General features: G+C 41.4%; 1 protein-coding gene across 1 annotated transcript; it reads left to right on the top strand.

Moving 5' to 3' along the window:
• Positions 1–6,536: 6,536 nt before the first annotated feature.
• Positions 6,537–42,658, top strand: mrpl48 (mitochondrial ribosomal protein L48). The gene is made up of 8 exons (XM_078545220.1): positions 6,537–6,645; positions 8,411–8,466; positions 12,904–12,941; positions 21,987–22,072; positions 26,751–26,920; positions 27,532–27,634; positions 30,141–30,230; positions 42,381–42,658. The coding sequence occupies exons 1-8, from the start codon at positions 6,625–6,627 to the stop codon at positions 42,453–42,455; spliced, it is 639 nt and encodes a 212-aa protein (XP_078401346.1). The 5' UTR covers positions 6,537–6,624; the 3' UTR covers positions 42,456–42,658.
• The last annotated feature ends 18,290 nt before the right edge of the window (positions 42,659–60,948 follow it).

Below are 60,948 nucleotides of genomic sequence, written 5' to 3'. Positions count from 1 at the left end.
CACTGCCAGCATGGTGTCTGCCCTCTGTTCCGTTTGGGTTTCCCTGCAGATGATGCTCAACTTTGTCTCCGTCTCTCTGGTGAATTGGTGTCTCCAAAGACATTGTTCCTTTGTGAGGTCCAGGTAATTCCCTTGTATCCAATACATCCGATTGATAAAGTGATGACAAATACATATTTCTTCCTCTCCCAGTACCACATGTACAATGTGATTCCAAATGGATCACCTATTGTGCAGTAGGGAATGGTGGGAGCCGAACATTACATGTAATTCCCAAAATCTCCTCAAAAACGTCTGGACATTTGGCAGCCTTATCACAGATACAAGCATTATCAATTTAGGTTTCCTCTATGTTGACCTGCCAGCCACAAGTTAATACCTATCTCTTGAAACAACTGTGCATTTCTGACGCAAACTAGCATCCAGGAGCATCTATTTTATGCACACAATGTTAGCACATGTTCTGTGACTAATATTCCTCCTCCTTCAGGTCCCATGCCCTAAGAGGGCATTGGCGACCATGGACTTCCATTGGATTGATCCATGATTATGCTTGACAAAGTACTGCAGTGGTTTGCCATTGCCTTCTACAGTATGGCTGACTGGGAAACTCTCCCATTCTTACCGGCTGCAATCAGGCATATTGGAAGGACTTACAGGCTAACAATCAACCTGTTTGGCCATGTTATGAACATACTTTCCATGGCCATCAAGTTTTGAAATGGGACTTGAACCCGGAGCTTCTGGCTCAGAGGTAGGGAACACCACCCACTGTCTCACAAGTCCTCCCATGACAAATACTAGGGGAGAAATAGGCATTGAGGCCAGAGCTTTTTTCTTATTCATTCATGTGGGTGTCATTGGCTCGGGCAACATTTATTGCCTATCCCTATTTGCCCTTGTTCAGAGGCCATTTAAGAGTCAATCACATTACTGTGGATCTGGAGTCATATGCAGGCCCGACCAGGTAAGGACAGCAAATTTCCTCCCCTAAAGGGCATTAGTGAACCAGATGGGATTTTACGACAATCAGCAATGGTTTCATGGTCATCATTAAATTTTTTAAATTCCAGATGTTTATTGAATTAAAATTTCACCATCTGCTGTGATGGGATTCGAACCTGCGTCCCCAGTGCATTACCCTGGGTCTCTGGATTACCAGTCCAATGACAAAAAGCACTACACCACCACCTCCCCACCATGACCTCACTTTGAGCTCTTGTAAACTTAATTTACATCCCTGCCTCACATTCATCTAAACAATGCATAGGAAATTTGTGTAATGATGAGTTTTAATTGAACCAGTAAATGTGACACTAGGTTACCTGAGGGGCATCATAAATATAGTTCTATAATTGTTGCCTCATCTAAGGAGGCATCTGAGTCATAGAATCTGTCATGGACAGAATTTATGTGTTCCTTTTAACTGCCTGTGATCAGTATGTTGGTATATAAAAGGTGTGCTGTTTTCTTACCTTCAGAGTGGGAATCCTAATTAAATAATTTCAGCAGCAAGTTTTTTGTGAATTTTAAAGTAATAAAGATTAATTGTTATCAAACACTTGCCCCGGATTTTTAAAAATGCAACGTCTCACTCACTCGTCTCACACACCCAAAGATTAGATACAGATGAAGATAAAAGAATACAATTGCAATTTATCATTATCTCAGTCTCTTTCATGGCAGGCCTGTGGTTTCTTAGAAGAAGGTGATGCTTTAGAGTTGAATTGAAAGTCTGGTAAAGCAAAGGATTCTCAGTCAGCTGCAAGGTCACTTGTAGTTGTATTTTCAGGAAGTTGGATCTCAGGTGAGTTCAAAGTTGGAACAGGTTGGGGAAGTCCTTCTCCCACTTTCAAGGTATTGCAGTTTTTTACCTTGGCTGCTTGGATGATATATAGCTGGGTTTGATGGCTTTCAGTGGAATTCTCTCTATGCAATCAGCTTTTGCTGATTTAAAAGCAGACAGAAAACATGGCTGTCACATCATGTGACCTTTTACAAGTTCAAAGTCCTTTTCCAAATAAGATGGATAGTTAAGTTGAGTACACACCTTGTGTTGTCGCTTGACACCTTGAGAAATCAAGACAGCCAGTGCCTTTGTGTTTTAATAACCCATTCAATTTGAAATTACCCTTTTGTATTAGGAAAAGGCATTGATTCAACATCAGTCCGGAAGGTTTCTTTTGTTCCCTCTTGAGGCAGGGGAGCAGTTTCAATCCACAAAAGAAGTCAAGTGACCCTCAGGTGGCCATCTTTTGCAGCTTTTGTGGTCAGTTTTAAAAATATAAAAAATGGTTTGAAATTCAGAATATACTGGGACATGACAAAGCCATATAATACTCTGAATGTAAAGTCAAATAAAACCTAAAGAAGCCTACAATAAAATTAAATAATACTGTTATCTTTGTCAATAAATAGTGTATATCTGACAATACCCACCAGCCACAGAAGGTTAGTTTTCTAATTTAGTTACAATAAAAGCAATTGAAAAGTGGCTGCAGCTGGGTTGGTATTGTCAATTAAATTTACCTGGGTGTGAAATGTCCAGGAGGGATAAGAAAGGGAAGAAATGTGATGATAATGATTGTAAATATTATCATTCTGGTAGAGTCAATAGGCCTTTAAATGTATCAGCACTATTGTAAATTCATCCTACAGTATCTCAGATTGCAGGGGAAGGGGGCATACATGGAGATATAAAAAGTGAGCCAAAAGGACACTCTAAATGGTTGGCAGATTATGGGGAAGTTGGGGGGGGCGCGGTGGGTAAGAATTGTTTTGGGAGCAACAGAGACCAATGTATAAAATGTGCAGCTGCTTCGGTGAGGCAAGTTGTGCTGGGTCCAGGATCTGACATGCTTTCATAGAAGCTTCAAAATGGTTGATGAAAGCACAAGAGTTCTGTGCGGGCAGTGTCCTTGATTGAGAGCTCTATGCTCAGAAGTCCCCACTGGGGACATATCTGCTATTGTTTGAGCTCAACTTTGCAGTAGGCAGGCTGGACTGGATTTATTCTTGGTAGATTTTCACCATGCGTGAAGGAATCATTTTCTGGAATGTTGTTATCTTGAGAGATAAATCAGGACAAGTATCTTAACTGTTTTTTGATATGTCGAGGATAATAACATTTGTAATTGCCCTAACCTGCATTGTTTTGCATTAAATACCATTCATCTAGCTGCTCTATTTAAATAAGTTGCCATTATTTCTGGCTAAAGAAAGCTTATATTCCTGGGTGCAAGGTATTCAGGAAAGATAGGGAAGGAGAGAAAGGGGCATTAGCAGTTTTGTTTTTTTGTCATTCTTTCACAGGATGTGGGCATTGCTGGCTAGGCCAGCATTTATTGCCCATCCCTAATTGCCCTTGAGAATGTGGTGGTAAGCCACCTTTTTGAACTGCTGCAGTCCATGTGGTGTAGGTACACCTACAGTGCTGTTAGAAAGCGAGTTCCAGGATTTTGACTGAGTAACAGTAAAGGAATGGCGATACAGTTCCAAGTCAGGATGGTGTGTGACTTGGAGGGGAACTTGCATGTGGTGGTGTTCCCATGTGTCTGCAGCCCTTGCCCTTCTAGGCGGTTGCGGGTTTGGAAAGTGCTGTCTAAGGAGCCTTGGTGAGTTGCTGCAGCGCATCTTGTGCACATGATGGTTCATGCTGCTGCCACTGTGCACTGGAGGGAGTCAATGCTGAAGGTGGTGGATGGGGTGCCAATCAAGCAGGCTGCTTTGTCCTGGATGGTGTTGAGTTTCTTGAGTGTTGTTGGAGCTGCACTCATCCAGGGAAGTGCAGAGTATTCCAAGACACTCCTGACTTGTGCCTTGTAGATGGTGGACAGGCTTTGGGGAGTCAGGAGGTGAATTACTCGCCACAGAATTCCCAGCCTCTGACCTGCTCTAGTAGCCACATGATGTTTAAGGGCACAGATGGGGAGGAATTTCTGAAGTGTGCTAAGGAGAATTTTCATATTTTTCCTGCCCAGTGAGGACAGAGGAATTGTTGGATCTAGTCCTAGGGAATGAATTGGGTTCAGTGGACTATGTCATGGTTGGTGAGTACCTCAGGAATAGTGATCATAGTATTGTAAGGTTTAGATTAGTTATGGAGAAGGACAAGGAGCAATCTAGAATAAAGATACTTAACCTGAGGTGAGAGAATTTCTGTAAACTGAGGAAGGATCTGCCCAGGTAAATTAGAGTTAAAAACTGGCTGGCAGAAATGCAATGGGCAGCCTTTAAAGAGATGGTTCCAGTCCAGTCTAGTTACATTCCTACAAGGGAGAAAGGGAGGACAAGCAAAACCAGAAATCTCTCAATGACAAAAGAGTTAGAGAATAGGATGAAGCAAAAGCAGGTGTAGACAGATGTTAGCATGATAACACATGGGAGAATCAGGCTGAATATAAAAAGTACAGAGGAGAAGTGAAGAAAGAGGTAAGATGGGCATTAAAACAATATGAGAATTGATTGGCACTTAACGTAAACAGAATCCAAATGTCTTCTGTGGGGGCATTAACAGTAAAAGGATTGTCTGAAGAGTGGTGGGATGAACAAGGAATCAAAATGGAGGCCCATTGGTGGAAACAGAAGGCATAGCTAGGACACCAAATAAGTACTTTGCATCGGTGTTTACCAAGGGAGAGGGCTTTGCCAAAGCTATGGTAAATGATTAGGTTGTCACAATACTGGATGAGATAAAAGTAGATAAAGAGGAAGTACTAAGAAGGCTGGCACCTGGTACTTAAAAGCAGATAAGTCACCCAGTCTGGATGGTATGCATCCTAGGTTCCTGAGGAGGGTAAATGTACAAGTTGTGGAGGTGCTGGACATAGTCTTCCATTCCTCCTTAGATAAAGAGATGGTATCAAAGAACTGGAGGATTGCAAATATTACAGCCCTGTTCAAAAAAACTAAGGATAAACTTGGCAGTTACAGATCAGTAAGTTTAATGGGGAAACTTTCAGAAACAATAATCCAAGGGAAAATTAACAGTCACTTGGACAAGCATGAACTAATAAAGGAAAGCCAGTCAAGGCAAATCATTTTTGACTAATTTGATTGAGTTTTGATAAGGTAAGAGGGAGGGCGTGGATGAGATCAGTGCAGATGTTGTTGTGTATTTGGACTTTCAAACAATTAAAGTAGCGCATATTAAGTTTATTATTAAAATCGAAGCCCATGACAGGGCAGTAGCAACATGGATACAACATTGGACAAAGGATAGAAAGCAGAGTTGTAATGGATGGAGTTTTTTTTGATTGGAGGGAGGAGTACAGTGGAGTTTCTTCAGTATGAGGACCACTGCTGTTTTTGAAATACATTACTGATTTGGACTTGGAGGTACAGGGCACAATTTCTAAATTTGCAGGTGACAAGCTTAGAAATATAGTAATCACAAAGTGACAGAGATAATAGATTTCAATAGGAGATAGAAAAAATTGCATTTATCTAATACCTTTCACAACCACCTGACATCTCAAAGTGCTTTACAGTCAATGAAATATTTTTGAAATATAGTCACCACTTAATGTAGGAAACATGGCAGCAAATTTTGCACTCAGCAAGCTCCCACAAACAGCAATGTGATAATGACCAGATCTGTTTTTGTAATGCTGACTGGAGAATTGATCAGGATACTGGGATTAACCTCCCTTCTCTTCTTTGGAATAGTGCCATGGGATCTTTTACATTCACCTGAGGGGGCAGTTGAGGCCTCAGTCTAACGTCTTATCCAAAAGATGTCACCTCCGGATGTGTAGTACTCCCTCACTGACAAATATCCCCCATTTTTGCATAACAAGGTGTTTGGATTAATGCAATGTCTGATAGGGTAGTGGACTCAAATTCAATAGTAGCCTTCAAAAGGGAATTGGATAAATACTTGTTGAAGAAGAAAAAAATTTGCTGGACTATGGAGAGTGAGGGATGGGACCATCAGTGTGCGGACTGAACCTTCTGTGCTGTGCTTATTATTCTATGATTAAATTGTTATATTACATGCTGTTCTTTTACCTGCTTTATTTAAATAAGTTCTACACATCTGTGTACAAATGTACCATAAGTCTGAGTCCACCTAGGCATTGTCTGCAAACTGCCTAAACAAGGCAGCCAAATAGAATTTTCTTGTCTGATGCTGAATCATAAAATAACTAGATGGCCACTCCCTTATCATAAATATATAATGAGTGATACAATAGAGAAGAAATGATAGATTCAACTCATTAAATGAGTAGAGCTGCTTTTCTTTGCAAAGGCATATGGTTTTCATTGGAGGTAACTGAATGCTAATGAATATGTTTGACTGGTCTCCTCCCTCACCCGCTATCATTTAATTCGACAAAGAACAAACGTGTGCACGTAAAACAAGTTTGCTTCCTCGCCTGAAAAATCTCTTGGGCCAACCTATTTATTTGCTTCTTACGATTCGATCTAATTTCAACCCTTAAATGTGAAATTAATTTTCATGACACTGCTCTTCTTCATCAGAGAGCGAGCTGGGCTCCAGCCGGAACGCATGTGCTCCGGGTTTTGATGCTGGGGTGGGAGCTTTCAGAGCGGGTTTCGCGGCGGGGGGAGAGATTTGTGTGAAGGACCTGAAGAGCAGTTTTATTTCTGACTGTCTGAACCATGAACCCTGTTTTAACGAAGGTGATTTTGATTTATAGCAAGCATATATATCTATATATATATATCTATAACATATATAACGTAAAGGACAGTTTCATGTTTCAAGACATGTTTGCGGTGTGATTGTGTACTGTGTATACGCAGCCTGGACCCCCCAGGGTGGGGGTGGCAGAGACAAGGGGAGCACGGCTGGGGTTTAGAGGAATAATAACATTTCTCAGCGTGGTCAACGACCTTCCAAGCGACCCTGAGTGACACGCGGAAGCTTACAAGCAAAGCCGGCAATCCATTCGTTTAGTGGGGGGAAATGCATTTATGTAGCGCCTACCGTGACCACGGGACGGCCCAAAACGCTTTACGGCCAATTAAGTACTTTTGAAGTGGAGTCGCTGGTCATGTGGGAAACGTCAGCCGATTTGTGCACAACAAGCTCCCACAAATAGCTGTCTTGACAATGACTGGAAAATGTCAATTGTGGGATAAATACTGGCCACCACACCAGGGAAAATTACACTGCTCTTCTTTAGGATAGTGCCGCTAGATCTCTTACCTCCACCTGAGAGAGCAGAAGTGGCCTCGATTTAACATCTCATCCAAAAGATGGCACCTCTGACAGTGCAGCACTCCCTCAGTACTGCACTGGAGCGCAGCCTAAATATTTGTGCTGCAGTCTTGGACTGAGACGGACACAGCCTTCTGACTCAGAGTTGAGAGTGCTACCAACTGAGTCATGCTGACAAAGACGATGAGATTTTTCCTGATGTTCTGTGATTCTGCCCATTCCATTTCATCACCCTGCCCACCACTCCCCCCACAAAACTGTCTGAAATCTTTTTTTGCTAAGTTCTAGAATTTAACAGGGAAAGAGATCAGGTCCTGACATCAAATATTTGCTTTGCTGCTGGTGAAAATTCACTATCTTAAGCAACATTAATCTATATACATCATAAGACATGACTGAGTGACATCCAGTTTCCGAATTAGTTTCACACAGCCTATTCAAAAATAGTAACTCCATGTACAGCAATATTTTATTTTTTGAGGTCTGACATAATACAAAATAGATTATAATACATCACCAGAATGAGCGAGTCTTACTCCTAATGTCTGAGATATGACAGGTTTAGTTTTTGTGTTTCTCCGTACACTGCATAATTCCATCACGTTTCTTTGGAACCAATTTTTCAATCAGTGTTCGTTGTTTTATTTTCTTGTATAATCTCATTGTTTTGCAGTGACTAACTTTCACAGATAGATCAACTACTTATTCAGTGGCTCTGAATTTATCTCAGTGAGTAGCTGAGCCTTAGAGAAGAAGAAGATCTTGGGGCTCTGCTGGGGAGCAGTAGATGTGCTTTAGTTGGCCTCAGTGCCTCATAATCTGTGGTGGAAAATTCAACCAGGGTTGTTGTTCTTAATCACTACCTAGCACTCTGCTGGAAGGGTATGTTAGTAATGGATGGACACTAGAATGGACTTACTGCAATGACAGCCAGAATTAAATAGGCTTTTGGCACAGCTGAAGCTCACACGTGGATAATAGTTATTTGATTGAGGTAGTGGGGTGACTGCTGCCTGTGGAGAAAGGTAGGAGAGAAATTAGTAAGGGAGGAAAACTCACTCTTCTCATTTAACTAATCAATTCTTTTCTCCATTTCATACTAACTTATATACCAAACTGTGGCTGGTTCATTTTAATAAGTGCAGTTGATTTCGAATTGACATGGCAGCTAAAGTTTTGATTTCACTGTATTTCTCACCATGTACACTCATACTTTGCTTGCAGGTCCTGTGTGTCAGACAAGTAACCCTCTTAAAACAAGCTGCAGCTACAGTCTTCAGGTAGGGATTGATAAATGGAAGCACTTATTGGTAAATTATAGGCTTCACAATCTGTTCTAAAATAATACCACCTTTGCTCTGCTTCTCCCTCTCATTCCCACCCCCACTAAGAGTACCTGGATGTGTTTCACAAAAACTTATTTTTACCTTAACTGCTGAGTAAGGGGAAAAGGAATAGGCCTTATAGCCCCTTGAGCTGACTCCATTATTCAATAAAATCATGGCTGATCTTCTATCTCAACTCCACTTTCCTGCCCTGTCGCTTGATTGGGTTAGTGTCCAAAAATATATTGATCTCATTCTTGAATATACGCAACGGACACAGTCCTGTGTGATAGAGAATTCCAAAGATTCCAGCCCCACTGAGTGAAGATACTTCCCCTCACCTCAGACCTAAGTGGCTGAACCCTTATCCTGAGATTATGATACCTAATTAGCTCCAATGTCCAATCAGACCCTTTTTTTTTAAGCTCTGCCACTGAAGGTAGGTGGAGGTAACGTTTTCACCACTGGTTAGTCTGTAAACCATATATCTCAAAAACTAACAGACCATGAATGAATGAATCAGTGAAACCTGGCGCACAGATAGCTTATGGCTCAAGGAAGAACTGATTAATTTTGGTGAAAATACAGATCCGGATCCTAGAATTTTTTAAAAGATCCGTTAACATTGGGAAATAGGCGAGTTGACTTTTTTTTAAAGACAGTTGTGGGTTGTTTTATTTAGAATTTTGTTGATTGTTTTAGAATGCTGTGGATTGTCTCAGCTGCTGTGTTGGAATTTGTCACAGCTATCAAAATGTGAGCAGTTTTCAGAGCAGATTGTTGACTGTGGATGGGCCTGAGGCTGCCTCAGTGAGTTGGAAGCTCTTGAAAAGTTTTTTTTTAGCTTTTGTAGTAGTTACAGAGCATAATCCAGGCATGGAAAAGTCTCAAGGGAGAGCTGCGTATGCGTAATTGTAATAATGTTGAGTTAACACAGTGTGGTGGAAGTATGCACTCTACTGTGTGCCCTTGTCACTTGTTTTAAGAAGTGTTTCCCTTTTCTAATAATGAAGCAGAGACTCCATAATTATGCAAGTTTTACATGTGGTCAACTTTGCTAGTCTTGGGATCTGTTTCTTGGCTCTGGGATTAACAAGAACCAGTGGCACAGAGTAGGAACATGCTTTTTTTAAACTAATCTGCTTGCAAAGCTTGAGTTTTGTAATGGGAGATTTTTTTTTAAAAAAACTCTTAAAAAGCTTGCTATTTAAAATGAAATGTTTTCTAAGGGAAATATTTTTCCACAGTCCTTAATGTTCAACTTCTAAAAAGGTTTGCAATAAAGTGAGATCAGAGGTTAATGTTTATGTTTAATATAGGTTTGATGCCAAACAATTTCATTTGTGGACACTTTCTTAATGGATGAAATCCACTACATTTAAAATATGCGCCAGAATCACTTATATTCTTAATTTATTTATTACATGTTCTTTTATGTCCTTGTTCTCTTGTATCATGTATCCTCCATAACTAAGAGAGCAAAAAACAATTTGTTACCAGCTTTCTAGCAGTGTCACACATAGCTGTTTGGAGATATGAGAGATTAGTCTGGGTTAAATTATCATCCATCCTTCTCTCTGGCAAAGTTTCTTATCTATTTATTCATTCATGGTATGTGGGTTTCAGTGGCAAGGCCAACATTTATTTCTCATCCCTAGTTGCCCTTGAGAAGATGGTGATGTGCCATGTTCTTGACTTGCTGCAGTCCATGTTGTGTAAGTACACCCACAGTGCTTTTAGGGCGGGTGTATCAGGATTTTGACTTAGCAATATTGAAGGACGGGCAATATTGTTCCAAGTCAGGATGGTGTCTGACTTGAGGGGGAACTTGCAGGTATAGGTCACAGGTTTGGAAGGTGCTGTTGAAGAAACCTTGGTGAGTTGCTGCAGTGCGTCTTGTAGGTGGTACATACTGCTGCAACGTTGCGGTGGTGATTGGAGGGGGTGTTTGTAAAGTAATGAATGGGCTGTCAATCAAACGGGTTGCTTTCTCTTGGATGACATTGAGCTTCTTGATTGTTGTCAGAGCCGCACTCATCCATGCAAGCGGAGAGTATTCCATCAAACTCCTGACTTGTGCCTTGTAGATGGTGAAAGGTATGGGAGAGTTAGGGGATGCGTCAGTATTTGGCAGAATTTCCACTCTGATTTGCTCTTGTAGCCGCAGTATTTATATGGCTGGTCCACTTCAGTTTCTGAAGGAAATTCAATTGCCCCATGCTAGATGTTACAAAGGTAACAAAAAGACAAAAGTGAAGGCTCTCTATCTGAATGCACATAGCATTCATAACAGCGCATGGTGTAGTGGGTAACGTATTAGCACGGATAGAAGATTGGCTGGTTGGCAGAAAGCAGAGAGTATGCATAAATGGGTCTTTTTCTGATTGGCAGGATGTGTCAAGTGGAGTCCCACAGGGGTCTGTACTGGGGCCTCAACTTTTTTACGATTTACATCAATGACTTAGATGAGGGGAGTGAAGACATGGTAGCTAAATTTGTAGATGACACAAAGATAGGTGGACATCAGAAGGATGTTTCCTGTTGTGGGGCACTGTTTTAAAATTAGAGGTCACTCTTTTACGATAGAGATGAGGAGAAATTTTTTCTCTCAGAGTTGTGCGACTTTGGAACTCTCTGCCTCAGAAGGTGGTGGAGGCAGGGTCATTGAATATTTTTAAGGCAGAGGTAGATAGATTCTTGTTAGGCAAGGGAATCAAAGGTTATCGGGGTTAGATGGGAATGTAGAAATCGAAACACGAGAAGATCAGCCATGATCATATTGAATGGTGGAGCAGGCATGAGGGGCCGAATGGTCTACTCCTGTTCCTATTTCTTATTTTCTTATGTTTCTTCCACCTCATATTGAGTCTTAATGCATTGAGCTAAGTTTTATGTGTTTGTGGCACAAGGTATTAAAAAGCTAATTTTATTGTTTTGCCCTCTGCAATTTTTCCTCCCAAAACTTCAATGAATGAATGAAAGGAGGACATATTTATGTCCATACGTGCAATTGTAAAGTCACTGAAGGACAAGTAATAAAATGTCATTGTGTTGTTATCATATTCTTAATAGGAGAGGTGTATTGCCCCATCAACGTTGCATATTTGGTACATGGACTACAAAATAAATGGAACCGTAGGGTAAACAGGAGCTTAGTGCACCACTTTTTTATTAAATTACAGAAAACACCAATTTGTATTTGTATAACACTCTTAATGTTGGAACTTTCCCATGGCACTTCACAAAACGTAAACAGACAAAAGTGGATGCCGAACCAAAGGAGGCGATATTAGCAGGAATAATCAAAAACTTGGTCAAAGAGTTGAGCTTTTAGGAGTGTGTTAAAGTAGAAGGAGGTAGAAAGGCAGAGCGGTTTAGGGAGGCGATTCCACAACTTGGATCCTAGGTGGCTGAAGGCACAGCTGCCAATGGTGAGGTGTAGGGAGTTGAGTGATTGGAGGAACACAGAATTCCCAGAGGCTTGTACAGCTGGTGAAGGTTACAGAACTAAGGAGGGTGAGGCCATGAAGGGATTTAAACATAAGGACAAGAATATTAAATTTGAAGCTTTAAGAGAACTAGGAATCAGCGTAGGTCTGGGTGGGCAGAGGTGATGAGTGAGTGGCACTTGGTGCAGGATGAGATTCAGTCAGCAAAGGTTAGAATAAATTGATGTTTATTGTGGATGGGAGGCAAGCTGGGAAAGTATTGGAATAGTCAAGAGTGGATGTGACAAAGGCTGCGGGTTTTGTAAGGAGATGGTTTAAGACAAGGGTGTAAGTGGATTATGGAGGAGGAGGGATTTGTGATGGAAAGATTATGGATATGGAAGCTCAGCTCACGGTTGGAAGGAAGTTGAAATAGTGATCCATTTGATACAACCTTCCAATTAACAATACAAAACAACCAGTAAGATCTAATTCCTATCTCACCCAAATATAAATATATATATTTTTTTGCTTACACGTATTTCAGATGCTGGGTTGCATAAAGGATGCACATTATTTTTGACTGCATCCAAGATATGAGAACAAGGGAGCATAGGTTATAACTGGCGAAAGGAAAGTTTAGGATGGATGTCAGAAAGAACATCAACCAATGAATGGTCTTCAGGATGGGGTAGCTGGAGATGGTTGGGTAATGTGATAAGAGCTGGCAGGTTTCATTGATGCAGGCTTGTGCCACCAGCTGTCCCTCTTTTTGGTACATTGCAAATCTCCACATTTTTTTCATTTGGTTTATGAACTAAAATTTCAAGTTACCTCTCAGCGGCGTGTATTTTCAGCTTAGCGAGGTAGTTTTTCTCAAATCAAACTTTTCCAATTTTCAAAATACAAATGAACTATCTTTGCAGCGTAAAAATGGAATTTCATTGATCTTTTTCTTTTTTAGGTTAACATCCGTCAGACAGCCTCCTTTGTGGTTTACAGGTCAGAAAGTCTTTAGTTCATTTATTGCAGAATACTTTCTTGCCGAAAGGACCCAATTTATTAGGGACAGCATAATGTATTTATTTAATGTGCTCCTTTAAATTCTTGGGCCGCAGCACTTCTCCAAGTCTTTCCAGCTCCTGCCTATGATCCCTCCTGTTTCATTTATTCAGGCTGCTGGCTCTGACAACATTCACCTCAGGTTGCTCAAAGCAAGCTGTGGGGTGCAGTGAGCCCCTGGCTTATGTATTCAATAATTCAATACAGACTGGGATTGTTTCAATGAATTGGAGAGAGGCTAATATTTAAAAATGGTGGCAAATCAAAACCAGGAAATTACAGGTTCATTAACTTAACTTCAATTTTTGGAAAGCTATTAGGGATCATTCAAGGACATGGTAAGCGTTATTAGAGACTCCCAATGTAGCTCCTGGAAACAAAGTCAGGTCCCACCAACCTGGTTAATTTTTTTTGAGTTTGGTGGATGGTGTTGACATTTATTTAGACTTTCAGAAAAATCTTGAGAAGGTGCTCCCAATCAGTTACTTTATAAGATAGAGTCCTGGATTGGATAGGGAATTGTTGAGGGTTGGAAAGTGGTTCTGCATTGTGACTGATGAAGTTCCACAGGGATCAGTGTTGGGACTGTTGCTCTTCATGATCTACGTCAATGATTGAGACAATGGAGTCGCTGGTACTGTCCACAAGTTCACAGATTACCAGAAGATAGGTGCTCGTCTTGGGACCCTCTGAGAAAGTCTGCAATCTGACCTAGGTGCAATGGGAGAAATGGGCTCACATCTGGCAGCTGTCATTTAATGTAGCTGACTACAGTGTTATGCTTTTGGGTAGGGTCAATATCAAGCCATGTATATACCATATTAGGCATGGAATTGAAATCTGTTGTGTGGGAAAAGGATGTTGGCAGTATAGTACAAGTCTTTGAAGGCACACAATCAGTGCAATGAGGCTATTGCAGAGTCACATAGTGTGCCAGAGTGTTTTGCAACGAAATTCAGTATAAAACTAAAAGAACTATAGCATCCTGTACAAGACTTTAGTTAGCCTTCACAAGGCTGGTGTTAAAGATCCTGGAAAAGGTTTAAAAGGAGGGCCATTGTAAAGATCCTTAGTTTAAAACCCGTGGTTAGCATGATAGACTTGGAGAACTGGGTGTTTTTACTCTAAAAATACTTGGGTTTTGGGGAGATTTAAGTGAAATTTTTAAAATAATGAAGGGACTAGACTGTGTCTGTGTGGCTAGGCCATTGCATAGAATCATAGTAACTTAAAGCACAAGAGGTGGCTATTCGGCCCTTTCTGCTTGTGCTGGCTTTTTGAAAGAGTCTCACATCCCCACTTTTTATCTGTAACCCTGTAAATTCCTCATTCTCAAAGTACCTATGGAGCTCTCAATTAAAATTTATTCATGGAATCAGCTTCCTGCACCTTTTCAGGTTCCAGATCCTGACAACTCCGAAAAAATCTGATCCTATCCCCCTTTAGATCTTTTGCCAACAATTTTGAATCTATAACCTCTAGTCATTGAGCTACTCACTATTCCATCAAATCCTTTCATCATCTTGAAAATCTCTTTTTGAAGAAGTCACCAGGATAAAGGATGAAAGTAAGAACAAATTACATTCATATAGCGCCTCTAACACAAAAAAAACCCAAGGCACTTCACAGGAGCGCTATTAAACAAAACTTGACACATGAACAAAAGCTAGGACCAAGAGGTAGGCTTTACAGAGTGTCTTAAAGAGCAGAGAGAGATAGGTGGGGAAGTTTAGGGAGGGAATTTCAGCGCTTAGCGCCTAGGCAGTTGAAGGCACAGTGACTAAAAACGGGAATGCACAAAAGACCAAAACTGGATCTCAGCAGGTTGTAGGCCTGAAGGAGATTAACAGAGGTGGGAAGAGTGAAGACCATAGAGGTATTTTAAAACAAGGATGAGAATTTTAAAATAGGCATCTCTGCTGGAGGTTAGCATATATAGGTTAGCATAGGAGTAATAGATGAACAGGACTTGGTGCCAGTTAGAATGCGGACAGTAGTGTTTTGGATCATCAAGTTTTTGGAAGGCGGAAGATGGATAGCTGGCCAGGACAACATTGGGACAGTCAAGCCTAGGGATTACAAATGCATGGATGAAGGTTTCAGCATCAGCTGAGCTGAAACAGCGCGGATACAGGTGATGTTACAGGGAAGTAAGAGATTTTGGAAATGGGAGCAGATATATGGTTGAAACTTATTTCAGGGTCAGATAGAACACCAAGATTGAAAACGGTCTGGTTCAGCATCAGACAGTAGCCAGGGAGAAGGATGGAGTCGGTGGTTAGGGAACAATGTTTGCGGTTGAACACAATGGCTTTGGTCTTCCTAATATTTAGTTGGAGGAAGTTTATGCTATCCACTACTGGATGTTGGACAAGCAGTGTGACAAATCAGAGACAGTGGATGGCTCAAGAGAGAGATGGTACAGCTGGATGTTGTCAACGTACACATGGAACCTGACATTATGTTTTTGGATAATGTCGCCAAGGGACAGCATGTAGCTGAAAAATAGCAGGGGCCGAGGATAGATCCTTGTAGATCCTTTGCAGAGGGAATCGCGAGAGGTAAGAGTGTGGGAGTGGAAAAATAATTAATTTCAGGTGAGTCTCTGCCACAACTGAATAGATGAGAGTGAAACCAGGTGAGGGCAGTCCCAGTAAGTTGGACAGCAGAGGAAAGATATTTGAGGAGGATGGTGTGCTCAACATTGTCAAAGACTGCAGACAGATCAAAAACGTTGAAGAGGAATAGTTTACCTTAGCCACAATCACATAGGATGTAACCTGGTAGACATTGTCTACCTGGACTTTCAGAAAGCTTTCCTAAAAGTTTGAAACTAGTGGATTAGTGGCAATCTACTTCAACGGACTGAAAATTAACTGAATGTCCTTAGGCAGAAGGTTGTCACCAGTGGATTTTGATTTGAAACCTGTTAACAACGGTGCCTTATAGGAATTAGTGTTAGCACCTTTGCTATTTACTATTTAATTGAAGGCCTGGATGTAGGTGTTAGGGGAATGGTCCACAAGATTTATGCAAGTATTACGTCTAAAAACGATGCTTAACTACTCAATGCAGATCTTTACATTTTGGAAGAGTGGGCGCGTGTTTAACAAATGATGTTCAACTTGGTAAAGTGTAGTGTTATACAAGGGAGACAGGTCTAATGCTAAATATACATACATCCTACAGGGAACAGAATTGAAGCCAGTGATGACAGAGAGAGATCTGGGTTTTATAGTGCATCATTTTTCTCAAGGTTCATTGTCACTGCTGTGAGGAGGCTAAAATAACAGTGTTCTAGATTGTACACAAGACAATTTTTAAAAAAACAAAGCATTTTATCCTTGTGTAAGACCTTGGATGTGCCTCAGTTAGAATACTATGTCCTGTCTTGGTCTTCTCATAGAGGATATTTGAGGTTTTTTTTTATTCATTCACGGGATGTGGGCTTCGCTGGCTGGGCCAACATTTATTATCCACCCCTAGTTGCCCTTGAGAAGGTGGTGGTGAGCTGCCTTCTTGAACCGCTGCAGTCCATGTGGTGTAGGTACACCCACAGTGCTATTAAAAAGGGAGTTCCAGGATTTTGACCCAGCGACAGTGAAGGAACGGTGATATATTTCCAAGTCAGGATGATGAGTGACTTGGAGGGGAACTTCCAGGTGGTGATGTTCCCATCTTTCTGCTGCCCTTGTCCTTTGAGGTGGTAGTGGTTGTGGATTTGGATGGTGCTGTCTAAGGAGCCTTGATGAATTCCTGCAGTGCATCTTGTAGATGGTACACGCTGCTGCTACTGTGCGTTGGTGGTGGAGGAAGTGAATATCTGTGGATGTGGTGCCAATCAAGTGGACTGCTTTGTCTTGAATGGTGTCCAGCTTCAGTGTCATAGGAGCTGTACTCATCCAGGCAAGTGGGTAGTATTCCATCACATTCCTGACTTGTGCCTTGTAGTTGGTTGACAGACTTTGGGGAGTCAGGAGGCGAGTTACTCGTCGCCCGATTCCTAGCCTCTGACCTGCTCTTGTAGCCACAGTATTTATATGGCTGGTCCAGTTCAGTTTATGGTCAATGGTAACCCCAAGGATGTTGATAGTGAGGGATTCAGTAATGGTAATGCCATTGAACATCAAGGGGCAATGGTTGGATCCTCTCTTGTTGGAGATGGTCATTGCCTGACACTTGTGTGGCGCGTATTTTACTTGCCATTTGTCAGCCCAAGCCTGGATATTGTCCAGGTCTTGCTGCATTTGGACATGGACTGTTTCAGTATCTGAGGAGTCGCAAATGGTGCTGAACATTGTGCAATCATCAGCGAACATCCTCACTTCAGACCTTATGATGGAAGGAAGGTCATTGATAAAGCAGCTGAAGATGGTTGGGCCTAGGACACTACCCTGAGGAACTCCTGCAGGGGATTTCCTGGGGCTGAGATGACTGACCTCCAACAACCACAACCATCTTTCTTTGTGCTAGGTGTGACTCCAACCAACGGAGAGTTCTCCCCCTGATTCCCAGTGACTCCAGTTTTGGCTGAATCGAATTGGCTGAAGACTGGCATCTGTGATGCTGAGGACTTCTGGAGGAGGCTGAGGTGGATCATCCACTCGACACTTCTGGCTGAAGATTGTTGCGAATTCTTCAGCTTTATCTTTTGCACTTTGTGCTGGGCTCCTCCAACATTGAGGATGGGGATATTTGTGGAGCAATCTCCTCCACTGAGTTGTTTAATTGTGCACCATCATTCACGACTGGATGTGGCAGGATTGCAGAGCTTAGATTTGATCCGTTGGTTGTGGGATCGCTTAGCTCTGTCTATCACTTGCTGCTGTGGCACGCAAGTAGTCCTGTTTTATAGCTTCACCAGGTTGATACCTCGTTTTTAGGTATGATTGGTGCTGCTCCTGGCATGCACTCTCTGCATTCTTTATTGAACCAGGGTTGATTTCTTGGCTCGATGATAATGGTAGAGTGGGGGATATGCCGGACTATGAGGTTACAGATTGTGTTCGAATACAATTCTGCTGCTGCTGATGGCCCACAGCACCTTATGGATGCCCAGTCTTGAGTTGCTTGATCTGTTCGAAATCTATCCCATTTAGCACGGTGGTAGTGCCACACAACACGATGGAAGGCATCCTCAATGTAAAGGTGGGACTTCCTCTCCCCAATGACTGTGCGGTGGTCACTCCTACCGATACTGTCATGGACAGGTGCATCTGCAGTAGGCAGGTTGGTGAGGATGAGGTCAAGTATGTTTTTTCGTCTTGTTGGTTCCCTCACCACCTGCCACAGACTCAGTCTAGCAGCTGCGTCATTTAAGACTCGGCCAGCTCAGTCAGTAGTGGTACTACCAAGCCACTCTTGGTGATGGACATTGAAGCCCCCTACCCAGAGAACATTCTGCGCCCTTGCCACCCTCAGCGCTCCCACCAAGTGATGTTCAACATGGAGGAGCACTGATTCATCAGCTAAGGAAGGGTGGTACGTGATAATCAGCAGGAGGTTTCCTTGCCCATGTTTTACCTGATGCCATGAGACTTTGTGGGGTCTGGAGTCTATGTTGAGGATTCCCAGGGCAACTCCCTCCTGACTCTATACCACAGGTTTTGGAAAGACTGCAGAAGGGCACGATTAATTCACAGTCTAAAACACCTCATGTGCCAGATTGACTCAGTCAGATCTCTATACTTCAGAAGTGCTTAGACTCAGGCTATTTGATTGAGGTTTCTGAAATAATATAAGGACTGGATTTTGAAAAAGGGCCTAATCCAGGTAGTTACATGGTGGAGTGGGTGAATGGCAGGCAAAAATGTTAGTCTTCAGGTATGGTACAGATTTCAAAAGGGAACATTCCTCATTGATGAATCTCAAAAAGAATTTATCAAGGAGATAACACACATGGTGGGGGGAGGGGGTGTTGGGAGGGAAGTGCAGTGGATATAATGTTCACATGGACCAATTATCTCCACTGGATAGGCTAGGGAGCACCCAGAGGCCACGCTTATAAATGACACATGGGCAGAATTAGATTGGATGGAACAAGATAAATAGATTCCCTGAAATATATAATTGGGACTGATTTAAATCCAGAGAAAAGAATTTCAAATCTGAGCTGTTGAGCGACAGAGAGCAGTCATGGGTTAGCCTCCGGAAAACCACTCTGCCTGATTAAAAGTGGTTGGTTTTAACCACAATTGGCTGACTCATGTTTGTGCGCATGTGTGTGTGTGAGGGAGATGGAGATGGACACAAGCTGTATTGAACATGCTACCAAGATCTTTTAATTTTTTTGTATGAATAAACTTCCACTGCTTTATTGTCAAAACCACACTGCAGTCACAACATGGTGTTTATGTCCAGTTGGTAACTGCTGAGATGCTAATTTCACTTCTGATGCATTTAACTCCTGGGAAAAGAATGAATGAAAGTAATGTCACTGCATTAATGCACTTACAGATGTGTTGTATTCTCTGGAGTGAAAGCTCAGCATCTGAACAGCAATGAGAATAATTCAGCTAAGTGCCAAGGAACCAATTAACAATTCAAGTAAATAATGCTCAGCATGTGTTCCATCATTTTCTACAACTGAGATCTCAGATTTGACTTTACTTGGAAATGTTTGGGTCAGATAAGGTATTTTAGATGTCAAACTTAATAGGCAACTAAAGGTTTCAATCAGATGAATGCAATCTTTGAGCTTTTAAATTTGTTTGTTTTAAATGTTCCATTTCAATTGGATTTATGGCACTGCAAAAAAGATTGTGCGCCCCCCCACCCCCAAGTATACTTGTTTATTGCTTGGAGATCTTGCGCTGCTCTATATTTCCCAATTTCACAGCAAAGGTCCAAAACCAGCTGTATTATTGAGGCTGGTGTGTGTCAGGGAGGTGAATCAAACTAGGCTGCTCAGCATAGTAGTCAGCTTGTTGGCAATATTGACAAAGACATAGAAGCAGGTCACACCATGTTACACTAGGAATGATTTGTGATATAGAGAGACACTAAGGAGGAAAGAAATTGGCAAGAGAAAAATGTAGGTTTTCATGGTCTTTGATTTTGGATCTGCCTACTTGGTGAAAGAGAGATTTCAATGGACATCATTGCTTGGAAGCTGGCAAGATGGAGATCTTGGTTTGATTTCTCCTCAGAATTGCACTGCCTTTGATGCAATTTGCTGTACACTGGGGAGATCAAACAAAGGTTGGATGATCAATTTGATGAACGGCACCATGCTCTCTGACCTCCTTGTGACTCATCTAGTTCAATTTCACTCCTCCTATTTCCACTCTCACTGTTTCCTTTTTGGCCCCGTGCACCATTCTGGTCAAGCTCATCACAAATTTCAGTCTCTGTCCTCAGTCTCCCTGCAGCCGTCTGTTCTGAGCACTGATGGTTGCAGCTTTAAACCTCTGCTGTCTTTCCCATTTTCTTGCCCATCTCTCACATCTACCTTTTATTACTACCATCATAAAATTGTTTTCATCCTCTTCTTATTTGTGCCTCGTTGTGATGAGAACCAGAGAGCCAAACTACTGCTACTCTACCCATTCTCCCTTTTATTGCTCCTATAAAGAGGCTTAGCTACCTTCCAACTTTTAGTTATGATGGGTCCATACCCAAAATGTTAAGCAGGTCTGTTGGCAGATAAATTAAGTGTTTTTAGAAATTTATTTTACATTGCTAGCTTGCTTCAATTGTTTGTAGGACTAATCCTTTAAAGTTCTATCCTGCTCCTTCCTATTTCAAACATTCATCAGACTATATTATGTGTCTGTAACACTATAAAAATGATCTTTATCAGTTTTGATAAAAGGTTATCAACAGGAAACATTGGCCAGGATTTTTTGGATGGCAGGGTTTCCCTTCCCGCCATCCGAAGAGTCAGCAGGGAACACATCCCCGCCGATAATGCCTGCCTCACATCCAATGAGCATTAACTGGCTGATCACTCAGGAGGAAGTCCCGTCTTAAAGAGCTGCTGGCCAATCTGATTGGCCAACAGCTCTCTAGTCCCTGCAGCACCAGAAGCTGCAGTGGATAGGACTGGGACTGCATGCAGTCCCCGGAGCCTAAGTACCAGGATTCCAGGAAGAGGTAAGTTTTGGGGGTCTCAGGGCGGGAGGGTAGGAGGGACCTTGGGGATGGATAGTGGGGTGATTGGAGTGTTGACAGAGAGGCTGGGGGTGCGGGGGAGGGAGATCCAGTGGCCACCAGACCTTAAGGGGGAGGCGCCTGAGGTTAAAAGGGGGCTTCTAATGGAGGTACCCCTCCCCTTCCCACCCAAAGCCTAAACCCAATTATTTTCAGGCTTCTCCGATACCCCGGAACTCCTCCCACCAGCCTAAAATTTGAGGCATTGTGGGGAATGGCTCTTAAGTGGTCAATAATTGGCCATTTAAGGGTCTCGATTGGGATAAGGATGGGTAGCCTGTCAGAGGCCTCGCCTGCCCCAGCGTAAAAGTGCTGAGAGGTTGGGGCGGGTGGAAACCCAGCAGCTGCGCTATTTTTCGTTTTCTAACTGTAAAAATCTATAGTACCGATTGCTTAAAAAGACTTTCAATTCTGATTAAATGTTCCATCAAAATATTAGTTTATCTTTTTCTCTGTTAGACACTGACTGACCAAAAATGCATTTCAGGATTTTTTTGTTCATGATTCAGATTTTCAGTGTTCATGGCTTACCCTTTATCCATTCTTTTATTTAATATTTACATATTTTCATTTATCTTAACTGTACATGATTTTAGGTAGAGCTGGACAAAAGTACAGAATCAAAGGATGTTAGATAACTCTAATAGAGAAAGCAGATTCTAACCCTGTTAGGTTATTTGTACAAAAATGCTATTGTTAGTCTTTGAAGAGTGGTCTCAATTGCTTTGTGTCATTTTGTATTGACCCTGTACTGCCACCAGGAGATTAGACATCTCAAGAGTGTGACCTGGTAATATATTTTAATCAAATAAATTCTACATTCTGCGTACACAGATAATATCCTAACCAGCAAGAGACATTACAGGTCGATGCCCACCCATGGGATTGGAAGGTATAAATACTTACTGCCAAGAGAAGTGGTAAGTAATATTTTGTTTGTGTGTCTGGATTAAATTCAACACAACGATAGTACAGAGATGATTAATTGCAAAATTCACTTATCGACTTAGTTTTAAAATAGACAAATTTCATGGTAACTATATTTTTCAAATCAGGCATTGAATTCTTTTCTTTCCCCTCCTTAATTTACTGTCATCTTCCTCCTTCCTCTCCTGAAAGATTCAACTCTTATAGTCTCACTATTCTCCAGCAGCCCTCCAGGTCAATTCTCAAATTGTCACCTTCCTGGTGTCCCTAGACAGTGAATACCGAATGCCAATTTGGATGGAGGACATTTTAGACATTTTACACAGTCCTGATTGTGTTTTACCTGACATCCATAGAAGCACACCTTCTGTGTGGCTCAGTTACATACTGGCTTCAGCAATTGCGGGAGCTTTGTTTTGCCCCTTAAATTTTCTGTTCCCCTCAAAAATGATGGAATTTGCATTTATGTAGTGCCTTTCACAACCTCAGGATGCCCTGAAGCTCTTTACGGCCAAGTGTAATTAGCTTTATAATATAGAAAACATGGCAGGCACTTTATGCTGTGTAAGGTTCCACAGACAGGCACAGATATTTGAAATAAAAACAGAAAATGCAGGAAATATTCAGCAGGTTTGGCAGCACGTGTGGAGAGAAAGAGTTAACAATTCAGGTCTTTGACCTCTCATCAGAATTTAAAGGTCATAGACCTGAAAAGTTATCTCTGTTCCTCTCCATAGATGCTGCCTGACCTGCTGAGTATTCCCAGGATTTGCTGTTTTTATGTTAGCTTTACAGCATCTACAGTATTTTGCTTTTGTAGTGAAGCTATTTGCTGCCTTAGGTGCTTATTTTGTAGTTAATACATTTTGGCAAGCTATTTTCTATCATATAAACTTGTATTTCTTTGCACCCAAAGTCCACAAATTTACAAGCATTTTTGAGTAGGCAATTAGAAGCAGGAACACTATTAATTTTTCCCTTCCCTAACCTGAGGTGTTGAGGTCAATTATAGAGCCTTCTTCACTGACACCTTGACTGTGATCATCTAACTCAGCACAGATCAGAGATTGTACCTGGAACCTTCCTGGTTTATCTGGCTCAGGTCTATACCAGGAAGTACAAAGACTGAGCCATTGGGGACTTATATAGAAATCTCATTTACAGTCCCTTTACCATGTTGTCATTCAGACTTAACATTTTGCATCTTAAACTTAATAAAGAACCATAGAGCTGACATCAGTAGCAAATGTAAAATGAATAGTTAGTAGAGTCCTTATTTGTCTTGTATGCAAGTAAGAAGATGTCAATTTTGTTACAATTATGAGGTTTATAAATTATCATGTTTTTTGAAATGTGTCTTTAATTTAAGGTAAAATGGAGAGGGTCATACAATCTGCTCTGGAGTTCTAAAGTCTGTTTACAACAAGCCTGGGGAAGTTAAGGATCAAAAGATTGTGTTACTGGGGCAATGGTGTTAGGTGTTCATGGTTGGAGACAATGGCAGTAGTCTCTGAGTTCACAATGGATAGACCAAAGGCCTGGATTTTCGCGGAGTCAAAAATGGTGGGTGGGACCCGAATCCAGAAATCCCGCCCCCATTTCCAACAGTAAGGGAAAATGGGTGGGACATGACTCACACAGATGGGAAACTGAACTTAGTTGGGTCATTTGAACTCAGTACTGAATTCAAACAGATCCAATTTTCACTGTGGCAAGGGCCTTAACCCACAATGTGAGAGTTACAAACCTTTAAGAGCACTCGTAAAATCTCTTAAAGAGCAGATAAGGTCTGTAGAACTGTCAAGCTGTCAAGTTATTTAAACTCCTGGCCCTTTTAACTCATTAAAAAAATCAGCCTGCCTGTTATCAGTGAGAATTGAAAAAAATCTGGCCTAGCAGTTACAATAACTGTTTGTTGACATTACCCCAAGGGTCATTGTTAATGTTTGGTTGCTTTCCATAACATATCATTAACTCAGTGGAGGGGTTATGAGTTCACAGTTTGACTGACAGCTCAAAGAGGTTATTAAAGGATTGAATGTCTTTATGGGATTATAAATACAAATGTTTGTTTTTATAAGGGATTAAGTACGTGAGGGAATTTAAATGTTTTAATGAATTTAAATAGATATTTAGAATTTTATTTCATCTCAGCATGGCTCCTGAGGTCTACACATTGTGGATACCAGGTGGGTTGGCATGGAGGGTAAGGACAAAGGGTGGAGGGTGAGGGTATGAGGAGCCAAGAGGTAGGCAGGGATATGGGGAGTGGGTGAGGGTGCAAGGGCTAATATTTAACAGAACTGGGACAAAGTCCCAGAGAGCCAAGGTGGGCCTTTTAACCAGTGCACGTTGGCCGATCCAGGAGCGAAGATTCCACCAGTCAGGAAAGTTTGTACTGGGGTGGGCGTGGCAAGCCAGGAAATTTCCCGACTTGAGCCACCCAACTCAGGAGTGAAAATCCAAGCCTGAGTCTGTCTCTCACAGGCTCAGAAGGATGTTGAAAGTATCGGGTTGTAAACAGTTGTGCTGTAAACTGTCCATTTACTTCTAAGATGAAAAAAGGTTGGGGTCAAGAATAGCTAATCAGCAGCTTTACCAGGATGCAAGGCTAATGTATTTCATGTTGCCATGGAGAAGAGTGCAGAGGAGGCTATTTTTGAGATCACGTTACAGGCTTTGCTACAAATCAGTGAACATCATGAACAGATAGAAGTGTTCTGTGTGGTTGGCAGAGAGAAGCTGCTGTTTGTCTTTGCGAACTACCACAGCTAGATACTGGAGGGAGATGCAGGTCTCTAGTTGAAGAGAAGCATCCCATAGCCATTTAAGAATTCTGGGAGATTTGTCCTGGCATGGCCAGAGGGGAAGAATCATTGGGACAGGACTGACTGCTGGTAGTGAATTTAAGATACTCTCCGAAAACTAAGGGAAACATCTGGATGTGGATGTGGTCACTTGAAGTTACAGCTTGGTGAAATGGGGAAATGCAAACCCATTGGAAACTGGGAGTAACCATGAACTGTATAAGTTGCTTACAAAAAGAAAATATAGTGTTTAGACAATAGTGCTTTTAGTCATTTGTTCCAGTAAGATTTTTAAAATCTGAAATCTTATTGTGTCATCCTTTTTAGCTATTAACTGGTAGTTCAAATTTCTTTTTAAACATCATTGGTTTCTACGGGCATTATAATAATTTAAAAACCCAATGCCTAACAAATGTTGCTGTAAAGACTATTGGGTTCAAACCAGTTATCATTTTGTTCCACTTTTTGGACTGTTGTTTGTTATTCATAATATAGGTCTCCTAAAAGACTTGACAATAATTATTAGTGTTGCTAGCAATCTTTGCCTTCTTCAATGGCAGCCTGGCTGTGATCATATGGTTATATTGATACCTCAGCTGCCAGAATTAAGCCAGAGATGGCCTGTTGTTGCAATCAGCATCAACAACTTGCATTTGTATAGCACCTTGGAATGTAGCAACATTTGAAGATCATTGTGACCTGGGGTCTGTTTCAAGACTCTTTAACATCTGGGCTTCTTAGTTCAGTTGATCATTTGAATACAATCCTGTAACTTGAACAATATTTATGGCCCTCCCTACTCACCAGGTGTTTGACGCACATAAAAACCTACTAATGTTCTTGAGAGTAGACGCTGTTTTGTACAGAGGGTTGTGAGGCTGTCATTGGTACCCTGGGTTAGCGATTGAAGCAGAGAACATGCCCATTTTTAACACTTTCACCCCAAATGGACATGCTTCACTTACTGAATTCCAGAATCATTTAGTGTAGTTTTATGAGAGTGAAGACTTTGAGAGGCCCAAGTGTGCAACAAGAGCACTGCTGGAGTTTAACTAGCTAAAACAAGGAAGCTTCCCATTGTTTAACTAGCCAGGGCCACCATACCTGTTACGGCATTGGCTTGCTGGGTGAGAGATTTAATTAATCAGCTAACCATTCCGTCACAGCTGTGACCTGCAATTGTGTGGACCTGTCTGAATCAGAGCATTAGACCCAATCTTCAGTTGCAAAGTGCATCATCATGGAGTTAACGTGACCCCCCCATAGTGATGTAGTTTACCTATTGCTGTAAGAAACATCATTACTAGTTGGTAATTAGGTCACTGATAAATGTGAATTTGAGCCCTTAGCAGGTACCAAGAACTTTTCAAGTGGCACAATGATTAGCACAGTTCCTTATAAAATATGATAGCCTGTTTTCACTGTCCCCCTGATTACAGAATGGAGATGCACATGATATCTCATCTCGTTCTATCATCTGGAGGTTCGGAATGTCCCTCTACAACCGATCGCAGAGGTGTCAGCTGTGGCTCAGTTCATAGCACCCTCACCTTTGAGTCAGAAGGTTGTGGGTTCATGTCCCACTCCAGGACTTTGAACAAAAAAAAAGTCAAGAACTGTGAATGTACTCGAAAGAGTTACAACTGATCGCAGAGGTGTCAGCTGTGGCTCAGTTCATAGCACCCTCACCTTTGAGTCAGAAGGTTGTGGGTTCATGTCCCACTCCAGGTCTTTGAACAAAAAAAAAAGTCAAGAACTGTGAATGTACTCAAAAGAGTTACAACCGATCGCAATAGACTATCATGAATCTTTAAATTTTATTGTAAATTACATGAAGATTTCAACTGCTTGATTTTTCCAACAGCCACGGAAGAAAAGAGAGAAGTTGCAGATGAAGCAGCTAAAGCCTGGCACTGACACAGAATATGGCGTCCTAAATATCCAACTTACCGGCTATGACATGACACTTGTAGAACACTACAGTCAGTACATTCACCGGCTCTGCAATCAACTAAAGATCAAAGTGGAGGAAAGGTAAAAGTCAGTGCTAAATGAATCACCAGTCTGCAGTCAATCACAACAACTTGCATTTATATAGCTTTTAACATTGATAAATGTACAAAAGTAATTCAGAGAAATGTAGTCAAGGCAGTAGAGATTAGGAGGGGTGAGCAAAAGCTATCAAAAAGTTGGATTTTAAGGAAGGTCTTCCAGGAGGGGAGTGAAAGGGTTTAGAACATCAAAGGTGGAGTTTAAGACAGGGGTTGAGCATACTGATGGCTGCAAAATTATTGTGGCAATTGGAGGGCCTTAGACTAGGCATTTGGAAATCTGATAGTGTATTTGTAAATTAATTGGTAGAGAGTCATGGATTTCAGCAGTCTGTCGGGTAAGGGTTAAAAGGTTCTCCTTTTTAGCCTCATTAAAAATTAAACAATGATATTCCCCTCCCCCAAGTCTTGTTCCATAAACAAAATTACAGATGCTTCATACATGTCTTCATTTACTCTGTCCCTTTCTCCCCACAAACTGGAGAGTAAATGATATTAATATTTATAATTTCATGTTTGTTCTAATATTATTTTGAATGTTCAGTTTTATTGAAACAAAATATGTAGAAGTGCTTTTGCTTTTCCTTTCCACAGCTATGCAATGCCTACTAAATTCACTGAGATCTCAGTGTTGCAGGAACAGGGCACTAAGATGAATGTGGAAGGTGTTATTCACTCTCATGAGAGAATTGTACAGGTATTGTGTGTTTTCTCCACTTAAAATATTTCTCATATTTCCCATTTAAAACTTCTCCAGTGCTATGCATTTTTCATTAACACACAAGGTAGAAATTAATTTTGCTCCCAAGCTGTGCTATTGCGACTCCAAAAAGTCGATTCACAGTTATAGCCCTGGATAATATGTGTGTTTTTTTAAACCTCTTCCTATGGGAACGTGGTTTATCTGGCATTGTTTAAGTCAGGAATACACTACATGAGAAACTTTAAGCATTAATTTGTATTAAGCCACTTACTGGCATAAGTTACATCTTCAAAGTGCTATTTATTTAATTTTAACAGGAATTTGCAAAGTAATTGGTCTCATCGCTCTTGGCACAAGGAGAGTTAAGATCTAAGTTGATTTGAAATGCAAATTTTTTTTTTAAATAAAGGCTACTGGATGCAGAGGAGTGACATCTAGTTTTTTTTTGCTTTATAAGAATATCCCTTTTTTATAACCTAGTTCGCAGTTAAGTCATTCATTGCAGCTTTAGACAGTCTGAGAACAAAGAGGAGTAGTCTGACTGCTATTACTATCTTGGTAGAGACCAGTACTTTTTTTTAAAAGTAGACAAAATGCAAAAGTCCCAGTTATTTGCTATAAGAATGAAGCCACAAGATTCCACAGTTTAAAAACAGAAGAATTGTTTTTACAAGAATCAACAAAGCATACACTCCTATTCTCTAATATCCAGAATTAACACTAGTTAAACATGAAAATCATAGTCAAATTTAAACTATAAATTACAACTTAAATGGCAGATACAACTAAGACAGATCTTACGAATTAGCTCAGCGGTCCATTCAGATTTCAGTGATCACAGTGGGTCACGAAGTCCTCCAAACACTGTCTTCCTCACGAGGAATCTCAGCACCCCTCCTTCTTGGAGCTAATCTGATCTTCTGTCGACAGCAGCGCTAAACCTATCTGAGTTCTACGGGCACGGTCTTTGTCACAAATGATACACATCTGCAGAAAATACTCAGCTCTGGATGGCATAGATCCACCACTTATCTTCAAGTAACAGAAACAGCTGCAGCAGCTTATTCTTAGCTTCTGAATCTAGCCTCTTCTTCAGATTGTCTGTTCTGCTCCAGTGGACAACTGCTACTGCACAGCTTGGACTGATTTGTGTCCTTCTATATCTTTCAGCAAGGTTCGATTTCCCAAATTCAATTTGCTGCTGTTTTCCTTAGAGATTGGGAAGTTTTAGTTTCATTTCTGTATTTACCTTTTCTGCTTCCCTTTTAGTTTCATTTTCAGTTCAGCTCCTGTTTTGAAGTAGTGTCTGCCTCAAAAACATCCAAATTAGATTTAACAATATAGATTCCCTCACACTACCAACTGAAAGTCTACAGAACCTGCCCACTCTGCTTTACGCAAGAGACTTGGACTGTGTGCCAGTGTTATGCGATGAAGCTCAACCATTTTCACTTGAGCTACCTTTGGTAGTTTCTGAAAATCAGATGGCAGAACGAAATACCAGACACTGAGATGCTTACCCGAACTGGAATGCCAAGCATCCACACCATATTGAGACAGTCACAACTGAGTTGGTCATATAGCCAGAATGCCTGACACTCGCTTACCAAGGTGAAATTTCTACGGAGAGCTTGAGTCTGGGGTGCACTCTGATGGCAATCAAAAGGAAGCACTACAAGGACACTCTGAAGGCTTCACTTCGGAATTTTGATATCGACTTCAAGTCCTGACAGAAGCTCGCCGAGGATCGCTGCCTGGCGCAATCAAATAAAAAAACAGTGCAGTCTCCTTCGAAAGTAAACACCTATCAGAGGCAGAGAGGAAATCCCAAGCCAGCAACTCGTCAAAGACTCAATTGTTTGCAGTCTCCTGTCCGATTTAAAGCAGAACCTTCAGGATGCATATCAGTTTTAGCAGTCATCTACATGCCCACCAGAATCCTACCAAACACCTTAGATAACGAACATGGTCATTTTCACCTTGAACACCATTTGGCCTTTTACAGTGAATGCAATCAGAATGTCCTTAGTGCACTCCATTTCAGCAACCAGTTTTTAAAATGATTCCAGGGTTTTCATTCCTACTGTCTGACTTGCCCTGCTCTCCAAAAGCTTTAATTAAATTGGTGTTTAAACACAGGAAGGGAGTGAAATTGCAGTACTTACACACAAAACAATCCAGAAAAAGTTCAGCCTTGTCCATTCAAGTGTAACCAAATTTTTGACAATGTGATAAGCCTTAATATTGTCAATCTCTTTGGCACTGTGCAAACAGATGGAACTTATAATGCCATGGAGAACAGTGCAAACAGTCTCTGCGATCAGCATATAAATTTCTTAATGTCGACATATCATTGATTGAACTAGCACCTGGGCATCCTTTATATATAATGGGACCTTGTAGCATGCTGTGTAATTTATTTTATAATTGTATATTAAGTATTTTGCAAATGTTGAATGAACTTGTACAATATTGATTTTTTTATATCTTAAATTTTCAGGTTAGTGGTTTGAGTTCAGCTCTCGCCCCAATTGTTGTGGAAGTTCTTCAGACTAATCAGCCAGAAGGTGTGCAGCTGTGCTTCAAGGAGGTAGGTGCCGAAGCTGATCATTTTGGAAAACTTAACAGCGCAGTCCAATTAATCTGCAAGCACAGCTGTTACTTCTTCCTTTTATATTGAATCTGTAGTTTAAGAAAAATCAAAAGCAAAGAAGTCTCAGGCATCATTCAATCCAATCAGTACTTTTTCTCTCTAGAACTGCACAGAAACAGAACATTTTGCCTAACTGGGCTATGCCAGTTTTTATACTCCACACAAACTTACTCCCACTCGAATTACCTCTTGTCCCCCCCGCACACATAAAGCTTCATTCCATTCTTCCTCATGTAGTTTTATAATTGTGGATAAACTATTTTTTCAAGCACTCAACTGAAATTTCAATGGGCTGTAACCGAGCTTGAGGTTTTAAATAAAATGATAACCACAACTGGAAATGCTTTCACGTGCACAGGCATGTGCAGAGCTTCATTTCATTTTGTAGCTCAAGCATATCCAACATTTTTTCCAGCCTATGTTTATGCATTCTGATTCAGTCTCTTTTCCTCTCAGCAGATTGAGATCTTTTTGTTTTCCTTTTTGCTGGTACTCTCACAAGGTTTTATTTCCTCCCTCCTTTGATTCTCCTTACAGCTATTACTCTATTGAGAGATAAACAACCTGCTGCAGGTCTCAGGTATTTAGCAGTGCAGAATACTGACCCTGGATGTCAGTTTTTCCTCCCTGAGCTGAAGTATCTGACCTCTGCTTGGCACATTTGCTTTCTCCAACCCCACCACCCCCTCTCCATTTTGATTGAGAAAGTGGGTGCAATTGATGGTCATATTAATTTATAGTAGTGAGATGGAGAGTTTCGACAGCACCCAAATTTTTGTGTTTCAAGCAACTGAGTGTCAGATTTGATGTTTCTTGTGTTTGATTTCTATTTTTAATCCTCCATTCCTCCACTTGTTTCACATTCATTAGATTAAAAAGTGTGGGGAAAGTAAAGAATGACTAAGGAGGAGGATGAGATGAAAGCAATAGAAGTCTAAAGGGTGAGAAAGTAAAAGAAATAGGAAGACAAAGTGTGAAACCTAACAAAACAGAGATTTTAAATGGAGGCAATCCAAATGATGAAATTTGATTGATTAGCCTTAAGTAAAAATCATGAAAGTGCTACCAATTTGAAGTTTGACATTTATGTTCAATAGATTTCTATCATTAAAGAATAATCAGCAGTGGAAGGGTTATGCTGTAGAGCAGAAGCAATTATTTAATCCAAAGGGAAATTATGTCAGGTGACTGCATTGACGTTATAGGAGATGGTCTCAAGGGTATTCTCTAGCTGACATTGATTACCATGTACTTGGGTTTTTACCACACCCATTGAGATTTTTTCAATACAACATCTTTTTGCTGTTTAGTTCTTAGCAACAATACTAAGTTCTGCTATTTAGAATGTAAGGAGATAAGAGCATGAAACGTTATTCAGTTCATTATGACATTCAGGCCCATGTACATCTCTTTAAGCTTTATATTTATTCTAGTCTTTTATTCTGTTGTATACATTCAAGTGGAGTAACTGAAACACCTTTACAATTTACTTAACAAATACATTTGCTGTTTAGCTGAACTGCATTCGAAAAACTGTAGAGTCTAACTCCCAGGCTCAGAATAGAGAAATGGAGGCAAGAGTCCTCAAAAGCTTGAAAAATAAATGAAGTTTCTAATATATCTTGAATTTGACTGTCTTTTTGGTCTGTTAGCCTTAGTAAACATGAATTTGTATTATTAAAAAGCAAGATACATGTGTATCTCTCATCCCTTCCTTTTTAAAAGCAGAATACTGTTGATCCTTAAAAGATAGTTTGGAAGAGGAACAACAGAATGTGTAAGCTGAAGGCAGGGGGTGGGGGTGTTGGGAGAGAAGGGATATTGAGGAAATTTTTGGTATAGGGACCATGTTGAACATTTTTGGGCTGACTGAGCTCAAGGAACAACCTAGTTTGAAATTCCACTGGAAATTTCCGTGTGGTTATCATTTGAAGTTTATATCTGAGTAGGCAGCACCTGCCACAGAATAAACCTTTTTCATGCAATTTAGTTGTGTATATGTTAAAATGACAGTCCCTGAATGATTTTGTTGGTAAAGTTGCTTAACTTCATTAAAAAATATAAAAACATGAAAAGAATCATTTGTAGATGGAAGGAACACTTTGAGGAACTCTTCAACCCGGTGGACACACCCTCCTTACAGGAGGTAGTGCCAGAATCCTCTGGTGAAATCAGATCTAGCGCTGTTGCTGAGGTCACTGCAGTGGTCAAGGGTCTCCGTAGCGGTAAGGCAGCAGAGGTAGACAAGATTCGTCCGGAGATGTTGAAGGTGCTGGACAATGTTGGGGTGTCGTGGTTGACGCGCCTCTTCAATGTTGCATGGAAGGTGGGGACAGTATCGCTGGGTTGGCAAACTCAGGTGGTGGTCCCTATCTTTAAGAAAGGGGACCAGAGGGTGTGTCCCAATTATAGAGGGATAACACTCCTCAGCCTCCCCAGGAAAACCTGTGCTGGAGAGAAGACTTCGTCCATTAGTCAAACCTCAGATTCAGGAGGAATAATGCGGATTCTGCCCTGGCTGTGGAACAGTGGACCAGCTCTTTGCCCTCTCACAGATATTTGAGGGTTTGCTAATCCGGTCTACCTCTGTTTTATAGACCTGGAGAAGGCGTACGACCGCATTCCTCGGGATATTTTGTGGGAGATGCTGCGGGAATATGAGGTGCCGGTGCCGCTTCTGCGTGCTATCAGGCCCCTCTATTGCGGAGCGAGAGTTGTGTCCTCATTCTCAGCCTTAAGTCGAATTCATTCAAGGTGGGCGTTGAACTCCGCCAAGGGTGCATCTTGTCTCCACTCCTGTTTGTGACTGCATGGACAGGATATCAAGGCGCAGCTGAGGTACAGAGTATCCAGTTTGGGGGCTTGAGGGTGGCATCTCTGCTGTTTGCAGATGATGATGTGCTTCTTGCTTCATCCGACTGTGATCTCCAGGACGAACTCAAACATTTTGCCGCCGAATGTGACACAGCTGGGATGCAGATCAGCATCTCCAAATCTGAGGTCATGGTTCTCTCCCGGAAAAGCATGGGTTGCTCTCTCCAGGTGAGGGGGGAGCAACTTCCCTTATGGAGGAATTCAAGTATCTCGGGATCTTGTTTGCAAGTGATGGCAGGGAGGAGCATGAGATTGACCAATGGATCGGTACGGCAGCTGCAGTTCTGCGGGTGCTCTACCGGTCGTGCTGGTGAAGCAGGAGCTGAGCTTTAGGACAAAGCTTTTGGTTTACTGGTCAATCTATATCCCCATCCTTGCCTATGGTCATGAACAGTGGGTAATGACCGAAAGAATAAGATTGCAGATACAAGCAGCAGAAATGAGGTTTCTCCATAGGGTTGCTGGGCATACTTTCTAGAAGAGGGTGAGGAGGTCGGCAATCCAGGAGATCCTCGGAGTAGAGTCGCTGTTCCTCTGGATCGAGAGGAGACAGTTGAGGTGGTTCAGGCATTTGATAAGGATACCCCCTAATAGGCTCCTGCTGGAACTGTACTGGGCACAGCCCACTGGGCAGAGACCTCGAGGCCAACCCAGGACACGCTGGAGGGATTACATCTCTTGGCTGGCCTGGGAATACCCCAGGAGGAGCTGGATCTGTGGCTGAGGAAAGGGAAGTTTGGTTGGCCCTGCTCAGTTTACTGCCACTGCGACCCTCCCCAGGAGAAGTGATGTGAAAATGGATGGAAAAATCATTTGTAGGGGAAGACCTTATTACAAAATTTTATAACTGCATAATTGATCATTATCCTCTGCACAGTTAGGTAAGATGCATTGTAAATGATCCTGTTAAATTCACTCTGAGCTGCAGACTATTGGGTGCATTAATACATACAAACACCCAAATTAGGAGCAGGAGTAGGCCACACAGTCCCCCGAGCCTGCTCCGCCATTCGATAAGATCGTGGCTGATCTGATTGAAACCTCAACTCTACATTCCCACTCACCCGATAACCTTTCACCCCCTTGCTTATCAAGACTCTATCTAGCTCTGCCTTAAAATTATTCAAAGACTCTGCTACCGCCTTTTGAGGAAGAGAGTTCCAAAGACTCACGACCCTCAAAGAAAAAATTTCTCCTCATCTGTCTTAAATGGGCAACCCTTTTTTAAAATAGTGATCCCTAGTTCTAGATTCCCCCACAAGAGCAAACATCCTTTCCACATTCACCCTGTCAAGACCCCTCAGGATCTTGTATATTTCAATCTAAGTGGGATTTTAAAACTGGCCAACTGATATTTACCTCAGTTTAATGGGAGTAAATATGGATCAGATTGGGTGCGTGGTCCACCAAACCACCTCCAGTCATTTTTCTCCCTTCCTCAACAGAGGTGTCTGTAGCTTTTATTATTTTTAAAATGATTGATTGATCTTGAATTGGATTCTGAGATGTTAGCCAACTCTTGGCTTAACTTTCTTGACCTTTCTTGACTACTAGCAAATACTTGTTCATTTAGTCATTTGTACATGTTACATGTGAATAAATGCTGAGATAAGGTGTGACTTGGCCAAATGAAGATATATCTGTATTTAAGAAAGAAAACATTGTTGATCTGGAAATATAGTGATGTATTTACATAGAATACAACACAGAATCACGCCATTTGAACTAGCTGATCTATGCCGGTGTTCATACTCAACATGCGCCTTTTTTTTTAAATCTCTTTTCACTTCCCCTCTGCATCCCTCTATTTCCTTATGTATGCATCAAGCATTCCCCTAAATGCATTAGTACTATGTACTTCAATCATTCATGTGACAGCAAGTTCCACATTCTGACCGTCCTTTGTGCAAAGAAATTCCTCGTAAATTCTTTATGGTACAAATTAATCTAATATTTATGCCCCCTTCTTCTGGACTTGTCCATAAGTAAGGTTTTGTATATATATCCTTATGAACACTTTGTAATTTTTATCTATCAGTTCTCCTTTTTCCCAGAGATAAGAGCCTCTTTCTTGATCTTGCATCCTTTCAATTCTGATAACATCTTGGTATCTTTTCTGCATTTTCTCCAAAGCTTCATTATCCTTTTTGATAGTATGGAAACCAGGGCCCAGATTCTCGCTGCCAGGTCGGATGCACAGAGATGGGAGAATTCCTGGCCCAGCGAACCTGACCTTTAAAGATGTCTGTCCCCACGTTGGATTTTCAGTCCGGGGGCAGGGGGTCTGGATTAGAAGTCAGGGCGGGTGACCCTGGAAGAACTGAGGAGGGTGCCAGGTGCAGAGGTGAGCTGGGTAGAAGGCCTACCTCAGAGCTCTGGCACTGTGCCCAAAATATTAAAAAGAAGAATAAACCATGAAACATCCCTCCAGCCTTCAACCCTACACACTCCCCATGCCACCTCATGCCTCCACCCACCCCCATGGGCTCTTGTAGTCTCCATTCCAACCTATGCTCCTCCACCCACCTCCATGGCCCCTCCTACCCTACACACCAACTTAAGCCTCTCCACTCCTGCCCCATGGGCCTCTCATACATGACAAGGTACGCCCCTCCACCCAACCACCCCCCTTCAATGGCCCTTTGTAACCTGTATGCCAACTTGGTGCCAACCCATGCACCTCCACCCACCACTCTTTGCCCTTACAACTACCATGTCAACACACCTAGTATCCACCATGGGCAGACCTCAGGACCCATGCAGATATGAGATAAAATAAGTATCTATTGCAGATTTCACTATATGAAGAAAACACTCATTCATAAAAACCCATTTACTACGTTTATATTCCTTCAACTGAAGCCTTATAACAACAAACATTGGAATTCATAGTCCCATATCAAAGAGTCCGTAAGTGCTTCTAGCTGTCAATCAAACTGAAATAGCAGGCACCCTACTGTGATAACGAAAGGTTGTGATATCTGTCATGCAGCACTAATCCAGTAATGGAAGACCTCAGGCTTATGTCAGCAGTGTTAAATAGGAAACAATCATTTTTTTTAACATTCCAGGAGACATTTATTTCTCAAATACTTAAAGGGCAGGTCTTTTAAATGCCTTGATATGTTGACAGGTCCCTTTAATAGGTGCTTCTGATACTTTTGACAGTTGATTTTGATTGATCTGTTGACAGTTCTAATGATCTTGACAGTAATGAGTTTATACACCTTTTACACACATTTATGTCTACTTTTAACAATTCCAAAGGGCACCTTACGCCCCCCCACCCCCCACAAAGTGTGTCCCAGGACCATATTCAAAGGGTTACCTTACTTCTCAAAAGAGGTAGCCTGGGTATCCAAACAAATCCACAAAGCTCAGACCTACTTTTGAAGTGGATATAATCCTGGCCCCTATTTGGGACTATTCTGGATCAGGCATACTCCTGAGGTGATCACTCTCACTTCAAGTTGAGAAGGACAGACCTCACAGATGCTTGATTGAATCTGAAGAACTGATCTAACTCTCCGCAAAGGAAAGGAACCCGCAAAGAATATTACCGTCCTCCAGATAGCCTTTTTAACAAGTTTTAGCCGGATTATAACAGCTCGGAGATTATAAGGCTCCGGGCAACTCTCCTTAATAATGTACCTCTCCACTGAAGAGTGTGCAGAGACAAGTTCTCAAGTCTGGATACAGAAGACTATATGAGACAATATATTTTCTAAATTATATAGAAGATTATGAAAGAACCGAACGTGTAATTCACACTTGATTGGAAAGTTAATTGCAATGTTAATAGTTTTATGATTCAATTCATAAGAAAAGACTGACCTAGCAGGAAGCTATGAGCACACGTGCTTGTCAACATCCTTAGAGCTTAACAAGATGCTGAGAGATGCAAATGGTGGTAACGTCATAGCCACACAATTGTGTTTTAAGATTAGAACTAAGTTTCCTGGATTCAGTTGACAAGTGATTTAGGGGCATCCATAGAAAATAAGGTTATCCATCTATAGGTTGTGGTAACTTACAATTATTATTTCCAAAATCTGTATCACCAATGCCTTACTGAGATGATGTTTCCATGATTTTCAGGAGCCAGTTCCTGTTTTTCAGTAACTGTGCCTTGTGTTAGGGGATGAGAACAATATGCCTCAGGATATTGGTGTCCTTGAGTGCACAAGTATGCCCAGGCATGTTTATGAACTTCTTTTATTCTTTCAGGCAGAGGAACTCTACTTTTAATTTTCTAATCTCTACTTCATAAGATTAAAAGAGGGCTTTTCTTATAACTCCTTATTATAACTTGATTGCTTCACACATTTACCAGGTCTAAGCTGCGCAGTCTGGGTTTCACACTCCAAGGCTACCAAAATTTGAGTGGAGGCAGCTGATGATTTAAATGGCCAGCTGCCTATGTAAAATGCCCTGCGAAAATGGGAATTGCCATGTTTGGCGACGGGACTTAGGATTTTTGGCCACTTCTGCTATTTTCGTCATGATGGGGAGCCTCTCTGTTGTGGCAAAAATCTAGACCCAGAACATTAGTTAGAATACATTTGGAGTACTATCTAAAATTAACAATACTTCCCTGCTTTGTATTCAATTCTTCTAGATATGAAATCTTGTACTTTGTTTGCATTCTTTATGGCCTTCTCTACTTGTGTTGCTGCTTTTAGTGATTTATGTATCTGTATTCCCAAATCTCTTTACTCCTATGAGACCATAACCAAAGGACTCTACCCCATGTAGTTTCTTACCTTCCAAGAAAAAGTTGTTTCCTCATTCTTTCAACTAAAATGAACCATCTCACACTTTGCTTTCATTTTCCATTTAACCACTCTCACTGCAAGCCTATTATGTATTCCTGTATTTTGTTAGTCTTTTACATTATTAGCTTAGGACTTATTAGTCCTAAGTTAGCATTTTCTGCAAATTTTGACAACGTACCTCCAATTCCTTATTTCAGATCACTATGTATGTGGTAAACAGCAGTGCTCCGGGCTCAGGTCTCTGCTGAAAACAATTTCCTTTTTGCCTGTCCGAGAAACTTCTCTCCATTTTCATTCAGTCCACTTTGTGACTTGGCACCTGACTCAACTTGCTCTGACCATTGCCATGAGTCCTTACATGGCACCTTATCAAGGCCTTCTGAAAGTTCATGTATACCACATCCATCGCTTCACCCTTGTCAACTCTTGTTATTTTTATACCATATTTAATCATTTTCAGACTGGGTCTTCTATTTTTTACTGAGAGAGAATTTGATTTATCCTTGTTAGCATCTATAATTATTCACATTTTACAGAATTGTTGCAATCATTAGAGGAGAATTCCTTACTTTAGTCCAGGTTGGATTCAAACTTGGGTCACAGATGTAAAAGCAATTATTGTACTCCAATAATTATCAGAGAAGATTATTTTATGGCATAGTTCAGATTATTACAGGCATAAATTTAAAATGAGAATTTTAAAAATTCTATGTTGGAGTTATATTTCAAGCAGTGTAGCCTTGGAAAAGAGATAATTCTGTGACCTCTGATTTTGCAGAGTCATTATTAAATTCCAGCTGACCAAAGACAAAAGATGAATGACATCTAGTGACATTCTGGGGACTTCAGAAATGCTGAACAAATTGACATTCCCCATATTGATCGTTGGAAGTGGTGCTGGTCACATGTTTGCTTCTAAGCAAATCGCAACTGCTCAGGGATGCTAGTTCTAAGCTCTACTGTTAACTCTTTCAGAACACATTTGCGGACTTTCAAATTGTCTAGCTGCACAGTGCATTTCAGCATTTGCAATGTCACATTTAAATGTTGCATTTGTTCCTTAACTGGTAAATATGCTTGCAATTTTTTTTTGAGGAACCCTAAAAGCTTTACTGATTTATATCCATTTGATGATACTAAATATACATTTTGTCTTTGGATCAAAATATTGTGATGCATATGGCATTATCTTGGTACTTGTGAGGCATATTTTAAATATTGAATCAGAATGGTAACCAGATTCATGCATATAATGATGTCCTTGAAGGAATGGAATTTGACACCCCACATAGTCTGGTTTACACATGATTCCAGTCCCATTTACATAGTTGACTCTTAATTCCCTCAGGGTAGCTAAGGATAGGAGATAAATACTTGCCTTGCCAGTGTCGCCCACGTCCCAAGAACAATTTTTTTTTTCTAAATTGCTCACAAAGTCAGTTCATCCCATTGAACTTTGGCTTCTCTCCCTCGTACAGCAAGATGTTATCCTAGGCTGTTTTAATATATCTCCTAACATTCAATTCCAAAGCAGAGAATGCAGAAGCCTGGAAGCATTTCTATTACCGTCAGCCAAAAAATTATGTGCAGCATAGGCAGGGGAGCTAAGTATATGTGAACATCATGATGAACACACGTACTGAACAATTTGCGAACATCCATCACTTCATGTCTGACATAAATTAATGTCATAGCCCAATAAAAATTAATAATCATTATGTTATTTATATGATTCATGTCTTAGGTTCCAGGCCTTGATCTAGGCTGACATTTTATTGCAGTACTTAGCGAGTGCAACTTTGTTGATGAGAAGTTAAACTGAAGCCCCATCTTCCTGTCTCCAAGGCATTATTTGGAGATGAGTAACAAGTTCTGCTAATGTCCTAGCTAATATTCTACCCACAACCAACAGCACCAAGACCAGATTAATCTACTTAATTTGCTGTTTGTGGGATTCTCCTTTTTGCAAATTTGCTGCCATATTTAAGGGGAGATGTGGTAATGTCACTTGGATAGTAATCCGCAGGCCCAGGCTAATGCTCTGAGGACATGGGTTCAAATCCCACTACGGCAGCTGGTGGAATTTAAATTTAATTAATGAAAAAATCTGGAATTGAAAGCTAGTATCAGTAATGGTAACCATGAAACTATCAATTCTCACAAAAACCTTTTAGTTCACTAATGTCCTTTTGGGAAGGAAATCTGCCATCCTCACTCAGTCTGGCCTATGTGTGATTCCAAATCCATAGTAATGTAATTGACTCCTAACTGCCCTCTGAAATGGCCTAGCAAGCTACTCAGTACAAGGGTAAGTAATTAGGGCTAGGCAACATGGCCTAGTCAGTAACAAAAACAAAAATAGCTGGAAAAACTCAGCAGGTCTGACAGCATCTGCGGAGAGGAATACAGTTAATGTTTCGAGTCCCTATGACTCTTCATCAGAACTAAGGAAATATAGAAATGCAGTGATGTCCGCATCATGAAAGAATAATTTTTTTAAAAATGCTTTCAAAACTACATCAACAATACTTTAAAACTACCTGACCCAAGCCATGATGAATTTGTAACTCTTAATATTGCGTTGACAAGCTACTTTGCTGCATGGTGTATTACATAGGAGCCCAATCAAGTCCTTGTATGCACATGCAGTTCCAATAGTGCTTGCTAGGTGATGATCTGGAGTCAGTTTTCTCTCCGTTCCATAGAGATACTGAAACTGCCTGACCAGCACTTCTGCCACCCCAGCTGAAATTCGACTTGGGACCTTCCTCATCTGTTATGGTTCAGTTACTCACCTGGTAAACTAATTGAAGCTTTGGAGGAGTTCCCAATATTGTTTCATAAAACATTTTTTCTCCGTGGTTAGGTGGGTGTCATGCACTTGCAGAAACCAGTCACTATGCTTGGGCATCAAAGCTACTGAAAATCCCACACAGATGCACCTCGCTTTCTAACGTCCAGAGAGCTCATGCATTGTTTGACAGCTTAGTGACCTCTAAAGCACATAGGTTAGCTAGCAAAAACCATACAGCTTACTAGCACAGATCTACCGGCTGCTTGCTGAGCACCATCCTATTTGTTTCTAGAGTTATCTGGAACAGAGTGGGAAAAATCTCAGCCTCCAATTACAGATCTAACTTCTCAGGCTCTATTATTGAGCAAGTTTGTTGGCCCAATCATCCCCTGCACATGAATTGTTGACATAGCCCCCATCTCCCATCATTATGCATCTCATCTTTAAGCCACCTCAACCTAAAGAAATATCTTTTACCTTGTTCACCTTCACAAGGAAAATAGTTGTAGTTGGTTACTTCACAGCGCACATGTAGATTTGACCCTTCAGTGGGCAGACAAGAAAAGAAACCAAAATCTCTTCATGAGCTTCATGGTGAGCTGCTCACCATGAAATTAGTGATTGGATTTCTACCAGCCTCATGATCACAGCATGGACACAGTATACCACAGGGAATAGTGGTTCCATGAGTTGGAAGTACAGAGTTGCAGCAACAATTGCTTCCTCCCTACAACCCAATCATGATATTGGACCCGTTAAATAGAAGCACTTCATCTCAACCCAACCACCATGGTAATCCCTTTCAATTGCTGTTGTGCCAGGTTCCAGAGTTTCCTAATCAATTCTGACACACCTGCCTCCAGAATTGTGGAAGGATCATTGCAACATGACAAGCCACCTTGATGTCCTTGACATCAAAGTCTAGTGCAGTTTACCAAACTTATTTGTCACCAACTGCTTAATCAGGAGCATTACAAGACCCTTTGGCAAAGATATGCCAGTTGTGAGGTCAGTGTAAGCTGAAACCCTCTCTCCCTGCAGCTCCTTTTGTGTCACAGCTTCACCTCAGGTTGGTTCTGGACTTTACACATGGGCTGAAGAGAACTCTTTTAGGAGTTCCCAACCATGAAGGAAAACCGCTTAGACATGCTTTAACCAAAACTATTTTCCACATTGCCAAGGCAAACGTGTGGATGGAGGAACTTGAACCCTGTTATATGCACCCTGAACTTTACAATAAGGATGTGAACAAAACTAAGTTTATCCAGTACTGGACTTGTGGAATTATAGGCAAATTATCTATTTTTGTTTAATTTCTCTAACATCACTTATTTTGATTAGTAGGTTGTGAATTGCTGTAGAAATGCTGCAGCAAAATTAAAACCTGTTTAATTCACAGATCTGAAAAAATGGTTGAAATCTCTTCCCCTCGTTAATACCAGGCATCATTTAAGAAGATTAATTTATTTTGTTAAATTTTAATGAAAAAAACTTAAAAGCTGAAAACGTTCTAGGTATTCAATTGTAAAAGGGATGATCCAGATTTTTTATTGAGGAATGATATCATCGCTAATCTTGACCTCCAAAATGCAATGTTGATTATCCCACATGGCAAATAATTATTGCTTTTCACTGTTTTCACAGCATACTGAAGCTGATTTCAATGCCCGGTTCAAGGCTCGACCAGAATTAGAAGGACTGATAGCACAGATTAGTTAAGAAGAAAACTAGAAGGGAGGTGACCATTTTGGCTCAAAGATCATAAACCAGGCCAGAGGCTACTTACTGTATGTGGTGACGTCGGGAGCTGTGATTACTACATATTATTTTCAATCATTGTTTCAAGGACTTGGGAGCAAGTAGCTAAAAGTAATGTACATGAATTGTGTGATATGTTACTAATAAAAAGGATTCTAAAAAGATTGTCATCTAATTTACTTAATAAAATCAATCAGCAGTAAAGACATTCTGCCTTGAAACTTTTCACCACAATTCAGTTAGCCACTTCATTGCTTTCTGAATGTGAACCTGATTGAGACGTCGGAAAGGTGCTAATAGTATATTGTATAGCGCTCCCTAGCAGTTGGATTAGAGTGTTTAATAACTTTGACCGTCCACTTGCAACAATAAAATCCTGTATATCCTGTTTTTAAAAGTTGTATGCAACCAGCTGACTCCTAGTTTCACATGCCCTGTTATGAATAGAAATGGGTGCAAGAAGGAAAATGAATACATTTCAGTAACATAGTCAGAGGGCTCAAGTGACATCCGAAAAATGGAATAGTTTACAATTATTATCTGAATGCTGAGATTAAATTGCGACCTTGAAGGGTTCACATTACCAGATTTTGTCTAATTCTTCCAGTTCTGTTTTCAGCATTATGTTGGCTGGTGTTACCCAAACACACACATTAATCATCTCAATACATCACCATAATGCATTCACAAAAATTAATGCTACCTACACAATGTCCCAACAATGTGCTTTAATATAAGCACTAATAGGGTAGTAGTCAGTGTTGTTTCACACTTTACAGAGCTATGAATGCTAAATAATAACGTGAAAATGTTCCTTCATAAAGTAATTCCTTGAAATGAGCATTGCCATACAATGAGAAATCAGCCCTAAGTTAAGACAGTGTTGTCCGGTAGAAATACTGGGCTGATAGGAAATAGAGGTAGTTAAGTAAGTTACATTGGTATTTGTAGGTGTTAGGAATGAGTTTTAGTTTTAATGTTTAAGTTTGATTTGTATTTCTGTATCTGTGTGTTAAGAAAATGTCAAATGGAGTTTCAGTTTTACTTTAAAAGGTTGCTTGCATTTCTAATGAGGTTTACGACTCCTAAGGAGAAATTAAACAAACAACAGAAGAAAACTGGCTGTTGCCTAGTAACAGAGGGCCAAAGAGGCAGGTCCCACAGACACACGCACAAGAAGAGAAACAGCAGTTTGTTTTGGAAGCTGTTGGGAGTTCAGTTGGTTTTGAAAGTTGCTGCCAGGGGAGACTGAAGTAAAGGGGACAGACAACCAGTCCCAAGCTAAAGAAAAGACGCCAAAATCCAGGGGCGTGGAAGAGGGGACAGTCCATAGAACACCTTCTAGTCGAAGGACAGGAACTTGGAAAAGGTCCTGTTAAGTGAAGTTAAAAGTGAGGGGCAAAGAGAAAGGCTCCAAGCTTCAGATTTAAAGAGACAAAAGCTGCAGAAAACAGATTTAAAGTGTGAACAGCTTGCAAGGGACAAGAAGGTCCAAAGACACAACTGAAGGTCTGTAACTCTTTGCTTTGGGCATATGAAGCAGTGGTGTGCTGTTAACGCTGAGTTGGTGAGAGAGAGTGCATGGAAGACAGTTTGAATGCATGTGGTGACCCAAGGAAGAGGAACATCAGAAGGAGAGTTTGAAACCCTGGAGGTGAGCCCTTGAGGAAGGATTTCTCTGAGAGAAAGAATTGGTTTGGGAGAAGATTCCAAAGCGAGTTATTGGAGTGGAGATTGGAAACCCTTGTGTGAAAGACAGAGTGCAGTGAGACTGGTTGGCTCACGATGTGAGAGGTGTCTGGGGGAGTTGAGGAGAGATCCATAGCATCTTTGAGGTGGCATCTGTCACTTGGTTTCAGAGTATAGTGTGTCTGACCACAGGATGCCTATTGGTACATAGACTGTGTACTTATGTGGGCTTGGAGTATAAAATAGCTTTTGTACCTTGTGTTATCCTTACAAATCTGTATATATCTGTAAAGGTATAGTTGTGGGTGAAGGAGTATTGTAATATAGTTCATCTTTTCTTGTTGAATAAATGTTTTATTCTTTTGTTAAAAGTTCATCAGCTGACTCCTGTGCCTCTGTTCGGTAGCTACTCTCCACATATCTAAACAAACAAAAGCTAGGATCTATCAAGGGTTCCACTCTGGGATCAGGCTTGTCCAGGAGTAACCTCTGTTGCGGATCATAACAAGGACTAACCATGGGCATTATGTAGACACGACTTTAACTACATGCTCTAATTTTAGTAGAACACCATGTACATAATGTAAGTAAATGTGCTTCACAAAATTAGTGAACAATTTGAAAGTAGGGAGCATCTTGAAAATAGTGACCATAATATGGCTGAATTTGATAATAGGCCTGAGAGGGAGATAGGATAGAGTTCAGTGTGAGGTCACCTACTTTGGATCTAAGAAAAACAAATATTTTTTTCTTTCTTGGGATGTGAGTGGCTCTGGGAAGGCCAGCGTTTGATGCCCATCCCTTATTGCCCTTGAAGGTAGTGATAAGTCACCTTGAAACGCTGCAGTGCATGTGTTTTAGGGAAACTTGCAGGTGTTGGTGCACCCATGTGTCTGTTGCTCTTGCCCTTCAAGGTGGCAGAGGTCGCATGTTTGGTAAGATGGCTTGGTGAGATGTTCCAATGCTTATTGTAGATTGTACACACTGCTGCCACTGTGCGCAGTGGTGGAGGGGAGGGAGTGAATGTTTAAGGTGGTGATAGGGGTCCCAATCAAGTTGCTTTGTCCCAGATAGTATCGAGCTGCTTGAGTGTTGCTGTAGGTGCACTCATCCAGGCAAGTGGAGGGTATTCCATCACACTCCTGACTTGTGCTTTGTAGATGGCTTTGGGGAAATCAGGAGTTGAGTTATTCACCACAAAATTCCCAGTCCCTAACTTGCTTCTGTAGCCAAAATATTTATGTGGCTGGGCCAGTTAAGCTTTCAGTCAATGGTGACCCCCAGGATGTGGGGTTTCAGCGAAGGTAATGCCATTAAATGTCAAAAGGAGATGGTTAGATTCTCTCTTGTTGGAAATAGTCATTGCCTGGCACTTGTGTGGCACAACAAATGTTACTTACCACTTATTAGGCAAAGCCTGAACATTGTCCAATCTTGCTGTATGCTGGCACGGACTGCTTCAGTATCTAAGGAGTTGTGAACAGTACTGAAAACACTACAATCATTGAGAAAACCCGTCTTCTGACCGTATAATAGACGGGAGATCATTGATGAAGCAGCTGAAGGTGGTTTGGCCTAGAACATTACCATGAGGAATCCCTGCAGTGATATCCTGGGGCTGACATGATTGGCCTCCAACAACTACAATCTCCCTTAGTGCTGGATATGATTCTGACTGGCTGACAGTTTTCCCCATGATTCCCATTGGCTTCGATTTTGCTGGGGCTTCTTGTTACCACACTCTGAAGCTGAGAGGCCCAGGTGGGACTCAAACTGAATATCAATAAGCAGGTTACTGCTGAGTAAGTGCCACTTGATAACGCTGTCAACAATACCATCCATCACTTTGCTGATGATCGAGAGGAGGCTGATGGGGTAGTAATTGGCCAGATTGGATTTGTCCTATTTTTTGCGGACAGGCCATACTTGGGCAATTTTCTGCATTGTCAGGTATATGCCAGTGTTGTAGCTGTACTGGAACAGCTTGGCAAGAGATGTGGCTAGTTCTGGACCACAAGACATCAGCTGGGATATTGTCAGGGCCCATACACTTTGCCTTATCTGGTGCCTTTTGTCGTTATTTGATATCATGTGAATTGAATTGGCTGAAGACCGGCCTTTTGTGATGCTGTGGACTTCAGGAGGAGGCTGAGATAGATCATCCACTCAGCACTTCTAATGAAAATGGTTACAAATGACTCAGTCTTGTTTTTGCACTGATGAGCTGGACTCCCTCGTCATTGACGATGGCGAGCCTCCTCCTCCCCCAGTTAGTTATTTAATTGTTCCCCCAACATTCACGACTTAATGTGGCTGTACCAATACTGTCACGGACAGGTGTGTCTGCAATAGGTGGATTGGTGAGAGCAAGGGTTCTCTTGCCACTTGCTGCAGGCCCAGTCTGGCAGATGTGTCCTTCAGCTCTGATCAGTAGAGATGCTACTGAGCCACTCTTAGTGATGGACATTGAAGTCACCCAGAGCATCCCCAGTGTTTCTTCCAGGTGGTGTTCAACATGAAAGAGTACTGTTGCATCAACTGAGGAAGAGTGGTGGGTGGCAATCAGCAGGAGGTTTCCTTGCCCACATTTAACTTGATACTTCATGGGATCTGGAATTAATATTGAGGACTGTCCCATGGCCAGACCCTAACAAGGTACCACTGTGCCACCCACCACCTCTGGTGCATGTGTGCTGCAGGTAGTACAGGACATAATCAGGGATAATGATGTAAGTTAAAAGCAAAATACTACGGATGCTGGAAATCTAGAACAAAAACAAAAATACTTGGAAAAACTCAGCATGTCTGACAGCATCTGCGGAGAGGGATATAGTTAACGTTTCGAATCCGAATGACTCTTCATCAGAACTAAAGAAAAATAGAAAAGAGGTGAAGTCTGGTTCATTGGCTGTAAGGTATGATTTGATGAGTATGATTATCAGGCTGCTGCTTGGCTATTCTGTCTTTTCTGAACAGCATTCTGGGTGTTCGTACAGCTTTCCCAATATTTGGCACTCCACAGATATTAGTGAGGAAGACTGTGCAGGGGCGACTGGGCAAGATCGCCTTTGTTGTTTCTGGTGCCTAGATCAATGCTGGGTGGTCCGTCTGGTTTTATTCTTATTTTTCTTTTCAGTAGTAGTTTGATACTACTGCAGCAGCTCAGCAAGGATCTTTCCCCAAAAGCACCTTCCAAACCCACGATCTCTACCACCTAGAAGGACAAAGGCAGCAGATGCATGGGAACACCACCACTTGCAAGTTCCCCACCAAGCCACACACCATCCTGACTTGGAACTATATCGCTGTTCTTTCACTGTTGCTGGGTCAAAACCCTTTTCTGAACAGCGCTCTGAGTGTACCTACAACAGACGGACTGCAGTGGTTCAAGAAGGTGCCTCACCACCACCTCCTCAAGGGCAATTAGGGATGGGCAGCAAATGCTGGCCTTGCATTGACACTCATATCCCATGAAAGAATAAAAAACAACTGAGTGACTTGCTAGACCATTGCAGAGGGCAGTTAAGTATCAACCACATTGCTGTGAGTCTGGAGTTACATGTAGGCCAGACCAGATAAAGATGGTAGATTTCCTTTCCTAAAGGACATTACTGAGCTAGATGGGTTTTTACAACAATCGAGTAATTTCATGGTCACCATTACAGAGGCTAGCTTTTTCATTGAATCTAATTTCTACCAGCTGCTGTGCTGGGATTTGAACTCAGTTTCTGGGCCTCTAGGTTACTAATCTACCACTATAATACCATACCCTTAAAGTTGAGATTCTAGGAGCTGTTGAGAAGCAAAAGGATTAGGTGCCCATGTACAAAAATCATTAAAAGCTAGTGCACAGGCGCAAAAAGTATTGAAGAAGGTTAATAGAATGTTGACTTTATCTCAAGGGGCTTGAAATGTGAGCTTCAGTGAAATCAGAAGGAGCTCTTCACAAGAAAGGGCATTAAAATCTGGAACTTATTCCCCCAAAAGGCCCTGGACGTCGGGTCAATTAAACTATTCATCTTTTGTTTGGCAACGTATCAAGGGATATGGAATAAAGGCAGGTAAATGGAGTTGAGACAGAAATCTGCCTTAATCAGTGTACATTAGTGTCCAGAGCCCCAGGTTATGCTAATTCTGGAATTGAAAGCCGGTCTCAGTTATGGTGACCATGAAACTATCATCGATTATTGTAAAAAAATCTGGTTCACTAATGTCCTTTAGGGAAGAAAATCTGCCATCCTCACCTAGTCCGGCCGACATGTGACTCCAGACTCACAGCAGTATTGTTGGCTCTTAATTGCAATCTGAAATGGCTCAGCAAGCCACTTAGTTCAAGTGCAGTTAGGGATTGGCAGTTAATGCTGGCCTTGCCAGCGATGCCAAGTCCCATGAAAGAATAAAGAAAAAAAAATTGGATGGCTCAAGGGACTCAATAGCATATTCCTGTTCTTATATGTGTATTAAACATTGATCACCATTCACCATTCAATGCAAATGTCCTTTGTTGAAGTTTGGAATTCTGACATGAATTTATCAGACTTACTGTAGCTTCTAGTCCAACAGTACCAAGCAGCACTTTGACATCATCAGGTTAATTGCTGAGTGTTGTCTTGCACAAGATGCACTCTATTTGGCATGGCATGAACTATTGAAAGCTGCTTTCCTGCACTGACTTGGAGCGATTATTCTGACTCACCATGGTGACAGCTCCCCTTAAAATGCTGCGGGTGTTTCCATGGTGCTTAGGTCTGACTGTTTCACCTATGTTCCACATCATTTTAGAAGAGAACCACTAAATAGTCATTAAGAAGGCATAAAGCACACACAATGATCAAAAACACTTACACAATGCTTTTGTCTTATACTATTTTAGCATTAAAGCACAAAAGGTTAATGTATACATAGGTGCACCATGCAACTGAGCATTAAGATCATATGAAAACATATTTATATAATACCTATAACAATAGAATGTCCCAAGGCACTTCACGAGAAAATTATAAAACAAAATATGACAGTGAGCTAAATAGGGAGATATTGGATCAGATGACCAAAAGGTTGGGCAAAAAAGTAGGTTTTATGGAGTGTCTTAAAGGAGGAAAGTGAGGTGTAGAGAGGTTATTTCAGAGCTTAGGGCCATAGCAGCTGAAAATAGAGATACCAGTTGTGGAGCAATTGGGGAAGCTCAAGAGGCCAGAATTATAGGAATGTAGATATCTCGGAGGGTTGTGGGCTGAAAGAGATTACAAAAATGGGGAGGGGCCAGGCCCTGGAGGGATTTGATAACGAGGAAGACAATATGCTCAATAACTATGTCTCATACTTAACATATTAATCAAAAGTGCAGTTAATCATATCTGGATTTTCAATTAGCCACTCACCATCCTGACTTGGAAATATATCGCCGTTCCTTCACTGTCACTGGGTCAAAATTATGGAACTCCCTCCCTAACACCACATGGACTGCAGCGATTCAAGAAGGCAGCTCAACACCACCTTCTGAAGGGCAATTAGGGATGGGTAATAAATAATGCCCTAGCCAGTGATGCCCAGGTCCCATGAATGAATTTTAAAAATGGTCACTTGTAGATAGCGGCTAACATTTTATGCAACATTACATTAGAAAAAGAAATGAAACATAAGTTTGAAACAAAGACATCCCCATCCAGAACATGATGGTGTTTTTAGCTGAAATTAAGTATTCTTGTCCTTCTATTAATCAAATATGGATAGCAATGTTAAACATTAAAAAATAGCGTGGTCCAGCAAAGTTCAGCTGTTCCTTTGTACATTTCTGAGGATTAATTGGCTGATTCGCTAAAAGAAAAGTTTTTCTTGGCTAAAGAAAAACATATGTTTCACATGTAAAGTGTGAGAGTTTGGGAAGATTGTTTTTCTGGCTCGACTGAAGTTCGGCTCTGTGCATCAGCTGCTATGGAGATTATATTTTCCTGTTTATCAATATGTCAGGGAAGATATACCAGCTGCTGTACTTTAAGTGATTAACCAATGCAAATAGTGCAGTTTTAAGGCCCTCTGTATCTATTTCTTTTCTTGCAATAAAGAAATCTATATTATAAACAATCTGGCACTATTTCCTCTCCAGGTATAACAGTTACCACTTCAGCATCTATATAGACCCAATGGACTACTTTTATTGAGGCGGTACCATTTAAGTACCATCAATCCCAGAAAAGCCTGCCATGTTCCAGCACATTGAGCTGACTGGTTAGATGATCCAATGAGTGTACTCGACTTGTAACAATTATAACAATGTACATTATAACAATGTACATTCCTCATTGAACTTTTCAAGGTACTTGACAAGTGGGAGAGGTAGTGTAACAGATAGGCAGATTTACAGTTTTGAAATTGCTTAAGTTAAAATGAAAGCTACCTTTTACCATAAGTCAACGTAGAGAATGGAAGGCTGGAGACAGATGGTCTGTGGATCCAAGCCAGGCGGTTTGATATGTAAATTGCTCAGAATAGAGAGGCTGGCCAAGATTTTCTGAGCCCTTTGGAAACATGGCCTGTCCACATGATCCTTTCAGCAGCCAACAGTATTTTCCCCAGAGGTGAGGGCCTAAATTGATATGCAAAACAGGTTTAGTGCAGGAATCTTGCTTGTAACGGCTGTTCCACAAGTGGGAGGAAATGGTTTTGCTGCAGTAATTGAAAGGCTACTGCAGCTTACAGGTCCAAAGCTCTCAAACTTGTCAGTGAAGGAGACAAGAAGTGAAAGAAGATACACAAGATCTAAAATGGCAAGAGGAACAGCAGGATCAGAGATACCTCTGGTGACCAAAGCCCCAAAGTTCCCAGAACTTTTGGTTTAGCACCACTTAAAAATTATTCATAAGAATTAGAGCAAGAGGACATGATTGGAACTGGCACAAAGCAAATTTAGGCCTGATTATGTCATGAAATTCTAACATTTAGGATGGATTTTCAGCAAGAGTATTGGGAGAGAGAGCCCTGGATTTATTTGAGAAACAGTTATGTCCTGGAGAGACTGTAGATTTTTCTGGCTGGATGAGTCAAGATATGGCCAATGACCTTTCTATTCCATATTTATCTTGTGGCCTTGAAGAATGAGATTGAGAGAGTTGGGGAGAATGCATGGTAATTCCAATTCTGCATAATCAGCGGAGGGATGAGGCTTAACGTACTAGGAAATGGACACTTATAATTACCAATGATACATAAAGTACGAAATACATCTGCTTTTGTCATTGTCAACTCCTCTAGACCTACTTTTTGTTACTTTCATTGTCTCATTACCACTGTCTTTTGCCTTGCATTATCATCCCATTTGTCATTCCTACCTTCCACCCCATCTCAAAAGTAATTTAAATTCTAAATCTTCAGAATATAACAAAGATCTTCACAGCAATTAACTTATTTTGAAGTATAGTCACTGTAGTTTTGCAAGCAAATATTGTTACCAATTATGCACAGAAAGGTGACCCAAACTGCAAATTTTGTTCATTTGTGGGATGTGAGTATTGCTGCCAGCAATTATTGCCTGTCCCTAATTGCCCTTGAGAAGATTAAAATAAACTGTCATCTTGAACTTCTGATGTCCAGATCCATGATTTTGACCCAGTGACAGTGAAGGAATGGCAAAATAGTTCCAAGCCAGGATGTATGTGAGTTGGAGGCGAAATTGCAGGTGGTATTCTCCTGTGTCTGCTACACTTGTTCATCGAGGAGGTAGAGGTTGTGGCTTTGGAAGGTACTGTCAAAGGAGCCTTGGTGAGCAGCTGCACTACAGTTTGTAGATGTATTTAATCTGTTTTAGTAATGTTGATGAAGGGGTGAATTCGCTGCTCTTAAAATAGCGCCATGAAATTTTTTTACACCTGAACAGGCAGCTGGGATTTTGGTTTAAAATCTTATTCAAGAGATGGCATTGCTGATGATACAGCACTCCCTAAATACTGCATTGAAGTCAGTCTACTTTAGATGCTCAAGTTCTGTAGTGGAGTTTGATCTCACAACTTTTTGACTCAGAGACAGGAATACTATCATTGAAATAAAACAGAGAATGTCAGAAACACAAAGCAGATCAATCAGCATCTTTAACAAGAAAATAAATCTTTTGAGGAGGTGTTGCATGACTCTTTACCTAACAGCACTGTTGGACCTTCACATGGACCATAGCAGTTCAAGACAGCTCACCATTACCTTTTCAAGGCAAGTATGGATGGATAATATAATACTGGCCTTGCCCATATGTCAAGAATGAAATTTTAATGATGACATTTTTGGTGTGCACCCTTCAACTGAACTAAGTAGGCATCATGTTAAATAGAAGGTCCCAAGTATGAACCCTAATCTATAATAAGTGAATTAAGCATTGCTGAAAAAAGACACATGTTGTTGAAGCTGCCTATCACACAAATGAGTAATATTGTATTTGAATTTCAGTGCTGGTGTGATGCTAGGTATGTAGGCCGTATGTCCCAAAAACTGGCGGATCGTATCAAACAGCATGTCCCTTTGGCTGTTTGCAACAGGCAAGGTACTGACCATACACAACCAGCCCGTGCTAGCAAAACTCAAAACACAGCGTCCAACATTAAACGTGATTGGACAACATTTGCTAAACAATCCTGAGTGTGCTAAAAATTGCACGGACAACCACTTTAAGATTATCAGTTGGGCTCCCAGTGAGGCTCACTTACACATTCTAGAAGCTACATATATTTATGCATAGGGCCCTGTCATTTGCAGACAGAAAGAACATGTATACACATTATGCCTTTTTCAACTACACAAATCAGGCGACAACCATACTTTGGTTCATTCCCCAGGGCAACACCTTGACCAATCAGAGTAGACCTGCCTTTTTAGTCATAGCGTCATACAGCACAGAAACAGGCCCTTCGGCCCATCATGTCCATGCCGGCCATCAAGCACCTATTTTAATCCCATTTTCCAGCACTTGGCCTGTAGCCCTGTATGCTGTGGCATTTCAAGCGCTCATCTAAATACTTCTTAAATGTTATGAAGGTTCCTGCCTCCACCACACCCTCAGGCAGTGTGTTCTAGATTCCAACCACCCTCTGGGTGAAAATTTTTTTCCTCAAATCCTCTCTAAACCTCCTGCCCCTTACCTTAAATCTATACCCCCTGGTTATTGATGCCTCCGCTAAGAGGAAAAGTTTCTTCCTATCTACCCTATCTATGCCCCTCATAATTTTGTATATCTCTATCAGGTCTGCCCTCAGCCTTCTCTACTCTAAGGAAAACAACCCTAGCCTATCCAGTCTCTCTTCGTAGTTGAAATGCTCCAGCCCAGGCAGCATCCTGGTGAATCTCCTCTGCACCCTCTCCAGCGCAATCACTTTCTATAACTGGGTTAGTCATAGTGTGATAGGTTTAGACGGAACGGAATTCTTGAAATGCATCCAGGTGAGCTTTTTAAGTCAGTATGTAGAAGGTCCTACAAGAGAGGGGACGGTCTTGGACTTAATTTTAGGGAATGAAGCCGGGCAAATGGCGGAGGTATCAGTGGGGGAGAATTTTTCAGATAGTGATCATAACTCCGTTAGATTCAAGGTTGTTATGGAAAAGGACAAGGATGGGCCAGAAATCAGAGTTCTAAATTGGGGGAAGGCCGATTTTAATAAGGTCAGATATGATTTGGACAGAGTGGACTGGGAGCAGCTACTTTTAGTTAAATCTGCGTCAGAGCAGTGGGACTCATTCAAGAAGGAAATAGGGAGAGTACAGGGCCAACATATTCCAGTAAAGACAAAGGGTGGGACCAAGAAATCCAGAGAACTCTGGATGTCGAGGGACATACAGGATTGGATAAAGAGAAAAAGGGAGGCTTATGGCAGATGCCGAGGCCTCAAAACAGCGGAACTCGAGACGAGTATAGAATGTGTAGGGGGGAACTTAAAAAGGAAATTAAGAGAGCAAAAAGGGTGTATGAAAAACATTGGCAGGTAAAACAAAGGAAAATCCAAAGTTATTTTACAAGTGCATTACGAGTAACAGGATAACTAGAGAAAAAGTAGGGCCCATTAAGGACCATAGTGGTAATTTGTGTGTGGAGCCGGAAGACGTAGGTAGGGTTCTAAATGAATACTTTGTGTTGGTGTTCACAAGTGAGAGGGACAACGTGGGTATGGAAATCAGGCAGAAGGACTGTGATATAATTAAAGAAATTAGCATAGAAAGGGAGGAGGTTCTAAGTGGTCTGGCAGGCTTAAAAGTAGATAAATCTCCAGGCCCGGATGAAATGTATCCCAGACTGTTGAGTGAGGCAAGGGAGGAGATGGCAGGGGTGCTGGCAAAGATTTTCAATACCTCTCTGGCCACAGGAGAGGTGCCAGAGGACTGGAGGACAGTCAATGTGGTACTGTTATTCAAGAAGGGAGGAAGGGATAAACCAGGGAACTACAGGCCAGTTAGTCTAACCTCAGTGGTAGGGAAACTACTGGAAGCAATTCTGAGGGACAGAATTAATCTACACTTGGAGAAGTAGGGATTAATCAAGGGCAGTCAGCATGGTTTTGTTAATGGGAGGTCATGTCTGACCAATTTGATTGAATTTTTCGAAGAGGTGACCAGGTGTGTAGATGAGGGCAATGCATTTGACATAGTCTACTTGGACTTCAGCAAGGCTTTTAATAAGATCCCGCATGGGAGACTGATAACGAAGGTAAGAGCACATGGGATCCAAGGCAATTTGGCAAATTGGATCCAGAATTGGCTGAGTGGCAGGAAGCAGAGGATGATGGTCGAGGGGTGTTTTTGTGACTGGACGCCTGTGTCTAGTGGGGTTCCACAGGGATCGGTGTTGGGTCCCTTGCTGTTTGTGGTATATATAAACGATTTAGACTTGAATGTAGAAGGGTTGATCAGTAAGTTTGCATGTGACATGAAAAGTGGTGAGATGGTAAATAGTGAGGAGGATAGCCTCAGGTTACAAGAGGATATAAACAGGCTGGTTAGATGGGCTGATCAGTGGCAAATGGAATTTAATCCAGATAAGTGTGAGGTGATACGCTGGGGCAGGATAAACAAGGCACAGGAATACATGGTGAATGGTAGGTCCCTGGGATGTACCGAGGATCAGAGGGACCTTGGTGTGCATGTTCACCGGTCCCTTAAGGTAGCGAGAAAGGTAGATAAGATGGTTAAGAAGGAATATGGGATACTTGACAAAAACAGAAACAGAAATACCTGGAAAAACTCAGCAGGTCTGGCAGCATCGGCGGAGAAGAGCACAGTTAACGTTTCGAGTCCTCATGACCCTTCAACAGAACTAAGTAAAAATAGGAAAGGGGTGAAATATAAGCTTATATTGCTTATGTTCTGCTTATATTTCACCCCTTTCCTATTTTTACTTAGTTCTGTTGAAGGGTCATGAGGACTTGAAACGTCAACTGTGCTCTTCTCCGCCGATGCTGCCAGACCTGCTGAGTTTTTCCAGGTATTTCTGTTTCTGTTTTTGTTTTGGATTTCCAGCATCTGCAGTTCTTTGCTTTTATCTATGGGATACTTGCCTTTATTAGCCGAGGCATAGAATATAAGAGCAGGGAGGTTATGCTGGAACTGTATAAAACGCTGGTTAGGCCACAGCTAGAGTATTGCAGTTCTGGAATCCGCATTATAGGAAGGATGTGATTGCAATAGAGAGAGTGCAGAGGAGATTTACCAGGATGTTGCCTGGGCTGGAGAGTTTTAGTTATGAGGAGAGATTGGACAGACTGGGGTTATTTTCCCTTGAGCAGAGGAGATTAAGATGATTGAGGTGTATAAAATTATGAGGGTCATAGATAGGTTAGACAGGAAGGAACTTTTCCCCTTGGTGGAGGGATCAATAACCAGGGGGCATAGATTTAAGGTAAGGGGCAGGAGGTTTAGAGGGGATGTGAGGAAGGATTTTTTCACTCAGAGGGTGGTGAGAATCTGGAACTCACTGCCTGAAAGGGTGGTAGAGGGAGATACCCTCATAACTCTTAAGAAGTTTTTGGATGTGCACTTGCAATGCCATGGCATACAAGGCTATGGGCCTAGTGCTGGAAAATGGGATTAGAATAGTTAGGTACTTGTTTGACCGGCGCAGACTCGATGGGCTGAAGGGCCTTTTTCTGTGCTGTAGACCTCTATGACTCTAGTACTACCCCTTCTCTTGTAGGACTTTCTATGTGCTGGCTGCACCTAATGAATCCCCCCTCCCCCCACCAACCTTTTCACACTAAGACTATCCCAGTTAATATTGGGGAAGTTGAAACCCCCTACTATTATTACCCTATTATTTCTTATACTTCTCTTAGATTTGCCTACATATCTGTTCTTCTATCTCCCCCTGACTGTTTGGTGGCCTATAGTACACTCCCAGCAAAGTGATTGCCCCCTTTTTGTTTTTAAGTTCTACCCATATGGCCTCATTTGAGGAACCTTCTAAGATACCATCCCTTGTTACTGTAGTAATTGACTCCATGATCAATAGTGCAATGCCACCTCCTCTTTTACATAAGGCAAGGCGTAAAGGGACATCACTTTTGTGTGTCTTGGGCAGCCCATACATACGTGGACAGTTAGCCATGAGGACAAATCTTATCATATACCCAACCAGGCAGCTTGTTACTCTACACGAGTTCAACAAGCATTTAAGTAACTTGCTTTCAAGCAGGGCTGTGTGGTCATGCTTAGTGGCAGGTCCAATGGATACAAATTTGGATCCATCATTAAGAATGGTGTGCATTTTGTTGATACAGTCACACTTAACTGTTAAGGATGACTATTCCATATGACTTGACAAGACACGACTTTCCCCTAACAAAACCATGCTGACTATCCCTGATTAATCTGTTCCTTTCTAAGTGACAGTTTATCCTGTCTCTCAGAATTAATTCTAATAATTTTCCCAGCACACAAGTCAGACTGACTAGCCTATAATTATTTGGTCTATCCCTCGCACCCTTTTAAAAGACTTCCAATCCTCTGGTACCTCGGATTGGAAAATGATCCTCAGTGCATCTATTATTTCCTCCCTGGCTTCCTTCAACAGCCTGGGATACAATCCATCTGGCCTTGGTGACCTGTGCACCTTCAAGGATGTCAGTTCCTCCAGTACATCCTCCCCCACTATGCTTATTGCATCTAATATTTCACACTCCTCCTCTTTAACAAGAATATCTGCTTCATCCCTCTCCTTAGTGAGGACAGTGTAAGGAACATATCTTTTATTTCTGTTGGACTGTTGTAAAGAACATATCTTTTTATTTTCTGTTGGACTGTGGCTTAAAATTACAATGGCTGCAGTTTGAAAGACATGTCCACTGGAACAGGATGAGAGATACATACAATATTGCAGTCCTGGAACAGAGTGTACCATGAAAGACAGGATGGTGCCAGAAAGGAACCCTGGACCAAGGGAGCTGCCTGGAAACACAGTTTTAATTGGTTCCTGACCAGGTGATCAGGTTTTGTGTGAGGGCAGTGCAGCTGAATAGTTCCTAGCCTGAAAGGAACAAGGCTTAAAACCTCTTTCTCCTGTGTGTAGAAGATTCCAGTAATTCCACAATAATAGCTAGCTGGATTTTTCACCTCATATATCCATAACCTGCTCTCTCTCTGAAAACCCCTGTCAAGAGGCAAAGGGGAAAATGACAGTTAGAGATATTGGAAGGCAAGTGCTCAACCAGTGAACTAAATACTGAAATTGCTGGAAGACCACCTTGTGTCATCAAGAACTGAAAGAAATTTGAAAGACATCGATCAAAATCAACCCATCGAATCCTGTACTATGGAATTAGTGCTATTGAACTGTTTTATCCCACCCTCAAAATCCATGTTTTTTGTGTGTCTTATGTGTCTTGTATGTGTGTGTATAGGGATTTAAGAAGACGTAGAGTTAGAAATTAGCAGTTCATATTCCTTTCTTTTGCCAATGGTTAACAACAGTTTGTTCAATAAACAGTTATTTATTTATTAAGTTTACAAACCTGGTGCTCATATTCTGTTAACCTAAATTAAACAGTTAGGTAGAATTGGAGCAATCTGGTGGTTTGGTCAAACTTTTCACATTTGTCGTGGCTTAGGGAACAATGGGGCTTGGTATTACAGCGCACTATCCCCAGTGAGTTGTGACAACAGAGGCAAAGTACTCATTGAGAACCCTGCCCACAGCAGCATCAGAGCACAAGTTACCATACACATCGCTGATCGGCCCTACCCTTTCCTTAGTTATTCTCTTGCTCTTAATGTATTGGTAAAACATCTTTGGGTTTTCTTTGATTTTAACCATCAATATTTTTTCATAACCTCTCTTTGCTTTCCTAATGACCTTTTTTACTTCACCCTGTACTTTCTATACTCCTCTAGGCTATCTATGGTCTAAAGTTTTTTGTGACTGTCATAAGATGTCTTTTTTTTGCTTTATCTTACAGTATATGCTTCTAGATAATCAGGGGTCTCTAGATTTGGCAGTACCGCCTTTTTTCTTTGTTGGGACATGTCTACACTGTGCCCGTAGAATCTCACTTTTGAATGCCTCCCTCAGGACTGTCATTGATTTCCCTTCAAGTAGCTGTAACCAATCCACTTTCGCCAGATCACTTCTCAACTTCATAAAATTTGTCTTTCCTCAATTTCATTATATTAAATCCAACTGTATTATGGTCACTATCTCCAAAATGGTCATCCACTGTTACTTCATCCACTTGCCCAGCTTCATTTCCTATGACTAAATTTAGAATTGCACTGCCTCTCATTGGGCTTGTTACATGCTGGCTAAAGAAGTTCTCTTGAATGCAATTCAAGAATTTTGTGCCCTCTGTGCTCTTCACACTGTTCGTATCCCAGTTGATATTAGGGTAGTTGAAGTCCCCACTATTATTGCCCAATGTTTTTGCACTCAGAAACGTACCTATATATTTGCTCTTCTATCTCCCCCTCATTATTTGGGGGTCTATAGTACACTGCTAGTAGTGTTGCTGCCCCCTTTTTATTCCAGAGCTCAACCCATATGGCCTCATTTGATGATTCATTTAGTATATCATCCCTCCTCACAGTTGTAATTGATTATTTAACTAATAAGGCTACATCCCCACCTCTTTGAGCCCCTTCTCTATCCTGCCTGAAAACCCTATATCCAGGGATGTTGAGCTGCCATTTTTGCCCCTTTTCAAGCCAGGTTTCTGTTATTGGGATTAAATCGTGCTGCTGTGTGTCTATCTGTGCCACCAGCTCACCAGCTTTGTTTGTTATACTCCTTGCATTTAAATAAATACCTTTTGACATTGCCAAATTCCTGTGCTGTAAATCTTTTAACCTTTGCTTCTTCTGTCGTTCAGAGTTACTCGCTAATTTTCTGTCTCCCGCTCCCTGCTCTGAATTTGTTCTTTCTGAATTTGCCCTCAGGTTCCCATCCACCTCGTTTAAACCCTCCCCAACAACACTAGAAAATCTCCCTGCAAGTATATTCACCTTGGTCTTATTCAGGTGTAGACCGTCTGGCTTGTACAGATCCCACCTTCCCCACATGCCAATGCCCGAGAAATCTAAAGCCTTCCCTCCTGCACCATCTCTCCAACCACGCATTCATCTGATGCATTCTCCTATTTCTATACTTACTAGCACGTGGCCTTGGAAGTAATCCGGAGATTACTACCTTTGAGGTCATGCTTGTTAATCTCTTTCCTAACTCTCTGAGCTCAGCCTTCAGGACCTCATCACTTTTTCTACCTATATCATTGGTACCAATGTGAACCATGCTCCCTGGTTGTAAACCCTCACCCTCCAGAATGCTTTGAAGCCGCTCAGTGATATCCATGACCCTTGCACCAGGGAGGCAACATCCTGGAATCATGTCTGCGACCACTACCACTATTGTTCTCCTCTCTTTTTTCCTCCCTCCCTGCACAACTGAGCCACCCATGGTTCTCTGGTCATGACTTTCGCTGCTTTCTCCAGAGGAACCTTCTCCACCATTGATACTCAGGACTGAGTACCTGTTAGAAAATGGGATATGCTCAGGGGCTGCTGCACTACCTGCTTTGCTTTTCTTGTCAGCCTGACGGCCACCCAGTCCCTTTCTGCCTGCTCTTTCATAAGCTGTGGGATGGCTACCCTCTGAAAAGTGCTATCCACGTAGCTCTCATCCTTGTGAATGCTCCGCAGTGACACCAGCTGCTCCTCGAGTTCCAAGATACGGCGCTTGAGTTTTTTCATTTGTTGGCACTTTCTGCACATGTAGTTGTCCAGGACATGGGTAGTGTCCTGGAGTCCCCACATGGCACAGGATGTGCACTTGGTGGGTATGAGCAGCCCTGCCATGTCTCCAATTATTTACTTACTGCATCAAAATTGGAATTTAAGTAAACACAATAAAATGCTAATTAACTCTCATTCTGTCCTCGTGCCGGTTATTTTTTAAATCCCCGACTCTCGCTGGAACTCTCGCTCTGTCCTCGCGCCAGTTATTTTCAAATCCCCAACAGCAAAGTCTAATTTGCAATCCATGGCCGTTTTCTTCTTCTTGTATTTACCGCTTTAAATATGTTGCCGCTTTAAGGCAGTAACCTTTTTCTAACTCAGGCTGCGGTTGCTAGGGTACAGTTCTCTGTTTTTTCTGAGTTTTTGTTGCTGGGCGGATCTTTGAAAAAGCTTTGCAGGTGTTCTATTTTGCAACAAATGTATCAAGGCAGATGCAGAATGTTTTTTTGTACTGACCTGCACTGCAGTGAGCTCGGAAACTTGGGTATGCCTCTGTTTTAGTTTGGGAGATAATTTGCTC

Source organism: Cetorhinus maximus, chromosome 7 (assembly GCF_964194155.1).
Source record: "Cetorhinus maximus chromosome 7, sCetMax3.hap1.1, whole genome shotgun sequence".
NCBI classification, from domain to species: Eukaryota; Metazoa; Chordata; class Chondrichthyes; order Lamniformes; family Cetorhinidae; genus Cetorhinus; species Cetorhinus maximus.
This window is presented reverse-complemented; position numbering and strand designations above follow the sequence as displayed.

Coding starts and splice junctions, on each gene's coding strand:
- mrpl48 (XM_078545220.1), top strand. CDS start 6,625: ATGAACCCTGTTTTAACGAAG. Junction 22,073..26,750: donor ACTTACTGCCAAGAGAAGTG/GTAAGTAATATT, acceptor TTTTTCCAACAG/CCACGGAAGAAAAGAGAGAA. Junction 27,635..30,140: donor CTCATGAGAGAATTGTACAG/GTATTGTGTGTT, acceptor TTAAATTTTCAG/GTTAGTGGTTTGAGTTCAGC.